This window comes from Staurois parvus, unplaced genomic scaffold, assembly GCF_062004578.1.
Source record: "Staurois parvus isolate SC_StPar_1 unplaced genomic scaffold, SC_StPar_1.0 ptg000224l, whole genome shotgun sequence".
NCBI classification, from domain to species: Eukaryota; Metazoa; Chordata; class Amphibia; order Anura; family Ranidae; genus Staurois; species Staurois parvus.
The window spans coordinates 25,760-86,707 of record NW_028318020.1 but is presented as its reverse complement, the minus strand read 5'-3'; the positions used below and the strand labels follow the sequence as shown (position 1 = coordinate 86,707).

Genomic DNA, 60,948 nt, shown 5'->3' with positions numbered 1-60,948 from the left:
AGAGGAGGTGGGAGACCCAAAGATGACAGGTGTTTTATATGTGGACAGGAAGGTCATTGGAAGAAGGATTGCCCACAACTTAGAGGGAACAAATCCATACCACAGGAGACAAAGTGCAGAAATCCATTTGTCAAGTACCCGATCAGTTGGCAGAACCAAGGTCCACAATAGATCTGTCCCAAAGGTAATAGCTCCCTTTCATGTCCAGTTGTCTCACATACTCCTGAACAGGAACCTTTAATGGTTCTAAGAGTAGCAGGAAAAATATTAGCGTTTGTAGTTGACACGGGTTCAACTCGTTCAGTTATAAAGGAAGAAAATTATGTGGGAATTAGTGGAGCAGTTCTCCCAACTTTTAAGACTCCCCTTTGCTTGTGCAAGGGGACCCTGACAAAAGAGGGAGGAACAGATTATTTGGCATGAATTTACTGTAATCCCTGATTGCCCAGATAGTCTGTTAGGAAGAGATTTACTTAGTAAAATGAATGTTATCATGGCAGTCAATGAAGAAGGTATATTTATGATTATACCTTTTTTGGCATTCCCCCAACTGACTGCTAGCCATGATCAGTGACCCAAATTACACTAATGGTCGATGGCACAAAAATGGATTTCTTAATTGACACGGGAGCTAGCAGGTCCAGTTTAAGGGAGGATCATTATGAGGGAACAAGAGTAGAATGTGAACCTTCAATTGGTATCACTGGGACATGTGCCAAAACCTGGGACACCCCCTTTGTGTGTTTCTGATTCTCACGGGAAAAGTTCCATAGTGAAACATTCTTTCAAGATCATATCAAGATGCCCTGTGAATTTGCTAGGCAGAGATCTGTTGGGAAAATTCAAGGCCACAATCAGGATAAGTGAGAAGGGAGGGGTGCACATGGAGTCATCTCACTGTTTTGTGGGCATGGAAGATTTAGACAAAGTGAAGCCTGAAGTCTGAACCAACAGTAAGCTACATGTAGGGTATATTCCCTGTACAACTTACAAGGCCAGGCTTAAACCTGAAGTTGGTCCAGTGTACCAAAAGCAGTATCCTTTGTCACAAGGAGATTGATGGTATCACGCCAATAGTAGAGAAGCTCCTCAAGAAAAGTGTTTTGAAACCTGTGGTTTCCCCATACAACACCCCGGTAAATCCAGTGAAGAGAGCTGATGGTACCGTTTAGTGTAAGATCTCAGAGCCATTACCAATCTCATTATTCCAATTGCACCCATTGTCCCAGATGTGCCCTCATTGATTACCTCCATTCCACATGATACGCAGTATTATACTGTGATCGATTTAAGCAATGCATTTTTTTCTGTCCCAATTGACGAAGAGACACAACTACTGTTAAGTTTTACTCTGGCCAACAAACAGTTAACCTGGGCCAGATTGCCCCAAGGCTATGTGGATTCTCAGGCTGTATATTCCATGGCCCTCCAAGAAACCTTAAAGGGTTGGGCACCCCGCCATGGTTCCACGTTACTCCAGTATGTGGATGACTTGTTACTTTGTTCACCCAACAGGGAGTCTTGTAGGCAGGACAGAATATCTGTTAAATTTTCTGGGTACAGAGGGACACAAGGTGGCAAGGCATAAGGTACAATATTGTCAAACTTCAGTGGATTACTTGGGATTCACTGTCACAAGGCACCAGAATGGTGAGCCAGTCCAGGATCCAAGCCATTACGAGTCTGCCCCGCCCAAAAACTAAAAAGTAACTGCTCTCTTTCCTTGGCATAGTCAACTATTGTCTCCAATGGATACCTGACTGCTCCCATTATGACAACATAGTCAGGCAGTACACTAAGGCTGAGGCTTCAGACCTTATTAAGTGGGACGAAGAATCCAACAATGCCTACCAAACCTTGAGGTCCTCATTAGTTTCCTCTTCTGCTCTGGGTTTAGCGAATTACAATATTGATTTTCATGTGTATGCTCATGACAATTGTAAAACCATGGTGGCTGTGGTCACTCAGGATCATAGAGGACACGAGGCCAGTAGCCTATTTTCAAAAGTAGTGCCAAGTCCGGTGCAACACATGCAGGCATGTCTGAGAGCCCTGGCTGTCTGTGCCATGGCAGTGGAAGACTCAATGAGTGTGACTCTGGGACATAAAACCATCCTTCACACCACACATCATGTACTACATGTCCTTAAGAACCTCACTACATAGCACATGACAGCACAAAGGGCAAGCGGATATCAAGTGATTTTGTCATCAACTGCAAATTTGGAAGTGAAATATGCAAGTTCTAATTCAGCTCCCTTAGCTATGTTAAATTATTTGCTAGGGATAAACGGTGAAACTGACAACCCACCCGAGGAACATGATTGTGTTCAGGTCATACATGAAGATACCTCTCCCAGAATAGACATACAACACCCATTCTGGAAGCTCTGGACATATTTGTAGATGGTTCTTGTTCCAGACCTTCTGATGATACCTTTATACCAGGGTATGCAGTGGTCCCGTTACCTGACATTGTTCAGGAGGCATTACCCCTCACTCACAAATCAGCCCAAGCTGACAACCCACCCGAGGAACATGATTGTGTTCAGGTCATACATGAAGATACCTCTCCCAGAATAGACATACAACACCCATTCCGGAAGCTCTGGACATATTTGTAGATGGTTCTTGTCCCAGACCTTCTGATGATACCTTTATACCAGGGTATGCAGTGGTCCAGTTACCTGACATTGTTCAGGAGGCATTACCCCTCACTCACAAATCAGCCCAAGCTGCAGAATTGATTGCACTAACAAGGACTTGTGAACTTTGTGAGAATCGAGATGTAAATGTTTACACAGATTCTACGTATGCTTTTGGAGTTGTCCATGATTTTGGTAAAATATGGCAGAGAAGGGGATTCTCCACTGCAGATGGAAAAGGAGTATCACATTGGGACCTAATAAACAATCTTTTGGAAGCCATTCATAAACCTAGGTCCATTGCAGGAATTAGATGTAAGGCACACACATCTTCCTCTGATTTTGTAGCCAAAGGCAAGGCATTTGCTGATTGCACTGCTAAAAATGCCACCCTACAGCAACACCTCTTGTAAACTCACAAATGTCTATTGGCCATTTTAGATCCACCTATGTTACCGGAACATTCTCTTCTCAAGGAGCTGCAATATACAGAAATGAAGAGGATGTAGCATACTGGCAGCAGAAAGGGTTGATATAGACGCAAATGGTCTAATATCAAAAGGAGGTATACCAGGACTCCCACGTCACAGCGCTCCTCTCATTATAGCGCAGTTCCATGGCATAGGACATCGGGGTTGGCAGGTAGTGAAAGATGAAATAAAGAAAAGATTGTGTGTTCCAAATCTTACTAAGCAGACACAAGAACAAATAGGGCGTGTGTTACATGCATCAGAAACAATGGTGGAAACCCCAATCAGGTTAGACATCATCAGCTATTGCCACCTAGTGGACCATTTGAGGAACTTCAAATTGATTTCACACACATGCCTAATAGTGGACGAGGCAAGTTTCTGCTGGTGATAGTGGATCGCTTTAGTCGCTGGCCCAAAGCATTTGTAACAAAGAGGATGCAAGGAGCGTTGCTAAAATCCTTTGCAAAGAAATCATCCCTCGATGGGGATGTCTGGTCAGTATAGAATCAGACAAAGGACCAGCATTTACATCAAAGGTTACACAACAGGTAGCCAAACTGATGAGCATTGACTGGAAGTTCCACATATTCTACCACACAGAGTTCCGGTCAGGTAGGACGGGCAAATAGGACCCTGAAGGAAAAACTAAGGAAGGCAACAGGGGGGGACATTGAAGGGATGGGAAGCGTACTTGCCAGCTGTTCTGGCTGAGATGAAGGATGACACCACATAAAGGCACCAAGCTTTCCCCCTTTGAAATTCTTATGGACAGGCCATTCCCCACCCCCTGGACAAGAGGTCCTTTGGTAGTTATGTCAGGTGATTTAGAATTAATCCCGGAAAGATATGTGCAGGAATTGATTAGGGTGCTGAATGGTGTACAGGTAAAACTTGAAAAATGAGAATATGGTGCAAAAGTTAATTTATTTCAGTGCAGCAACTTAAAAGGTGAAACTAATATGAGACTCATTCCATGCAAAGCAAGATAGTTCAAGCCGTGATTTGTCATCATTGTGATGATTATGACTTACAGCTCATGAAAACCCCAAATCCACAATCTCAGAAAATGAGAATATTCCATGCAATCAATAAAACACGGATTGTACATAGAACAATATCGCACCTCTGAAAAGTAGAAGCTGCATATGTACTCAGGACTTGGTTTGGGCCCCTTTTGCAGCAATTACTGCCTCAATGTGGCGTGGTATGGAAGCTATCAGCCTGTGGCACTGCTGAGGTGTTATGGAAGACCAGGATGCTTCAATAGCGGCCTTCAGCTCTTCTGCATTGTTCGGTCTCATGTCTCTCATCTTTCTCTTGGCAACACCAGCACCAGCAGATGACATGGCTCCCCAAATCAACACAGACTGTGGAAACTTCACACTGGACTTCAAGCATCTTGCAGTGTGTGCCTCTCCATTCTTCCTCCATACTCGGGGTCCTTGGGCCTCTCCATTCTTCCTCCATACTCGGGGTCCTTGGGCCTCTCCATTCTTCCTCCATACTCTGGGTCCTTGGGCCTCTCCATTCTTCCTCCATACTCTGGGTCCTTGGGCCTCTCCATTCTTCCTCCATACTCGGGGTCCTTGGTATCCAAATGAGATGTAAAAGTTGTTCTCATCAGAAAAGAGGACTTTGGACCACTGAGCAACAGACAAGGCCTGTTTTTCTTTAGCCCAGGTAAGACGCTTCTGACATTGTTTGTTGTTCAGGAGCGGCTTGACAAGAGGAATACGACATTTGAAGCCCATGTCCAGGATCCGTCTGTGTGTGGTGGCTCTTGATGCACTGACTCCAGCTTCAGTCCACTCCTTGTGAAAGTCCCCAACCCTTTTGAATATCCTTTTCCTGACAATCCTCTCCAGGCTGCGGTCATCCCTGCTGCTTGTGCACCTTTTTCTTCAACACTTTTCCCTTCCACTTAACTTTCTATTAATGTGCTTTGATACAGCACTTTGGGAACATCCAACTTCTTTTGGAATTACCTTTTGAGGCTTTCCCTCCTTATGGAGGGTGTCAGTGATGGTGTCAGGTCAGCAGTCTTTCCCATGATTGGGATTCCTACTGAACCAGACTGAGAGACCATTTAAAGGATCAGGAACCCTTTGCAGGTGTTATGGCTGAATGATCTGATTAGAGTGGGACACTTTGAGCCGAGATTATTCCACCTTTTCACAATATTCTAATTTTCTGAGATTGTGGATTTGGGGTTTTCATGAGCTGTAAGCCATAATCATCACAATGATGACAAATCACGGCTTGAACTATCTTGCTTTGCATGTAATGAGTCTCATATATTAGTTTCACCTTTTAAGTTGCTGCACTGAAATAAATGAACTTTTGCACGATATTCTAATTTTTAGAGTTTCAAATGTATATGGTGATGTCTCTCTCTCGTTCCCTCTTCCCACAGATGATCCAACCCACCCGTACAAGCCAGGAGATGGGTATTGGTTAAGGATCTTCACAAACACAAGACCACAGATCCGCCATACGAAGAAACTACCATACCATGTGATGAGAACCGCAGTTCTGACTGCTGATTCCAACGTCTGGATACATGCTTCTAGAGTAAAGAGGATCCCGGAACCTCCAAGGAACCTCCAAGGAACCAGGAGCAACAGATGGAACAGGTAAAGGAGACAGACCTACCAGTGTTCTTCAATCTCCAGAATGCTGCTTCATCCAGAGACAGCCTGGAAGAACTATCTTTTGGTTGTCTCTCAGTGATAAGTGTTTCAGTGGCTTACTGGGCTAGTCACTGTTATTATCATCCAGAAGAATGGCCACCAATCTGTGGCCACAACATGAAGACTGTAAATGACAGCGGACTAATAAAAAAGCAGCAGAAAAGATCATTGACTGAGAATATGTCACTATTGAAATGTAAGTATAGGTATGCCAAGCTCTCGGGATTCAAGAGTTGTTGGGTTTGCAGTATACTCCACCCCGAAACTATGAACATTCCTTTGTATGCGGCACCAAAAAATGTGACGTCAATGTTTATTGGTAATCTGAGTATTATCCTCACAAATGTTACTACAAGGCTGAAATCTGAAGTGTTGGGAGTTATGATGGAACCTGAATGGTGTTTTCATTGAGGCAGCAAATCAAATGAAGAAGAATGTTGTAGTCAGTCTAAACTTAATGTCACTGGGAAGCACCTGAGGACGGTGACTTTGTACAAGTAAACACTACTAAGAATGGATGGAAAATACATAGAAAACATTCCTAACAATGCATCCCACAGGAAATACTATGGAGTAGGGCGAGTTTTCATTAACCAGCTTTAGTTGGTTACCCTAACCCAAATGTAAGTCAAGTATGGAAAGATCAATCAGTAGATTTTACTGAAGGAGTCCAGGTATGTTGTGGGAAAACTTGTTATCCATGGACCCCCCAAGGACAGGAAGGATGGTGTTACTTAGCCACCTTGGTACCAGTAATGGATGTCATGGGGGGACACACAGTGATGCTTTACTGGCTAGTAGTCATCCCTGATATCCTATGAAATGTAGGCATGAGAGGGACTTGTATAAAACAGAAGACCAAGCCTGGCCATGGTTCCTGCATGGACTGGGTGGGGATAGAATTGGGGAGAAGGTTAAATAATTATTCACTTATTATGGATCAGATTATAAATGAAACACAACTAGAAGTAAGTCTTGTGAATGTTGAACTACGGGCATGAAGAAAACAGGTACTCATGAATGAAATGGGAATAGAACAACTGGAAGCAGCATTGACCGGGCTGTGTGAGTCTACTACTGACTATGAGTGTTGTACATGGATACATAATACGTCTGCTGGGATCCCAGACTACTATGAAGTCATTGAGAGTCATAGAGACCAGGTAAATGCTTTACAAGCTCCAGCTCCATCCATAGCTGAAGATGACCGGGCTGTGTGAGTCTACTACTGACTATGAGTGTTGTACATGGATACATAACACGTCTGCTGGGATCCCAGACTACTATGAAGTCATTGAGAATCACAGAGACCAGGTAAATGCTTTACAAGCCCCAGCTCCATCCATAGCTGAAGATGACCGGGCTGTGTGAGTCTACTACTGACTATGAGTGTTGTACATGGATACATAATACGTCTGCTGGGATCCCAGACTACTATGAAGTCATTGAGAGTCATAGAGACCAGGTAAATGCTTTACAAGCTCCAGCTCCATCCATAGCTGAAGATGGCCGGGCTGTGTGAGTCTACTACTGACTATGAGTGTTGTACATGGATACATAACACGTCTGCTGGGATCCCAGACTACTATGAAGTCATTGAGAATCATAGAGACCAGGTAAATGCTTTACAAGCCCCAGCTCCATCCATAGCTGAAGATGGCTGGAACCCTTTTAAAGGGTTGGGAAGTTTTGGAGATTTTTTTGGATGGTTTAAGAAAGTACACATGCTGATTTCATTATGTTTTTTTCTAATAGTTATGTTTTATGTTGCTGCTAAATTTTGCATGTGCATTTTTAACAAGTTCTTTTGTGAATCAGGATGCATATTAGAAACAATAACTGTGAAATTTGATGTGTTGTTACTACGTGACAAAAGGAGGAACTGTAAGGAAAAATGTCTTATTAATTGACATCCATTGTGTTTAATGCCTCCATTGTAGATGTGTGAGCAAGTTAGTTTTGTGTTTATATGTCACTTGTAACAACTCTTTGTTTCATGAATTCAGTTATTATTCTGTAGAAACAGAACTGCCTTATATGGAGGTCTTCAGTCATTTGTGGTTGTTATCTCTCTTGATAAGAGTGCAATATATCATTGGTCATTACAATATATCATTCGTAATTCTGAATTTGTAAAACCTGATAGCATGCATTAAACTTTCAGAGATTTAGTTTGCACACTTCGGTGTCCGGAGCTTTATTTCTCCTGAGCTCAGAGGGCAGAAATTACCGAAGACATTTAAGGGCTACAGACATAGGTTGAATCCTAGCAATGACTAGGCTGAAAATCCACATTTTGCTGCCAGCTGAGCCCCAGAATCTCCATAAATCCAGTCTAGATACATAAATTGTGTCTGCAGCACAGAGAAGGAAGATTATCCGAGAGAAATCCAGGAATACAGGACGGGGAACACAGCTCAGGAAAGTGACCAGGGGATTACAGGCTGATATCACCCAGTCCCCGCCCTACTCTGGACCAATCAGTGAGCAGTATGGGTGGAGGAATGGATTTAGTGTTCATGACCCACCTGTGCTGATCTCTGTAGGAGTGTCCTCCTCTATAAATGTCCCCGTTATTCCATCCTCCTCCATAGACTGCTGATCATCCCTCACATACGCCTCTTCTTCTTCTGCTTTCACCTCAACTTTTATATCTATCAGATCTTCACCCTAAACCAGGAGAAAGATAGAAGAGGTCACCTGTAAAATATGAGTTTCATTATTGTGACATCACATACAAAATCCACACATTGTCTCTACAAGTCCATGTTCTAGATGCTCCATCCCCCCAACCTTGTAATAGTGAGGGATGGTGTGATCTTCCTGTGTGGAATCCCGGGAATACAGAGGACGGGGACATCTCTCTGGTGGGTTCCTGGTATTAGGTGGCTCCATCATATCCTTGTGTCCTTCTGAAAACTCCTCCATCACTCCATACTCCTCATCCTCCTCTTTATACTCTTCTTTAACAACAATAATATAATCATCGAGGTTTCCACTCTGAAAGATATAATAAAACATTCATTGTAACAAACATGCTGTGTATAAATCACAACTACCAATAATTGTCATCATCTACCTGATGATGGTGAGGGATGGTGTGACCTTCCTGTGTGGAATCCCGGGAATACAGAGGACGGGGACATGTCTCTGGTGGGTTCCCATGACTGGATCCATCTGTAGGAAACACACACACTGACTGAATCCATTGTTTGTGTTTATCAGATGATGGGGGATCTAGGTGGATCCTCCGTACTGCTCTCTCCTTTACAATAAAGTCTCCTCTTACCCGGTGATGTGAGGGGCGGCTGATTGTCCATCATGACGTCCTTGTAGAGGTCCTTGTGTCCTTCTAAATACTCCCACTCCTCCATGGAGAAATAGACAGTGACACCCTGACACCTTATAGGAACCTGACACACACAATGATACAGTCACCATCCAGACACATCCCTTGTCTGTTACTGGAGAATGTCCCAGAATTCCCGGCACCGCTCACCTCTCCTGTCAGCAGCTCAGTGATCTCTCTGGTGACTTCTAGAATCTTCTTCTTCTTTCTCTCTTCTATCAGGGAGGGAGGTGGAGGCAATGTGATGTCATATGATCTCCAGACTTCACAGGAGGAAAACTCTACATCTGAACACAAATAGTCACATCAAATGATATTCCCAGAATCCTCCTCACCTCTCCATTCAGGTCTCCATTTTATTAAAGCCCCACTTCAGGCTGAGGTATAATTTCCCCCCACAGGACCCCCACACTACGCAGGGTATAGGCTTGTTGCAGCATTCTGATGTCATTACATACAACGCAGGACCAACATGTGTGTCCTACCTCTCCTAAACTGAAGAGTGACCTTTGACCTTTACCATCCAGAAATCTGTCCGGAATCTGTGGAAGTAAGCTGTCATGTGATCAGGTGACGTGCGGAGGAACGGAGTGTAAATAGCAGACAATTGTCTCCAGAGCCCCTAATGGTGGGGATGGATTTGGCGGCGTGCTGGTGCCAAGTTTCCTCCCCCCAGGGTCACTGCAGGTGTGGAGAAAAGCTGTGTAAGAGGATATGGAGGAGAGATGAGGAGGAGATCCAGGAATCAGGAGAAAGGTCAGGGCAAGCAACAGACGAGCGCATCCAAGAGACCAAGCCGGGGTCACTACACAGAAAATCAATCCAAGGAAACAACAGGCAGGACGAGGAATAGCAAGAAGGAGCTGAGAGACAAATGAGAATATTGCTCAGCCAATGGGAGATGATCTCAGCATGACTTCCATCATGAAGGAGATGAGGGGGAGGGGAGGAAGTCACTGAAGGTGACCATAGATCCATGGAAATTCAGCTGGTTCAGCAGGGATCGCTCACATTTCCATCCATGCGTGGCCACTGCCGGATAAAAGCCACTCCCCCAGCGGCTGCAGCCAATAGCTTCAGTGCTGATCTGTGTATTCTGAGAGCGGAGGAGTCCCTCCATTGTCAAAATACAAGAGTGCAGCGGGGAGGATTCCCCCCTCCACCTCCAATGTGTGGATGGGGGAATCACTTCAGTTTTTATGGTCATCCCGCTGGCTGAACGATAAAACTGAACCATGTAGGCCAGCTTTGGGAGCAAATATATTATCATCAACTCCTCCCCCTGAAGGGGTTCATCTACGTATTACCTCCTCTGCTGCCAGATCCAGGAATGTCACCTCTCTACTTCTTCCTGATTCACCTCTCCCCTGGAACGTCCTGTCTGTACCTGAAATCACTTCCTGTCTGTACCTGACATCACTTCCTGTCTGTACCTGACATCACTTCCTGTCTGTACCTGACATCACTTCCTGTGTGTCTTCCATATAGACTTCCTGTCTGGGTAGAAGTGAGATCCCCACCTTGTGGAGCTCAGAGGAACTGCAGCCCCGAGAAGCGTCTGGTAGTGTGACCCCGGCCTTGTGCTGGGTGTGTATGGACTGTAGATCCTTATAGAGGGGTCACCTCCACTCCCACCAAGGGGAACAGAAATATATGACTGCTCGGGGGAGGGGTTTTGGCCCCTTTGATTTTGCAGTAACATTGATTGCAGATTTAGTCCTGTAGAACATCTGGTATATGGATACAAAGCCCCCCAGCTGGGAGTAAAGGGTGGAAATGGCTGGTGACCCCCAGATTTGGGCAATGATGTCATCACTATAAATGGATAAAACCCACGCTATGTGTAACAACTCCAAACCTACAAAAACCTTCTAGCGGACTGCTGCTGTAACAAAGGGAAGGATTCCCTGTCATCTAGAAGAGCATTATGTGTCACAGCGCTGTCCTATTGTGTGTGCACAGAAATCATCACAAATACACTACAAATATGTGGAGACATTCAGAGATAAAGAGCTCGGGGCTCCAAATCCTATTCTCTGCACATCCACTGCTTCCACTTTACACCCACTTCATTGGTCTTATGGGGTTTATCAATAAATGAAGGAAACTGAACCGTGTGCAAATCCATCCACAACATAAAGTGCTTTGTGCTCAAGATGCTGCTCCCTGCAGATCCACTGCTTCCACTTTACACCCACTTCATTCATCTCATCAGATTTGCTGCTATAGGAAATCATGTAAAATGATGTCCCATCTCGCTGTTTGTAAAAACAATTCTGCAGCTAATTGGCCACTAGGATTACTTTTACATGAAAGCCGCCCACCAGCTAATAAACCAGCACTAGAATGATGCCTGTAGCTGCAAGCATCCTCCCGGTATAACCACTCCAAGTCCAGCGACGTTCCAGTACATTGCTGGTCCATGTTGGACATATATGTACCAGCAGAGAACACGGACATACGATGAATCGGGTCTGCGGACCAATATGACTGCAATTCATTCTTTTCTGTAATGTCCATGTTGGGGGTTCGGCCCAAAAATGTTTTAATTTCATAAACGGTGATAGAGTTCCATGTGAATTGTGTGACAAGAGCTGAATTTGGGTGGCGGCCATGTATTGTGGTGTATAAATTGCCTTGGCCCACAATTGGTACAAATCTTCTGTGAAGAACAGTGGAGGGGCTGAACACTAGTGCTGGCAGTGACCGGGCCGATCCGGCTAACACTGAGTATTGGGGACACTATACAAAGCCGGCACTAGTATAGTTCTGTTCATGATCAATATATTGATCCATACAAACACTATACTAGTAATGGCGGTGATCAGCGACCTATAGCGTGAGTGCCACAGTGTGCGGCCAATCTAACGCCAGCTGACCCTGGCTGGGAGGGGCTTACTGACCCTGACACTATGTGATGTCACTAGTGGCAGGAATACAGAGATCAGTGATACATTCTATATACTGACACTGTACTAATGGCACTGGCTGGGTGACGGGGCCATCAAAGGGTTAAATGTGCTAATCTAACGTGTGTGTACAATGTAGTGGTGCTTTTACTCGGTGCCGTGTTCTCTCTTCTCTCCCTGGACTGACCGGGGGGGCAGTGGGGGGCGCAGGTGCATTGACACCCCAAAACAGGAAGTGATGCAGATTACGCCACTTTGCCAAGAGCTGCTGCTCGCCCACAAAATTCGGGTAAGTGGTTGGCAAGCAGTTAAAAAAAAAATCCTTAACAAATTTTTAAAACAAAATTCTCAATATGGTATTTAACTTTTTTTTTTTAAATACTTTTATCAGAATAGTAGGATGTTACCATAGTAACCATTGTACTACTGTGGGGGGGAGGGGTGATAAGGGATTTTTTTCCACACTTTTCTTTGCAGGAGAAATAATGATCATTTCTCCTGCAATGCAAAGCTTGCTGTCAGAATTGAACTCATTCATCAACTGTCATCAGTGAGTTAGCTTTTTGACAGCTCAAGATAATGATCTGTGATTGGTTGGAGCTGGTCACATGGTATAGGATGCTGTGATTGGCCCCATGTATCATGTGACAGCTGTGGGCCAATCACAGCTCACTAGGAGGAGAAGCAGAGCTGTTATGAATGAGATTGATTCATAACAGCTGCTTACATTGGATCACCTAGAGATCACATGATCACCGGGTCACAATCACTGGGATCTTCATTCCGCTGTATCCACCAGACACAGCAGTCGGGGGAGGGGAGTGCTGTGTGCCGGCTCGGGTGTGCAGTGTTCCTCCTGTGTTAGTACAGCCAGAGTGACGTACAAGTACATTGCTTTGCCTGTAGCTGCCGCCTGGCCACAGTACATTGCGGGTGGGAAGCGGGTAATCTAGGACTAAGGATTCCAAGCTCACTCCTTGGGCCATGATATCATCCAGGCAAGAAATGTAAGTTCTGTGTTCCAATTATGAGGTGACAACAGCATAGAGTGCTTTCAGGATAATGGACAAAGGTAGACAAGCATTCCATGCTGTTGTTGTGTGAAGCAAGTCTGTCTCCTTTTTTATTACAGATAATACATTTTGTTTGGCTTTTTCTACATTGTTCCCCGATCCTGACATTCGTGGCCTCCTGGGCTGGATGTGCCGCTGGATCCAGGTCCTGGAGCAAGCCCTGGAGGTGGAACCAGACGAGGACCAGCCCAGCCTTGGAGCCTATTTCAGGCAGCAATTTTAGTTTAGTTACAATTTTTTATGATGTTTTATAGTTTTCTATTGATTGTTGGTAATAAATGTTCTATTTCTCTTGGACAGAGCCCTGTGTTGTGCCTTCTTCAGCCTTTGCAGGTCGGCAATCTTCTTCATTGCAGTTGGAGCTGATCTGCATGTCCCTAAAGCATTGCAGGACTCTGCTAGCTCCAGCTGCACTGGACAATCTTGCTTACCTGGAATTTCTGGTAATGTCCAAACGAAGTGTTTTCTGGCAAGTCCAGCTTTAGGACTGTAGCAGATAGGATTGCATGTTTCCGAGAGGTAAACCAGCTCCTTCAATCCTAAGCTGGGATACATAAAGATTGAAGTTGTCTGCTTGCTGTCTGCAGCTACTCCCAATCTTGGTTTGCTTCCTCTTGTGAAATGCTGCAACACTTTACACAGAACACTCCATTCACGTTACATTGTTCACGTTTGGAGTAGCTCTTCATTCCATCCAGGGACTTCTACATAGCTTGGTGGAGTGGAGTTGTGCAGACTGCCAAAAGGGGGGTGCAGCCAAGTAGACCATGTGGGGGGGATCCTGTGGTCCAGCTCTGTCAAGATGTCTCCCATCACCTCATCTCTAGTTGGGATTGGCATTACACAGAAGTCACATGACTTGAAAGCTGCTCTTGGATGGACTATCAGTTATGGATGAGACCAGTTACATGCAATGTCCCCCAGAAAAGAAGGGGCCCTAATGGGCAAATTGTCTATCTGCTCCACACATACCACTTGGATCCAACTTGTTCCTCATTCACATGTCAGTGTTTTGGCAACAAGAGGTGGGGAATGAAGTGAGGAACAAGTGTCCACTGGGCACATAAATTCCATAGGCACACACATCTAGAATCAGGCAGCTACAGATCCTATGCTCCCCAACCAATCTCAGGGCAGGATGTTACACGGGGTGATCAAGGGGCAAAATCCTAACACTGATATACAAAGCTGTCCACCATACTGCCCCGAACTACATCACCGACCTAATATCCAAGTACCCCCCAGCACGCACACTCCGCTCCTCACAAGACCTCCTTCTCTCTAGTTCCCTGGTCTCCTCCTCCCATGCCCGCCTCCAGGACTTCTCCAAGGTGGCACCCATCCTCTGGAACTCCCTGCCCCAACCCGTCAGACTGTCACCTACTCTCCTCTCCTTTAGGCACGTCCTGAAGACCCACCTCTTCAGGGAAGCCTACCCCACCCCCTGAAAACTTGCCGATCTCCTCCACTCTTCCTACCACTTCATCCTCCACAGCTATCTCCTCCTGTGCCACCATCCCCTCCCTTCTAGATTGTAAGCTGGAAAGAGCAGGGCCCTCGAACCCCTCGTGTATCACATTGTATTGGTATTGTTCTGTCCCATGTTCTCTCTCCCTTTGTAATATACAGCGCTGAACGAACTGTTGGAGCTTTATAAATACTGTATAATAATAATAATAATAATAATAAAAAGCAAACTTAGTCTGGGTCCAGTTAGTCCAGCATAATGATAGTCCAAACAACAGAAGGCCTTCTTCTTATTCTCCCAACTTTTCTGTGTCTCTAGCATTCCTTGGCAGGCTTACTGTGTGTAAGTTGTGTCCTGGTGTCACGCCTGGTGTCCTGGATATTACACACTTCTTGTATAGTGTGTGTCAATGAAGTAGCACAGGGAACATATTTGGACAGCAGTGTCAGTCTCTGGGGAGGTGAGTGTTCCATGCAGGAGTCTTGGCCAAAATCAGCACCCCAAAAAGACAAAAGCTAGCCGGCACTTAGAAAACAAGCTGCAATATTGTGTGTTCCCATATTGGGGAACGTTAGCCTTGCCCACAGAGTCCACTGAGAATTCTAAGCTCCCTTGGGGCAGCCAAATGGTTAGCAGATAATGGCCAACCGCTACATGTGCCAGAGAACTTGTGTGATGGGGAACAGCTAAAACTATTTGCAGGACAGACCACCAGGAGAAAACAGCAGAAAGGCCAAAGAGTCTCACCACCAATGCCTCTGGAAGGGTCACCTTTTAGTTTTCTTTCTGAAGTGCTGCTTTTTTAGTGTTCGCTATTTGGAATTATTGGTAGCCATACTCAGAAAAGCACCTGTGTTGGATTCCCTACATGACCAACCCACCATTATTACCCCAAATGCATTTCTGACAATTTGAAAGACACGTTCTGCTACTTTCCAAATAATGTTTATTACAAAAAACATACACAATTAATGGGGAGGAGGAGGCGGCTGCTGCAGAGGGGGTGGGTGTGACGGTTGGGGGGGTACAGTGTGTGGGGGGGGCTGGGAAAGAGTGGTGGGGAGGGAGTGCTGGGGGAGAGGTTGAATGGGGGGAATGGAAGACAGGGAGAATGTGGGGAGGGGCATTTGAGGGCTGAGGAGAGTGGGAAGGATGTGGAAGATGAGGGTGGAAATGGGATTGAGAGGAGGGGCATGTAGAAACAAGGGGAGGGGGTGTGAAAGTGGGGGTGTGGTCAAGGGGAGTGTGAGGAAAGTGCAGAAGAGGGATCCATGGGGAAGGAGGCATACTGGTCTTCGGGTGGGATTTCTTGAGGGGGCTGCTCCAGAGTGGGTAGTTCCAGAATCGGCACCTCCAAGGCTTGTTCCCCTGCTGCTTCCCCGGCACTTTCAGCAGGGAAACTCTGTGGCAACCTTGGCATTGGCCCCAAACAACTACTGCACATGGGTTGGGAGCCTCTGGCCGAAGGTGCATTTTGTTCAGCCCCTGCTTGACATAAGGCCCGGATATCATGACTAAGGTCCTGCAATGTTGTAGTCTGATCCCTGACCGCTGTGACAAGTCCAAGCAGGGTTTCATGCTGGAGCACCAGTAACCTTTCTATATTATTGGATGCATTAGAAAGCCTCCTTTGCTCCCATAATCTCTCCATGTTGAACACCAGCCTTTCCCCAAGCTTGAGAAGGGGGCTGGGTCCAGGTGGACGGGGTGCCGATCCAGCTGCCTCCAATGTTGGCTGCAAGGAGAAACAAACAAAAATGAAAGAGTGTTTAACACACAGCACAAGTGTACAGTAGGACAGGGGGCTCGTCTGACACCAAACACTAGATCATGTTCTTGTCCCACCCCTAGGACCAGGTATTGGTGAATGCCTTTCCCTGACACATTACACTGGATCAGCATTTGACTGAAATGAATGGTTTGGCATCTTTACCCAGACTGATACCTTCCTGCTGATTTGTCACATGCACATCACTCCCTCCAGCTCCTGACTAAGCAAGGATCCAAAAAAAGTAAGTTACACATCACGTTGCCAAGTCCTGCCCAGCCAGGAACGGAGTTATACTCTAAATGGGTGACTCATTAGGGAGAACATCTTTAGCATCTCTTACCGGAGGTTCAGGCAACTCAGGTGGAGGTGACGGCATTTCACACAAGTTTGGAGTGCCTGAACTTCCCTGCACTACAAAACAAAAAAAATACATGCCATTTCCCAAATACACATGCAACATGCATTTGTACCTCCCCCACCCCATTACAGCAGTTCCCGTACCCCAACATCAGATGCAGATTCCTCTCCCACTCCAACAGCTGGGGCCTCCAGGGGCAAAAGATGATCTGCAAATAGAGTTCAAGATGATGATTAGTAACAGATACTAGTTAGGCTGTATGTATGATGTGACATTTGTGACCAGGGTTTGAGGGATTGCTCATTGGTATGTTCTTCACCCAAGTTTATCCAGACAAATAGGACACTGGCAGCCACAGTCCAGGAGACTGGTAGGGAGTAGAGAGAGGCATGGTAAGGCTCAGGAGCAGGGGCCACAAGAATGAGGGGCCACCTTTCCTGCCAAACAAGGAGGCAGATGTTAGGATGGCTCCATTATGCCCATAAGCTACTGCAGCCATTTTGACCATGGGCTTCAAACATCACAACAAAATATATAACATTTGTCATTAAGGCAACATTCCAAAAAGGATTCAATAGGTTATAGAAGGGTCACCCAGGGAAAAAAAGGGGTCAGATCAAATCTAAATGTTCCCCAAAATCAAATGCATGTAAATGCACCCAAAAGAATTGTTGATATAACTGTTGATCTGAAGAGACAAAGAGCAATGCATCCAAAACTCCTTTAATCACTTTTAAACCGCAGGTCTCCTGCAAACTCAATGTGAAAAAGAAAATAATGAACTCATGTGGCAGTCTCAGAGTTACTTGATCTGAAAACATTAAACAGCCTTTCCAGATGATTGGAAGCTGAGCTACAAAGGGCGGGACTACTCAATATTGAACCCTACGGACTAAGACTGGGATGTCATTGAAGTTCATGTGTGCGGAAAGGAAGTCATCCCAGCAGTGTTGGCAATATAGTGTATTTGTCAATGAACTATAGATTAGTCTTTATGATGCCTTTTGGGCTTTCCTCCGAGATTCTCGGTGGATAAGTCTGGCAAAGGAATAGATCTTCCTGCTAGTCATGTGATGTGCCAAAACAAAGCAGTCTAATTATTGGCCCCAAGTTTACATAAGAGGCCCAAAGCATTAGTTAGGTTCTATTTTTTTGGGGGGGGGAGGAGCACTTTAAAATGATTTGCCCCTGGGGATTCCTTTTTCAAGAATTAGAAAAATGAAAATTTTGTGTAATTTTATTTGGATCTGGTTGGGTTTTTGGACTCCGGGAAAATGGCCCCAAGAATACTCAGTCTTGGTATGTATTTGATTTGGCCTCTACATTTGGAGCAATGGGAAAATGGTCGCCGTCACTTGGAACTTGACGACTGGGTGAGCAGCTACATTTCTTGATGTTGACCAAGTTTTCCTATGCTGAAGTCCCAGATCACATGATGAAACAAGTCAGGAGAGGGGCCCACTAGACATCACTGCCAGCAGTGTCAGCACGGCTTTTTTAACCACTTGCCTACCGGGCACTTAGACCCCCTTCCTGCCCCGGACAATTTTCACCTTTCAGCGCTGTCACACTTTGAATGACAATTGTGGTCATGCAACACTGTACCAATATGACATTTTTATCCTTTTTTTCACACAAATAGTGGTTGCTTCTGGTGGTATTTAATCTCTGATGGGTGTTTTGTTTTTTGTGCTATAAACAAAAAAAAGAGCTAAAAATTTTAAATCAAAAAATTTTTGTCCTTGTTTCTCTTTTTCAAACAGGTAATTTTTCTCCTTCACTGATGTGTGTTGATGAGGCTGCACTGATAGACAGCACTGATGGGCACTGATGGGGTGGCACAGATAGGCAGCACTGATGGGCACTGATGAGGTGGCACTGATAGGCAGCACTGACTGGCAGCACTGCTGGGCTCTGATCATCAGGTCAATGATCATCAGTGAGCTGGTGATCGGTGCCGATCCACCCTCTGCCAATTGTCGGTTATCTGCAGTACTTTCCTCACACTGTGACAGCATGAGGAAAGTGCAGCCGATAACCGGCAACTGCATTTACTGGTGATCTGCCGTGATCACGTGGTAAAAGGCCGCTGTGATTGGCCTTTTACCACATCACGTGATCAGCTGTGTCCATAGAACACAGCGACCCCTGAGATGGCTGGGTGTGCACCCCCAGGGGCATGTGGGAGGGCGTGTTCTGGCAGGATGTCATAGGATGCCCTCCCTGGACTGTAGCCAAATGACAGCTACAGTGCGGGTGACAAGTGGTTAAACACTTCTCTGGAAATCAGCATCCTTAAGGGGCCAATAAACTCATTGAATGGAAATGTAAACAATCATGAGCTCTTCTGGGCTTTAATTTTAACAAGGATTTGGCTGGAGACCTGCGGCCTTAAAATGAGACTTACTGATTCCAAGTGAAGTGGAGGAATGTTGCCAGTTCTGCCACCCATAGTGGTGACCAAAGTGTGTTTGACCTTCCCTTTGTGTGGCTCAAACCTGAAGGTGAGCGGCACGATTGGGAGGTGATGGGTCCCTGTAGTGGATCATTTCCTGTATATTGAGCAGGCATGATATATGATGTCACTAAACACCAAACACATTGGATATTCTGGGACTGTCAGAGTTGAGCATGTTGACGTTGGTCAGATTACATGTATGTGTTTACATGTGTGGAATGTTTTTGTGTCTGGGAGAAGTTGTGAAGTTACGAGGACGAGTCTAATTTGGAACGCTCGGGAGATGCCAGCTAGTTAGTGATGTTTGGAACTTTATTGCTCTCATCAGTTAGTTCCCCCATTTGGTTTGGTGGGGTTACCTGCTTTTCTTGGTCCGGGGAAACTGGTCCCAGGACATGTGGCAGGGATTAGACACATTTCTGTGTGGTAACAGTTTTTCACATTGATTTCTATCGGGGTTTGAGTGCAATACAGTGAAGAACCCCAAAGAAATCCAGCGTGTTGTGGAGATATATTTGTGTTCACACAGAGTTTAACATTGGTTTGTTCTGCATTCCTAAGAGGATGCTCATTGGCTCATCCTGAGTGATTATGATTGTTGTAGACAAGCACATTAATACATACCCAGATCTTCCTCCTGGCCTGGCTGCAGTGGGGGGAGCCGCTCCTCCTCCTCCTGCTGATGTTGTGCTGTGAATAGGACATTGACATGTGAGATGATGTTTGATGTTCTAGCAGCCTGTTCAACATTACGGGGTGCATTCCCAATGAGTGCTTACCAGGAGGGAACATCTCTTCATCAGCGTATGTGTGATCTGGCTTGTCCTCTGATGGGCTGGCTGGGGCTGCCCCTGCCTCGGGACTGGCTACAACACAAGACAAAATGAACAAATGTTAAATGTTAAAAAGATAACACAACTTTGAAGACACAATATGGACGTGTAGTGTACTTACCACTGTGGCAATCATCAGTATCTCCATGAGCCTTCACCCCAAAAATCGTGTTGAGGCTGATGATCGGCAGAAGTGCCCGTTCTGTCTGAGACAGTTCCTGCAGATGGTCAGGGTCCACCCCATGCCTTGTAACATGTCCCTGCTGAGCCCACAGAGTCAGCTTCTCCTTTAATCTCCGCCTCAGATCACGCAAACGCTTCTTCACGTTGTTGAGGTTCCGGCGTAACATCCTGCCCACTGCATTTACGGCCACCGTTATTTCCTTCCACAGACGGTCCTTTGCAGCCTGACCACTGCGGGAGGGCCTGTGCCCCGAGATGCATTCAGCCCGTTCTACATAAGCAACCACCAGGGCCCAGGTCTCATCGCTGGAGAAGGGTGGAAACTTGGGCTTGGACCGGGACCTTCTGCCTGCCCTTGATGTCCCTTCTCCTGGGCTCAAAGGGGAGGCATCAGACCCAGGTGAGGTGCTCAGCTCAGCTTCCGCCTCTTCTCTGAAGGAAGCCTGGCCCCTTCTGCCACCAGCTTGTGACCTTCTCATATCACAGCCAGACCTCCGGCCCTCCATGCCCCCCCTGGCCCTAGTGGACCCCTGGGCCCTAGTAGCCCCCCTGGCATCACGGCCAGTAGGGGGCCTAGTATCCCCCCTGGCACCATGACCCCCCCTGGAACCCTGGACTCTTTGCCTCCTTGGGGGTGCCATGGGAGGACAAGTGGGCAGTGAGTCTGACTAGGTGCTGTTTGCAGCAGAAGCAGCAGGTCCTAAGTGGTGGGATGTCCGTGTGTTAGTGTGAAAATCTGCAACAGAAAAAGGGACATAAGGGCAAGGGTCAGTTGTCTGGGCTCCAAAGACAGCACATGCCCTGGAGGAAGGGCCACACTTACCAAAAGAAACAACTGGCCCTCTTGGCCCAAGGGGGGGCAGATACGTCAAAATCCTGCAATGAGAAAAAAGACAAAAGGGCAATAGGTGTCTGGCTCCAACTACAGCACATGCCCTGGCGGGGGCCACACTTACCAAGACAACTAAATGGCTCTCTTGGCCTGGGATGGAGGGGGGGCAAAGTATTCCAAAATCTGCAATGGGGAAAAGGACATAAGACCAAAGGTCAGGTCTATGGCCTCCAGAGAAAGCCCAGGGCCTGCTTGAGGGGGACCCCAAAGCCAAGTAAAAAATGCCAACACAACCAACGTGGGAGGTGATACATTAACAGGTCTAGAGGAAGAAATACTAGGTTTGGCCAGACAAACACCACATTAAGATAATTAGAATATGGACAGAGCCACAAAAAAAATCAACCAACCAATCAATGTGGAAATTAATATGCAAATGTGAAAAGCAGCTCACCTAACCCTTAACCAGGTGTGCATATAAATAAAAAAAAGCAGCGCTCCTTCTTACTAGATGACCACAGTGTTTAACCAATCATATGTTAAAATCAATAAGAATAAAATAAATAATCAAAAAATATTCAAAAAATAAATTATCCCCAACAAAAAGTGTCCTTATATGACTTTTTTAATAAACTCAGAGTTGTGAAAAAATTTTTTTTATAAAATGTCGGCCAGTGGCGTACCTTTCCAAACTGGACACTAGCTCAAGGTTGGCCACCTTGGCTGTGGGCTATCTCAGCAACAGCCCTCTTGGTGGCCGAAGCTGACAAGTTGTCACTGGGTCAAGAGATCTATGTCAGGAGTTCCACACCACATTCAGGCATTGATGGATTATAAGGGAAATCACTGGTTTACTAACAGCCGGATGGTCAAATACCAGGCCATGCTGTGTGAAAATCCTCAAATCCATTTAGAGACTAACACTCTGAACCCCGCCACCCTGCTCCCCACCTCAAAAGAACCCCTAATACATGACTGCCTCCAGGTAATGGATGAAGTCTATGCTAGACTTGAGAGACAGACCCTTGGGAAAGCCAGATGTTGAATATTACATTGATAGCAGCAGTTTCGTAAAGGATGGACTCCGCTATGTCGGTTATTCAGTGGTCACACAGGAAACGGTGATTGAGGCAACAGCCCTACCACAGGGGACCTCTGCACAAAAAGTGGAATTAATTGCCCTGACCTGAGTGTTACAACTAGCTGCAGGCCTAAGACTGAATGATTATGTGGGCTCTAAGTATGTCTTCCTGACTCTTCATGCTCATGGAGCCCTGTACAAGGAAAGAGGACTCATCACATCCAGGGAAAAGAGCATCAAGTATGGGACAGAAATACTAGAACCTTTGGAAGCAGTATGGGCCCCCTCGGAAGTTGCAGTAATACACTGTAGGGGTCATCAAAAGGGAGACTCCCAGGTGGCCAAAGGCAACAGAAAAGCAGATCAAGCAGCCAAAGAGGCAGCACTTCAGTGGTCCCCACAACAGATTATGGCCCCTCTGTTCTCAGTACCACTCTCTGAATGGGACCCAATCTATACAAAGGCAGAACAAGAATGGATAGAGACTGAACCTGGAAAGTACAGGAAGACTGGTGGTATCAACTGCAGGATGGAAGAATTGTCATTCCAGCTACTGTAGCAACTGAATTAGTGACAGAATTCTACAAGGGAACTCACACAGGCAAAACAGCCATTGAAAAGGCCCTAGAGAGATATTTTTACATTCCCTGTCTATCCACGCAAGCACAAGCAGCAGCCAGTAGATGTGTGGAATGTGCCAGAAACAATCCAAGACAAGGGCCTGTACCAACTCCCAGAGTACAAGCAGTAGGGCCTCACCAATGGAAGAATTAATGGTCAACTTCACTGTTATGCCCCCTTCAGGAGGATATAAATATCTGCTGGTGGCCGTCTGCACCTATTCAGGTTGGGTGGAAGCCTGGCCTATACGAACTGAAACTACCAGAGAAGTGGTCAAATGCCTAATACAGGAAATTATCCCTAGATATGAAGATCCCTCTTCCATAGGCTCAGACAATGGTTCTGTCTTTGTTCACAAGTGCCTTCAGATATTTGCAGCCATACTCAAGACCACTTGGAGACTACACACTGTATACAGGCCTCAAAGATCTGGAAAAGTGGAAAGAATGAACCGCACCCTAAAGTTACAACTGGCAAAACTCTGTCAGGAAACCCAAATGAAGTGGACCTTGATGCTGCCCATTGCCTTGTTGAGAATCTGGAGTACTACAACAAAGAGGACAAATTTGTCCCGTTTTGAAGTACTATATGGTAGGCCCCCACCCATCATTGGAGGTATCAAGGGAGACTTACACCAGATAGGAAGGGTGGTGAACCATGAACTGTTACAGAAATTGGGGGAGAACATGCAGGATATAGGGAAGTGGGTTCAAGAGAAACTCCCCATATGCCTGTCCAACCCCATCCATCCCTTTGCACCAGGAGATGCAGTGTGGGTAAAGGAGTGGAGCGTAATCCCTTTAGGGCACAGATGGTGGTCTTTACACTGTTCTTCTATCCACTCCCACAGCCATCAAGGTGGCCAAGGTGACCCCCTGGATACATCAATCCAGAGCAAAGCGAGCTGCTCAGCCAGGAATCTGTGGTATCACCACAAAGTAAAGCAGACCCTCAAGACCCCTTAAAGCTGAAGCTGACCAAAGAGATCAGAAGGAAAGACTCCAGCCCTGCTCTCAGCACATACCTGGAAGCTGTTGAGTCTACACATGGTGGAAGAAAAGGTTACATCTGACCAGAAGGAAGGACTCCAGCCCTGCTCTCAGCACATACCTGGAAGCTGTTGAGTCTACACATGGTGGAAGAAAAGGTTACATCTGACCAGAAGGAAGAATTCCAGCTCTGCTCCAGTCACACCTGGAAGCTGTTGAGTCTACGCATGGTGGAAGAAAAGGTTACATCTGACCAGAAGGAAGAATTCCAGCTCTGCTCCAGTCACACCTGGAAGCTGACTGGCCAATGCACAGCACAAGATGGGAATATACACGGATAGGATACCTGATAAAAATGTTTTAATAAAATGCTGGTAGCTATAGTAATAACCCTGACTAGAACGAGAGGGGGGAGGGCAGATCATGTGACCCATGTATGGAGACTACAAGAGTAGGATCTGTAACCACTAGAATGTTACTATGGCATTCTCATTATCAAGGTGAGGGAACAATGACTGACACTTGTGTACATAATGAAACAACGTATTCAATGTGCACGGTAGGGAACCAGGTAACCTGTTATGACCCCACCTATGGACCCACTAAAACCTGGGTGACCATATGGAGCTACAGCTCCACAGGCAAGCTGATAAACCGTACCCTGATAACCAATCCCAATGCTGCAGCGAGCCGGATCTTTGATGTATGCTCTGCTATTAACCTAAACTATTCCCCCAGGAAAGGTTGCGGGGGGGGGGTTAGAATGGGAAAGGGAGTACCTGGCAAATGATAAGTATATTTGCTTAGGGAAGCGAGGAAATGGCTGCAATAATGAATTCTGAAATGACTGTCCTCAGTGGAGTTGTGTAGCATGGGGAACATGGGGAGAGGAAAGTCATGACGCTAGCCTTTAGTCCTTGCCGAGCTTATCCAGCTGTCCAATAGTAAGACTGCAATCCATGTAATGGCCATGTGGTAATATCAACCCCTAGATGTCCAAGATCAGTAAGTCTGCCCTTAGACCCTTATGATTTGCGTAGTTAGTGGTTAATTGGTGATACTTTATCTCATTCAAACGTTCGCTACGATAGCATCAAAGGGGGGAATGTGGTAGCACCCAGATATGGCAGAGTTCCCCTTTAAACCGTAACATTTCTAACAGGATCTGCTTGCAAGTCAGAAGTGGTGTCGCGCTCCACTACCAATTGCAAAAATGTGAATAAATAAATATTAAATAAATAACAGTCCAGCTTCGAAAGTGTGAATAATATACACTCTATTGAAGCTGGACAATTATTTATTTATTTACATTTTTGCAATTGGTAGTGGAGCGCGACACCACTTCTGAATTTATTTTCTACGACACAATGGTATGAGGATGTGTATAGTGTAAGCGAACCACTCATTTTCTCATATTTCTTTACACAATTTTTCTGATAATCTCATTATTGTATCGATTTTACCACACAGTATTGGTAATATTGAAATATTTTAGCATACACCATAGTAGCTCACAAGACCCCACACTTCAGTATCTGTTTGCAAGGTTTTTGGCTCATAGTCCCTCCTCACTTATTTCCTGTGAATACTGTGTACCGGCTCGTAGCTGGTATTCTTATCTACAGCTGCTGTCCAAGGTTATTCTGCAGAGTTTAGGAACCCTCTTGAAAATATAGGAAGTGAAAGAGGAATGTATGTATTGTGACGTAATCGTTGGTATATACGCTTGTAAGAAGTTTTCTATAACTCACTCAGCTTTGCAGGCTTGTGCCCGGCTGGGTCAAAACAGTGCTGTTTTTAATAAATCATTTGTATTCCTCAAGTCCATGTTCGGAGTTTTCTGGTTTGCCATAATTGCTACTACAATGCTTTGTCCATTAGTTCCAAAACACAAGAGTCGTGATATAAGTTTTTATCTAGGTGGTACAGGACACCTTCTCGGCTAGCTAAGATTTTCCCTGGGTCTGATAATAGATGATAGCAGGGGTGTCCTCAGGAAGGCACCTTTTTACATCTTTGGTGGCATTGCCCCAAGATTCAAAAGTTTTTGAGGGATATTTCCCCCTGGATCCAGAAAACGACCTTTCAACCTATTGATTTCACCCCTCTACACTATCTGTTTCATGGCACCCCTTCCTCAATCAAAACGTATAAACAGAGTGTTACTCTGCATCTTTTGAATGCTGCTAAGTGCCTAGTACCATGCCTATGGAAGCAGAGTAGATGCCCTACAGTAGCAGAGTGGAAGCAAGAGGTTGAAAGGGTCTATCAGGCCGAACGCTGGAACCATACTGTCAAAAACAACCTTGAGAAATTTCATGGCATTTGGGAAGGGTGGTTGTACTACTCTATGGAATTAGAGGACCCAGTTGACTCTCCTCCAGATACGGGCTCTCTACAATTCTCAATCCTTTCCTTGGGTCCCCCATCTGGGCTTCCAGACCCCCCCTCCCCCAGCTGGTGTCCCTCTGCATGCCTAGACCCAGAAACTCTATGGCCAGCTTGCCATGTGGTGGGTCTCTCCAAGGTTCTGCTCCCTGAATTGTCCCCCTCCTGTTTTAGCATGAGCATCGTGCCCTCAATCCTGTGTTACTATTCCTATTCTACTGGCCCTATACGGCCTCTAGTACTCTCTTTTGTTCCCCTCTTTTATTTTTCTTTTCTCTGGATTATTTTTATATGCTTTGCCTTCTCACATGAGTGCTGAGTTTCTGCAAATGCCCTTTGTGCTATATAATGGTATTTTACTGTCTAAGTTTGAAGCTTGAAGTATACGGGGGCATGTCTGATCCTTCACCCTGAGATTGGCTGGCCTCGAGCAGAGACGTAGCTCCTGCGTGGCGGTCAGATCTATGGGTGATACGTTTTGTGCAGCTTCTCGCTGCCATGACAGCGGGTGGGGGGTATGTGGCATGTCATCTGTACTGTACCATGTGCTGGACCTATACTTGTATTACATCATTGTACGCTGGGTCTGCTATTGGAACCTTTTCTAATATTGATATCTGCCCTATATGTTTCTGTGTGTCTTTATCCTTACTGTTTCGTTACCTTCTATTTTTAAAATCTTTAATAAAAACAGATTATACAAAAAAAAGAAAAGAAAAACATAATAGTGGATGACCAGCAAGGCATGCGTATCATAGGTAAATATTCAAATCAATCAGGGCAGAGTTTCAACATCATAGATATTGGACCATTTTGTGTGAGGACAAATATCTATCACAGATCCTATCTACAGACCCCAAGATAACCTACAGACGGGGGAGGAATTTGAGAGGCATGTTAGTACATAGTCATCTAGAAAAAACCTCTAAATCATCAATGAAACACACTTGGCTGCCTGAGAAACCAAAAGGTAGTTTCAGGTGTGGTCACTGTAAGGCACGGACTTTCTTCAGCAATACCAAGGAGTTTGTTACTCCTAAAATTGGGGAGATTATTAAAATAAGAGATTGCTATAATTGCAGCGCAGAGGGGGTGATTTATGCTTTAAAATGCCCATGCCCCCTAATATATGTAGGAAAAGCAATTTGCCCCTTTAGGAGAAGAGTTCTTGAACATGTGAATGATATTGCTCCAAACAAGGGTAGACCAGTAGCAAGACATATGATACAACAACATGATGGTAAGCCTGATCTCTTAGACTTTTGGATTATTGACAAATATAATCTAGGTCCTAGAAAAGGGGGCCGAGATAAATGTCTTTTGCAGAATGGATCTTCCGTTTAGGATCAAGGGCACCTCATGGTGTAAATGAAGGATTTACCTTCCTTCCTTTTGTGTGTGATGGGGGGGCATTTTGATGATCATCTCTATATATAGAGGTGAAACAAATGATAGGTGCCATTGTGCCACCGTGTGCAGCTGAGCACAACTTCCACCCACTATGTGACCTATTTTGGTTCTTTGTATCCCTGACAAAGCTGTTTTCTGGAGTGAAACATGTAGAGATTCTTTTTTCTTTGGGAACACTTTTTCAATGCACATGGTATTCACTCCGCTCCATTTTTTTGGAGAGGTTTGCATTTTACAAAGCATCATTTGCATTCCTCAAGACAGTGAGGTATTTTGTCTGGATATGGTGATGTATGGGGCTTATCCACGAGAGGATGACATTCAGGCCTGTGGATGAGTGTACCCATATTACATATATGTAACAAGATAGATTATACAATCCAATTAGTTTTGTCCAGGGGGGGGGGACTCCATTTCCTCAACAGAGATTATAGAGTCAAGCTGATAGGCTTCTGATCAAACTACAGGACCTCCTTGTATGCCGTCACTTCATCTAAAATGGGATTATATAAAGCCATCAATTACAGCTGAGCATACGTTGTTTATATGTTTGAGTAAAGGTAATATATTTTAGATTCATCAATTGGTCAGATGGTGCGAAGGGAAACATACCTTCGTCCAGTATAGATTATTTAAACTCTAGATCTGAACACAAATAGTAAAATCAAATAATATTCCCATAATCCTCCTCACCTTACCATTCAAGTCCCCATTTTATTAAAGCCCCACTTCAGTCTGAGGTATAATTTCCCCCCACAGGACCCCCACATTCCATAGGTTAAAAATGTGTCAATTATGGCGTCATTACATACAACACATGACAAGTAGTTCAACTTTGCTACTGAGGATGCCAGGATGCCTCCTAAGAGCTATGAGGTCAGTGTGATGTCATTGGATTCTCTGACTCTGGATGGAGGGACTATAGGAGGAGGAGCAGTAAGGTCAGTGTGATGTCAAAGGATTCTCTGACTCTGGATGGAGGGACTTTGGGAGGAGGAGCAGTAAGGTCAGTGTGATGTCATAGGATTCTCTGACTCTGGGTGGAGGGACATTGGGAGGAGGAACTGTGAGGTCAGTGTGATGTCAAAGGACATATAGACTCTGGATGAAGGGACATTGGGAGGAGGAGCTGTGAGGTCAGTGTGATATCATAGGATTCTCTGACTCTGGATGGAGGGACATTGGGAGGAGGAGCTGTGAGGTCAGTGTGATGTCATAGGATTCTCTGACTCTGGATGGAGGGAGATTGGGAGGAGGAGCTGTGAGGTCAGTGTGATATTATAGGATTCTCTGACTCTGGATGGAGGGACATTTGGGGGAGGGGCGGTGAGGTCAGTGTGATGTCATAGAACATATAGATTCTGGATGGAGGGACATTTGGATGGGGGGATTTGAGGGGTCCTCTATATGAGGCTCCCATGCAAACCAAATCATTCTTCTTGGGTGCGTCCTACCTCTCCTAAACTGAAGAGTGAACTTTGACCTTTACCATCCAGAAATCTGTCCGGAATCTGTGGAAGTAAGCTGTCATGTGATCAGGTGACGTGCGGAGGAACGGAGTGTAAATAGCAGACAATTGTCTCCAGAGCCCCTAATGGTGGGGATGGATTTGGCGGCGTGCTGGTGCCAAGTTTCCTCCCCCCAGGGTCACTGCAGGTGTGGAGAAAAGCTGTGTAAGAGGATATGGAGGAGAGATGAGGAGGAGATCCAGGAATCAGGAGAAAGGTCAGGGCAAGCAACAGACGAGCGCATCCAAGAGACCAAGCCGGGGTCACTACACAGAAAATCAATCCAAGGAAACAACAGGCAGGACGAGGAATAGCAAGAAGGAGCTGAGAGACAAATGAGAATATTGCTCAGCCAATGGGAGATGATCTCAGCATGACTTCCATCGTGAAGGAGATGAGGGGGAGGGGAGGAAGTCACTGAAGGTGACCATAGATCCATGGAAATTCAGCTGGTTCAGCAGGGATCGCTCACATTTCCATCCATGTGTGGCCACTGCCAGATAAAAGCCACTATGGAGGAAGAGGGCGGACGTGACTATGGAGGAAGAGGAAGGACGTGACTATGGAGGAAGAGGACGGATGTGACTATGGAGGAAGAGGACGGACGTGTCTATGGAGGAAGAGGATGGACATGACTATGGAGGAAGAGCACGGACGTGACTATGGAGGAAGAGGACGGACGTAACTATGGAGGAAGAGGACGGACGTGACTATGGAGGAAGAGGACGGACGTGACTATGGAGGAAGAGCACGGATGTGACTATGGAGGAAGAGGACGGACGTGACTATGGAGGAAGAGGACGGACGTGACTATGGAGGAAGAGGACGGACATGACTATAGAGAAAGAGGACAGACAGGATTATGGATAAAGAGGATTGACATGACTATGGATGAAGAGGACAGACATGCTGGGGGGTTACTGGGTGTATAGAGAACATAACATCTTATTACCTCCTCTGCTGCCACTTCCACCAACGTCTCCTCTCTACTTCCTGACTGTATCTGACATCACTTCCTGTCTACCATAGAGACTTCCTGTCAGTACCTAACATCACGTCCTGTCTGTGCCTGACATCACTTCCTGTCTGTCTTCCATAGAGACTTCCTGTGTGGGTAGAAGTGAGATTATTATTATTATTATTATACAGTATTTATAAAGCGCCAATAGTTCACTCAGCGCTGTACATTACAAAGGGGACAGAACATGTGACAGAACAATACCAATACAATGCAAAACATGAGGGGATCGAGGGCCCTGCTCTTTCAAGCTTACAATCTAGGAGGGAGGGGATGGTGGCACAGGAGTAGATAGCTGTGGGGGATGGAGTGGTAGGAAGAGTGGAGGAGGTCGGCAAGTTAGCAGGGGGCGGGGTAGGCTTCCCTGAAGAGATGGGTTTTCAGGGTGCGCCTAAAGGAGAGGAGAGTAGGTGATAATCTGATGGGTTGGGGCAGGGAGTTCCAGAGGATGGGTGACACCCTGGAGAAGTCCTGGAGGCGGGCATGGGAGGAGGAGACCAGGGAACTAGAGAGAAGGAGGTCTTGTGAGGAGCGGAGTGTGCGTGCTGGGCGGTACTTGGATATTAGGTCAGTGATGTAGTTCGGGGCAGTATGGTGGACAGCTTTGTATGTCAGCGTTAGGATTTTGAATTTGATCCGTTGCGCAATCGGAAGCCAGTGGAGGGATTGGCAGAGGGGGGTGGCGGAAACGGAGCGGTTGGAAAGGTGAATGAGTCTGGCAGCCGTATTCAGGATGGACTGAAGCGGGGATAGCCAGCGGCGAGGCAGGCCAGTGAGGAGGGAGTTGCAGTAGTCGAGTCGCGATATGATGAGGGAGTGGATGAGCTGTTTAGTGGTTTCTGGAGTTAGGAACGTGCGGATTTTGGCGATGTTGCGGAGGTGGAGTCTGCATGTTGCGGAGGTGGAGTCTGCACGAGTTTGTTAAAGAGTGGACTTGGGGCTGGAAGGATAGGTTGGAGTCCAAAATAACACCAAGTACTCTGGCCTGCGGGGCGGGTTTGATGGTGGCGTTGTTGGACATGATGGAGAAGTCAATGGGGGGTGGTGTCCGGGCTGGAGGGAAGACAAGAAACTCGGTTTTGGAGAGGTTCAGTTTAAGGAAGTGGAGCGACATCCAGTCTGATATGTCGCTCAACAGGTGTGTGATTCGGGCAGAGACCGAGGGGGTGAGGTGGGGGGTTGAGAGATAGATTTGTGTGTCGTCGGCATAGAGGTGGTAGTTGAAGCCGTGAGAGTGTATGAGTCGGCCAAGGGAGGAGGTGTAGATGGAGAAGAGAAGGGGCCCGAGGACAGAGCCTTGAGGGACCCCAACAGAGAGGGGGAGTGAGAGGGAGGTGGTGGCATTATAGGTAACGCTGAAAGAGCGTTGTGACAGGTAGGATGAGAGCCAGGAGAGAGCAGAATCTCTGAGGCCGAGGGAGTGTAGTTTTTTGAGGAGGAGGGGGTGGTCGACTGTGTCAAAGGCCGCAGAGAGGTCAAGGAGTAGGAGCACTGAATAGTGGCCATTAGCTTTGGCGGTTAGCAGGTCGTTGGAGAGTTTGAGTAAGGCAGTTTCGGTGGAGTGTAGGGGACGGAAGCCGGACTGTAGGGGATCGAGGAGGTTGTTGTCGTTGAGGTGAGAGCATAGGCGGGCGTAGACTAGGCGCTCAAGGAGTTTAGATGTAAATGGGAGCAGGGAGATGGGTCTGAGGTTGTTCGGGTCATTGGGGTCCAGGGAGGGCTTTTTAAGTATGGGGGTGATGTGTGCATGTTTCAGAGGGGAAGGGAAAGTGCCGGAGGAGAGGGAGAGATTGAAGATGTGGGTGAGGGAGCGTAGGATGGAGGGGGAGGGAGGTCGTAGGAGTTGTGTGGGGATAGGGTCAAGGGGGCAGGTGGTGAGGTGGGCATCAGAGAGGATCCTGGAGACTTCTTCGATGGTAGTAAGGTCAAAGGTGCGGAGTGTTGGGGGAGCTTCAGTATGAGGAATGTAGGGTGGGGTGGGAGAGGAGGTTAGAGCAGTGGTGGGGCCGTGGGAGAGGGGTGTAGAGGGGGTAGCTGAGTGAGGGGGAAGGGGGTTGGAGGGAGTTTGAGCAGCGACAAAGTCCCTGTGGGTTATGTCGAGGGGGAGGGGGGATGAGGGGGTAGCTGTGTGAGAGGGGACGAGTTGAGACGGCGTGTGAGTTGCGGCAATGTCCTTGCGAATTTTGTCAATCTTGTTTTTGAAGTGATTGGCAATCTCAAGGGCAGTGAGTGAGGTGCTGGGTGGAGGTGGGGGTGGCGAGAGTAGAGAGTTGAAGGCGGAGAAGAGTCGGCGAGGATTGGAGGAGAGGGCCTTGATGAGGGTCAGGAAGTAGGCTTGTTTGGCAGTATGGAGGGAGGAGGTGTAGGTGTGGAAGGCAGATTTGTATCGGGTGAAGGCTTGTTGGGATTTGGTTTTGCGCCATAGTCGCTCCAGGGCACGACTGTGTTGTTTGAGGGTTTTGGTGTGATCAGTCTGCCAGGGCTGGAGCGGTCGGGGTCTGATGTTGCGTGTGGTTAAAGGCGCTAGTGAGTCAAGGGCTGTTGACAGCGCATTGTTGTAGGCGGTCATAGCCAAGTCGGGGCAGGACAGGGGGAGGATGCGGTCATGGAGTTGATCAACTGCGGATTGGAGGGAGGCAGGGTTAAGGTTGCGGAGGTTACGGCTGGTAGTAGTGTGACATTTGGAAGGGTAGGCATTGGAGGATGAGGAGATAGAGAAAGTAATCAGGTTGTGGTCAGAGAGAGGGAAGGGGGTGTTAGTGAGGTTGTGGGGAGCGCAGCGGTTGGAGAAGACAAGATCAAGGATATTACCGTCGGAGTGGGTGGTGGATTGTATGCACTGTGCAAGTGCAAAGGAGGAGGTTAAGTGGAGGAGACGGGCTGTGTCCGGGTTGTCGAGGTTGACAGGGATGTTGAAATCCCCAAGGATGATAGTGGGTAGCTCAGAGGAGAGGAAGAAGGGTAGCCAGGAGGAGAAGTCTTCCAGGAAGCGGGGTATGGATCCAGGAGGCCGGTATATCACAGCAATCTTCAGGGGGGTTGGGGAGAATAGTCGGACACAGTGGGCCTCGAAGGAGGAGAAGGATAGGGAGGGGGGGTTTGGGAGGACTCGGAAGGTGCTCAGCGGTGACAGGAGCAGGCCAACCCCACCACCTTTACGACCGTTGGGCCTGGGTGAGTGGGTCCAGGTGAGACCGCCGTAGGAGAGTGCAGCAGGGGAGGTAGAGTCAGTGGGCTGGATCCAGGTTTCCGTAATCGCCAGAAGATCGAGGGAGCGGGAAACAAAGAGGTCGTGGATGGCGGTAAGCTTGTTGCACACCGATCGGGTGTTCAGGAGTGCACATGAAAACGGGGGGGAGATTTTAGGGAGCAGGGGGACAGATACTAAGTTGCGGGGGTTGCGGCAGGACGTGGAGGCGGGAGGGTTTTGTGCGGGAGGTGGTGGAGGGCCAGGATTCGGGGAGATGTCCCCCGCGGTTATGAGGAGGAGAAGGGTGAGAAAGGTGGCATGGGAGTGGGATGTGCAGGAGCGTGAGAAACTACTAGTGGAGGTGTTGGGGTCAGTGGGAGAGCGGAGTAATAGGAGGAGGTGGTGGGTGCCATAGAGGGGTGAGGGAAGCAGTGAGGGCACAATATACAAATGTTTGGGAGGAGCAGAGGGATATAGTGAATGGATTTTGGGAACAGAGGAGAGGAAAATGAGAAGGAGTGGAAGAGGCATTTTGGGGAGGTGATGAAAGCAATAGTAGGGAGATGATAGCAATGAGGGGGAGATGTACAAGTTTTGGGGTGGAGCAGAGGGGTAAAGAAATGAGATTTGTGAACAGAGGATAGTAAAATGAAGAGCAGAAGAGGGGTGTATTATATAAAAAGGTACACGGAGTGGGACTCAGGTATGCAAGAGATGTTTCCCAGGGTGTTTCCTTGCAGTCTGTCCAGCATGCAGTAGAGTTTCTTGCTGTTGATGTGTCTTCCTGCTGCTTAAGTTCTCCTGCTTTAGTTCAACTGCTGTGTTTAACTGCTCTGCACTCATTCAAAGCCGCACTCCATCATAAGCAGCACCCCCATCAGAGACTGTGCCCCCCATCAGAGATCTCCCCCATGAGCTGAACTAAATTTATAGGGAGATGCTCAAATGAGCATTCAACTCCGCCCCAATTAGAAGCTGATAAGGCTCACATGAATAGGGGGGGATGATTCTTAGGAACCAGGCCACAGTCATAAACCTGAGTGCACCTAGAGGTGACGACAAGTCAACAGATACACAGATATAATTACAACATTTGGTGAGAATTTAACAGGAGTCAATGCGTTTGTCTGGTTAAGAGTGGAGGTAGCAGATAAATGCAGTTACCTGTGGAAGTAGAGAAGGCATAATTAAAGTGCTGTGTTTAACTGCTCTGCACTCATTCAAAGCCGCACTCCATCATAAGCAGCACCCCCATCAGAGACTGTGCCCCCCATCAGAGATCTCCCCCATGAGCTGAACTAAATTTATAGGGAGATGCTCAAATGAGCATTCAACTCCGCCCCAATTAGAAGCTGATAAGGCTCACATGAATAGGGGGGGATGATTCTTAGGAACCAGGCCACAGTCATAAACCTGAGTGCACCTAGAGGTGACGACAAGTCAACAGATACACAGATATAATTACAACATTTGGTGAGAATTTAACAGGAGTCAATGCGTTTGTCTGGTTAAGAGTGGAGGTAGCAGATAAATGCAGTTACCTGTGGAAGTAGAGAAGGCATAATTAAAGTGCTGTGTTTAACTGCTCTGCACTCATTCAAAGCCGCACTCCATCATAAGCAGCACCCCCATCAGAGACTGTGCCCCCCATCAGAGACTGTGTCCACCTTGTGGAGCTCATAGGAACTGCAGCCCTGAGAAGCGTCTGGTAGTGTGACCCCGGCCTTGTGCTGGGTGTGTATGGACTGTAGATCCCTATAGAGGGGTCACCTCCACTCCCACCAAGGGGGACAGAAATATATGACTGCCTAGTCCAGCCTTTCTCAGCCAGGGGTCCTCCAAAGGTTTCTAGGGGCTCCTTCAGCAATGAACAATTCCTGTCTCTTAGTAACAAATGGCATCAATGATCTGTAAAATCCATTTCTTGGAATACATCACAGGACACGAAGCATCTTTATAAATCCTTCCTAACACTGTTATGCCCACCTACAGGTGATGGGACATTGGCCAACAATAGACAGGACGTCCCCTTGTAGAGCAGATCTCCGACATAGGGAAGGTTTGTAGCAAGCCATAGCCCATAACAGGAGGGGACGGATCTCTGGGATTCCTGAGGGACTCCAAGAAATGGATTTTACAGGTAAACCACAAAATGTCATTTTCTTTGTCGCACATCACAGGACACAGAACATCTTTTACATTCCTTACTAACAGGGATGTCCCACCTAGAACATGAGGGGAGGACAACAAGCCAACAGGTCCCAAAAACAACCAGAAATAGGAAAGAACCTCATACAGCAGCCTGCAAAAACCAATTTGTCCAAAGGGAAGAGTCCTTAGTGACTCTAACATCCACCTGGTAACATCATAAAGAGTGCACCGAAGACCAGGTAGAGGCTTCACCAACATGATACACTGAAGGTAGGTAGTGTCATCCCTTATAAAGGGGGAACCTGTCCTTTCATACTGGAAACTGGAGCAACAAGCCGACAAATTCAGGGAATAAACATAGACATGGAAGCTGCGGGATCCTTCTATTCGGTCCTCAGGAGCCACAAAGAGAAATCCTGTTGCCAAATTGCGGCTGTCAACTACAGGTAACCTGATAGACAAACAAATACCCATCATGATAAAAACCTATTCCCCCAGTTACTGAGCCTGAGGGCAAAGGGAGGTAAAACACTGTCCCAGCTGAGATGAGGGTAAAGGAAGGTAATACGCTGTCCCGGCTGAGATGAGGGTAAAGGGAGGTAATACGCTGTCCCGGCTGAGATGAGGGTAAAGGAAGGTAATACGCTGTCCCGGCTGAGATGAGGGTAAAGGAAAGTAATACGCTGTCCCGGCTGAGATGAGGGTAAAGGAAGGTAATACGCTGTCCCGCCTGAGATGAGGGTAAAGGAAGGTAATACGATGTTCCGGCTGAGATGAGGGTAAAAGGAGGTAATACGCTGTCCCGGCTGAGATGAGGGTAAAGGGAGGTAATACGCTGTCCCGGCTGAGATGAGGGTAAAGGGAGGTAATACGCTGTCCCGGCTGAGATGAGGGTAAAGGGAGGTAATACGCTGTCCCGGCTGAGATGAGGGTAAAGGGAGGTAATACGCTGTCCCGGCTGAGATGAGGGTAAAGGGAGGTAATACGCTGTCCCGGCTGAGATGAGGACATAGGAAGGTAATACGCTGTCCCGGCTGAGATGAGGGTAAAGGAAGGTAATACGCTGTCCCGGCTGAGATGAGGGTAAAGGAAGGTAATACGCTGTCCCGGCTGAGATGAGGGTAAAGGAAGCTGAAAGATGAGACTGCCAAGGCTGAAATCTGACTCTTGGTTATACACAAGGCCAGGCACACATTCACTCCCCACCCCAAGAAGGAAACCAAGACATGGACCAAAACAAGGAGGAAACCTCTTAGGTCAACAAAACACAAAATATGATTGTAAAGTCCTGCGGGAAGTTTCCCTAATTTAGAATTCCTAGCCTTCAAAAGAGCAGAAACAACAAAAGGCCTCGATACTTCTGTCTCTCAAAACCTTTTTGGCTGCAATAGTCAATCCAGTATGCCCACTGACACCATAAGGCTGGAAAAATCAGTTTTTGTAACAGCAGGGCTTGACTATCTGGAGATCCAAGGACTTGGGCAGAATCAAAGAAAAAAAAATGAAGAATGAAGTATGGAGGGGAACAGTTCCAAAATTCTATGGCCTGGTTCACACTGCAACAAACAGCTGCCAGAGGTCTTTACTGCTCAGCCTTTGGGCTGGGTACGTTCCCTTGCCGTACCATCTGGTAGTCTTGTGTAGCGCTTCTTCAATTTGCTGGACCATCTGTGTGGTATTACATTACTACCTGGTAGACTATTTTGTTGTGCTTTGTCTTGTTATCCCTACTCTGCCTTCATGTTCCCCAATAAACACCCACATGTTGGGTTTTCTGTGATATACCTCCATTTACTCTCTCTTTCTCTCTGCACTCCTAGTTCATCACAAACTGGTTGGCAGCAGCAGGACAAGAGCAATGGAGATGGATGACAGGAATCTGCACATCATGGATAGATTTCCAGCCTACAAGAAAAGGCTGGAGAGTTGGGTCTCAGCTACAGGGGACTTACTAAGAACAGCTGGTCCGGATACTGGAGGAAGCTGGTCAACAGGGGTTGAGCATGAACATGGGTCAGGCACCATCCTTGGAGGATGTACCAGAGCTACCCAGGAAAGCCAGTAAGAGCCCATGGGTTATCTGGTACTAGAGATGGCCATTCTGAGGGAGGGTGCCATGACAGAAAGGAAACTTGCAGTCACTGAAAATACACAAAAGAGACAGAGTGGGAGGCTGCAAAGAACAGAAAAGCCACCTCTGTCCCTGTCCCTGTGGTAAGGGAAAACCTCCAGCAAGGACTTTAAGCCCTACCAAGAACATACTAGAGATGAGGAAGGGTTCGTTCAGGACTTTGAACACCAATGCAAGCTGCTGGAAGTACCTCCCATGGACTGGACCTGCCATGTGGTAGGGATGCTAGATGAAGGGGCTGCTGAGGCCTATCACATGATGGATCCCCTAAAGAAATGCAGCTATGAGTACATAAAAAGGGCAGGGATGGCAGCAGTATCACATATTCTTATTGGGACCAGTTTCAGACTACCCCTCACCTCCCAGAGACCTCTTTCAAAATGTGCATAAGCTGTCTTTAGCCTGTTGCCGATTGCTGGCAGGGGAGAAATGGACCTCCCCTGAGGAAATTATTCACATGATCCTGAAGGAGCAGTTGTTGTCCAAGTGCCTCCCTGAGCTCCGACAGTGGGTTTGTGAAAGGAAACCCATCACTCTAGAGGAAGCAGCAACCTCCCCACTGCTGGATGAGTCCCCAGATAGTGCATCTGCCTCAACCAAATCTCTCATATAATCCAGTTCCCCCACAGGAGGCCCTCCAGCCTACTATAGAGAGTGTCAGGGCTCCGGGTAGGACCAGAGGTGTGTGGACTGACACAGGGAAACACAGGCTTCAGATATAGTATAAACAATATAATTTATTTAAGACTAAACAATACATAAATGCAGTGCAAGTCTAAACATAAACACAGTGCAAACAAACCAAACCAAAACCCCCAACAGATAACAAAAGGACAATACTAAGTGTAGTCAGACGGGCCGGGTAGGTAGCAAACGGGCAGGCAAGGTACCAAAGGAGCAGACTGGAGAGTGGTTAGGAATAGCAGAGGTCAGGACAGGCGGAGTTCAATCAGAGTCAGGGATCAAGCAGGATCAGACAGGAAGCCGACAGGATGCAGGTAGAGGGGCTCTTGGGAAAACATACACCAAGGCCCTGATTGTAAGTCTGGCCATTCCTTATATGCAACTCCTGTAATCAGCCTCAGGTGTTTTGGCTGACTGCAGGAGTGAGCCTCTGGTTGCTGAGAGCACCCGCTGGCCAGTCCTGGTACTGCAACCCACAAGGCAGGTGAGTCCCACCACTATTGGCGAGTCCATTCCTGACAGTACCCCCCCTCAAGGAGCGGCCTCAGGACGCTCCAAACTGTCCTAAATGGGCAAAATGTTCCACCGCCCGGATCCGGTAATTGGCGGGATATCAAGGACAGGTACATCAGGCTGGGCACCGGGCGGAGGCACATCAGGCTGGGCACCGGGCGGAGGCACATCAGGCTGGGCACCGGAAGGAGGCACATCAGGCTGGGCACCGGAAGGAGGCATATCAGGCTGGGCACCGGGCCACCAGGTGGAGCAGCGGGCACCGGGCCACCAGGCAGAGCAGCAGGCACCAAGTCATCTGGCAAGACAGCGGGCTCCGAGTCATCTGGCAAGACTGCGGGCTCCGAGTCATCTGGCAAGACTGTGGGCGCCGAGTCATCTGGAAAAACAGCGGACGCCGGGTCATCTGGAAAAACAGCGGACGCCGGGTCATCTGGCAAGACTGCGGGCTCCGAGTCATCTGGCAAGACTGTGGGCGCCGAGTCATCTGGCAAGACTGTGGGCACCGAGTCATCTGGAAAGACTGCGGGCACCGAGTCATCTGGAAAGACTGCGGGCGCCGAGTCATCTGGCAAGACTGTGGGCACCGAGTCATCTGGCGAGACTGCGGGCGCCGAGTCATCTGGCAAGACTGTGGGCGCCGAGTCATTTGGCAAGACTGCGGGCGCCGAGTCATCTGGCAAGACTGCGGGCGCCGGGTCATCTGGAAAAACAGCGGACGCCGGGTCATCTGGCAAGACTGCGGGCACCGGGTCATCTGGCAAGACTGCGGGCACCGAGTCATCTGGCAAGACTGCGGGCACGAGTCATCTGGCAAGACAGCGGGCGCCGAGTCATCTGGCAAGACAGCGGGCGCCGAGTCATCTGGCAAGACAGCGGGCACCGAGTCATCTGGCAAAACAGCGGGCACCGAGTCATCTGGCGTCAGGGTATCAGGCTGAATTGCGGGTGCCGGGGCACCAGGCTGAACCACGGAAGGCGGGTTCTCAGATGGCAGGCTGACCGGTTTGGATACTGGCAGGATGGTACTGGTTGGAAAGAATTTTCGCTTTTTCCTGGTTTTAGTTACTGGAGCACAGGAAGTAAGCACAGGTTTGTAAGTGGATAGAGCAGCTGTAGGCAGAGAAGAGCTGGGGGATGGAACAGAGGAGGGAGCAGTTGCTACAGAGGACTTCTTTACAGGGTTAAAGAAAGGATAGGTGCAGCGAGTGGGAGCAGAGGACTGATATGTGGTAGTTAGCAGAGTATACTGGGCATTCACTGGGGGTGCTGTCGGGGATGCAGGAAGAGTGCCTTGAGCAGAGGAATGATGTTGTAAGCTGACTGAGGCTGGGTGCAACAAGTCTGACCATGTCTGCAGTATGGGTTGAACAAAGCTCAGCTTACACAAAGCCTGTCTGGTCAAAGACTGCACTGCGTTTATACAATCCCTTAGTACCTGTTGTGAACATGCAGAATAACGCTCCAGAAAGTAATCCACATCATCCTCTAATAACCACACCAGGGACTCTACCTGGTCTGCACTAAATGGCGGCAAAAATTCATCCCTGCTTTCAGGGGTACCAGATGAAACCAACTCTGCACAAACCTGAATCAATGGCTGCACCTCAGAGAACTCTGTGCCTTGATCTACTAGAACATGAGCGATCTGTATACATTCTAGCAGTTCATCCCGGGTATACTCCTTCAGGGTCTGATAAGCATACTCTCTGTCATCAAACACTAGCAGAGACAAATACACAACCTCATCCAGATCCATCCTTCCCAGCAACAATAAGCCAAGATGGCTTCCCTGTGCAGCCACTTCTGGTCAGGATTGGCCTTGGTGTAATGTCAGGGCTCCGGGTATGACCAGAGGTGTGTGGACTGACACAGGGAAACGCAGGCTTCAGATATGGTATAAACAATATAATTTATTTAAGACTAAACAATACATAAATGCAGTGAAAGACTAAACATAAACACAGTGCAAACAAACCAAACCAAAACCCCCAACAGATAACAAAAGAACAATACTAAGCGTAGTCGGGCAGGCCGGGTAGGTAGCAAATGGGCAGGCAAGGTACAAAGGAGTAGGCAGAGTGTAGTCAGACGGGCCGGGTCAGGAACAATCAGGCAGACAAGGTACCAAAGGAGCAGACTGGAGAGTGGTCAGGAATAGCAGAGGTCAGGACAGGCGGAGTTCAATCAGACTCAGGGATCAAGCAGGATCAGACAGGAAGCCGACAGGATGCAGGTACAGGGGCTCTTGGGAAAACATACACCAAGGCCCTGATTGCAAGTCTGGCCATTCCTTATATGCACCTCCTGTAATCAGCATCAGGTGTTTTGGCTGACTGCAGGAGTGAGCCTCTGGTTGCTGAGAGAACCCGCTGGCCAGTCCTGGTAATGCAACCCACAAGGCAGGTGAGTCCCACCACTATTGGCGAGTCCATTCCTGACAGAGAGACTCTGCTTTGGCTGTGCAAAAACCAGTCACTACCAGGCCAACTGCCCTGCTAAGAAAAATACTCTTGGGCCCATCTCTCTCAAGCTGGTGCACTATGTGGATATGTACCAAGCTTCTGAGGAAATGCCACTCCAACCCTAGCCCTCTGGTCACCCTTGGACAGTCCACACTATGGATGTGGACAACCCAGGCAACTCCAGGCTAGATGCCCAAGGAGATTCCACCCTCCCCAGACTCAAAACACTATCACTGATCCCAGTGTAGCACTGGTGCCAGAAGAAAAGTGTCTTTCATCAAAGTGAATGGATGCTTCCAATAACAACTGGTGCCCTTCTAGGAGTCTGTGGAGTCCAGCCCCAAGCTACGGCAGCAGCAGTTACAGGAGCTCTGCGTAGATGTACAAAAAGTCATTGGTTTCTATGATACAGGCACTTTCTTGACCATCATTGATCCGTGTGGTGAATTTCTTCTGTTGGGGTAATGGAAGGACTTTCTGTTGACATTCTCCAAGGGAATGACCTGGAAGAACTTAATTGTCAGTTTCTAGGGAGTGTGACCCAGAGCTCTAGGAGTAGAGCACAAATCTGGGGCAGGCTTGATGCAAGATGCAAATTCATCAAGGATCTACCCAGTTAACTATGTAAAGGCTCAGGTCAATCCCACCAACACCCCAAGGTTTAGGGGAGGATCTCTTGGTTTGGAAAACAGGTGGAGACATAAAGGAAGAGCACCCCAGACTTGATGCTGTAGATGGAGACAGCGGGGTCACATGCAGGCTAATTGTCCCAAGAGTTGTAGGGAGATGTCCAACTTTACAGCTGCAGTTTGGTGTAGAGATAATGTTAGTGGATCAAATTATCCTCCCAGCACTTCAAGTGTGTCCATCAGCCAACCACTTCCATACCCCAAAGTGATGTCCTGCTGGAAAGAGCTTTAATAACCATGTGGCCCTCAGATGAAAAGCCATCCCATGGATACTTTTGTAGTTTTGCTGCTGAACTGGGACATGTACCTTGCAGAGGCATGTTGAGGTCTCTTGCTGGTACATGTTTGGAAGGGGCAGGGGTTGTAACAAAGGGCAGAAGTATTTTTTTGTGTGTTGTTTGTTGAAGCACAGACAGCATTGTGTCCTGTAGCTGGATAAAGCCAGATGGGCCAGCAGCAGGTTTGGATGCTTAAGGCTTGGCTGAATTCAAAGGACAATATAATAACCCTATGCTGGCAGAAAGGGTCAGACGTTTCTGAGATTACTTCTGTGATGGACACACCGGACTGAGGGCTGCATGTCTTCCTAGAAAGAGGTTACCTGGTGCACAGAGTTGCTGAGACAGATAGCTACCTGGACACTGGGACTCTGCTCTACTCTCTGATCTTCTGGAAACTTCTGTCTCTGTGGTCCAGATGCTGGGGCAGGACACACAGCCTTCTGAGGACCTGTGATGTGCATATGAAGAACCTCTGCCCACCAGACCTCCTGTTCCCTGCCATGCTGCCTGGACTTCCTAAGTTGGAGCCACTGTTGACTGATGAGTCCCTGAACCCATGCTGTGTCTATTGCTGCTCATCCCTCATTGTGCCTTGATTGTGGTCCTGGACTCTGGACTAAGTACCTGCTGGATCCAATTGCTGCACAGTGTGCCAGCCTGTACCCTTGATGTGCCATACCATGCTGCCCTGGTCTCTGCCCTGTGCTTGAATCACCCCACTTGTCTGCCCAGTTCCCTGTCCTGTGCTGACTTAGCCCCTTGTCTGCCCGGATCCCTGTCCTGTCTGCTGGATTTGACCCTTGCTACATCCTACCCTGGTCCACCTGGATCCCTGCCTAGTGTGCTGGACTTACCCACTGCTATGCTGTACTCTGGTCTATCCGGATCCCTGCCCTGTGGGCTGGGTACATTCCCCTTGGGGTGGTGGCCTGGAGTACTGGTTCTCCTTTCTGCTTGGCCATCCTACATGGACTATCTATGTGGTATTACATTGCTACCTGGTGGACTACTTTGTTGTGCTGTGTCTTGTTATCTGTACTGTGCCCTCACATTCCCCAATACACCCCCGTATGTCGGGTTTTGTGTGATCTGCTCTGTGTGCTCTCTCTCTGCACTTCTAGTTGATCACTAGCGATGGGCGGAACACCCTCCGGTTCAGTTCATGGTAGAACATTCGAACAGACCAAACATTTGCCGTGAACATCGAACCTAATGCAAGTCTATGGAACTTGAACTTGCAAATTCAAAAGTGCCGATTTTGAAGGCTTATATGCTAGGTATTGCCCATAAAAGTGGTATGGGGACTCGGGTGCTGCCCTGAGGGAGATGAATCAGTGGAAACATTTTTTCTAATAGTACCATTTATAAAGGGGCAGTCATCTTTCAATGCTTAAAGTAAAAAAAAAAATTTCCTTTAAATATCATGCCTTGGGGGTCCCCTTAAACTACCTGCAAAGTTGCACATCTGTACAATGTATAGAACCTGCTGCATCAGGACTCACACCCAGGGGCGGACTGAAAACTCATGGGCCCCCCGGGCAAGAGGGGATCATGGGGCCCCTGTGTCCTTGCCCAAACTAAAAAAAGCCTATGAAAAAGGTACCAGGGGCATCTCATGGGGCCCCCTACTGACCCCGGGCCCTCGGGCAGTGCCCAAATTTCCAAATGGTCAGTCCACCCCTGCTCACACCGTAACCCTTCAGAGTTATTCTTGACGAGTGCAGGATTGGACCCGGCTCTATAAATTCTAATTATATGTACCTGTCATACAGATGTAGAAACAATGGGCCTTGGGTGTTGGTGGTACCTGAACACTGTATCCCCTCACAGTTACTATTGCTGGGTGCAGGAATGGGCCCTGCAGTTAAAAACTGTTAACAATTATAGATACATGGTAAAAAAAATGAAATGACTTGCATGTGTAAAACAGGTGCCAAAAAATGGGGCCTTGGGTGTTGGTGGGGCCCAATAGTTGGAAGCTAGCAAAATCAGGATTGAGGAATAGGATAGGCAACATAGGCAGTCTTCAAGGGATCCCAGATCCCTAACAAATGTAATCAGTTACATCAGCATCAGGGACAAGATAGTTGCTGTTGATCCAGGACTGATTCATGTTGATAAATGGGACGGCACAGTGGCTTAGTGCTTAGCACATCTGCCTTGCAGTAAATGGGTCATGGGTTTGATTCCCAACCATGGTGCCTCCTGCATGGAGTTTGCATGTTCTCCCTATGCTTGTGAGGGCTTCCTCTGGGTACTCCGGTTTCCTCCCACACTCCAAAGACATGCTATTAGGTTAATTGGATCCTGTCTAAATTGGCCCTAGTATATGTATGAATGTGAGTTAGGGGCCTTAGATTGTACGCTCCTTGAGGGTTAGGGACTGATGTGAATGTACAATATATATGGAAAGCGCTGCGTAAATAGACGGCGCTGTATAAGTACCTGGAATAAATGTCAGCTGGTCAGCGGAGTCTGTGGACAGACGCACTCTTTTATCTGTCACAAAACCTCCATCAGCACTGAATATCTGTTCAGAAAGCACGCTGGGTGCAGGACAGGCCAGTACCTTGATGGCATATTGAACAAGTTCTGGCCAGTGATCCATCCTCAAGACCCAGTAACCCAGTGGATGCTCAGTTGGAAAGGTCTCCAAGTCTGCACTTGCCCCTAGATAATCCTGCACCATATGATGCAGACCCTGCCGATGGGTGCTTAAACCTAACAGCCCTGGGCGCTGAGGACTAAAGAACTGTTTAATCGGTCAGCTGGCCGACTTCCCACCGCTCTTCCTTTGACAGAATGAAGCCTCAGAAACACGTTGTCCAGGAAATTGTAACCTCCCAGTGTCTGGAAAGGTGTTACACAATTTTTTTTTCAAGGAGTCCTCAAGATGTTTCATCCTCTGCTCCCTCTGGGAAGACTGGATGAGCTCTGCACCTTTACCCTTGTAGCGTGGATCAAGAAGGGTTGCCAACCAGTATTGATCCCTCTTCTTGATAACACAAATCCTCAGGTCCTTACACAGACTTTGCAGAATCAGGGAGCCCATGCAGCGTAAGTTTGAGGAGGCAGGAGATTCTGAGTCCTCTGGGTCACTGACGATGATATTTCCAGGAACTACCTCCTCCCACCCATGTACTACTCCTGGCTGGGTTCTGGGGGACTGAAACGCATCCCTTGAAGACTGCTCTATGTGATCCTCTTCTTCCATGCTGCTGCAATCCTCCTCCTCCTCCACTTCCTCCTCCTGTGCGTTCTGCGGCCCCACAGGAATGGTTTCTGCATAAAGGGGGCCTTGAGAGGACAGGAAATCCTCCTCTTCCTCCCGATGTTCTGCCTCCACTGCCCTGTCCATGATTCCATGCAGCGTGTGCTCCAGCAGGATGACTACAGGGATAGTGTCACTGATGCATGCAGTGTCACAGCTCACCATCCTTGTGACCTCCTCAAATGGGGACAGGACAGTGCATGCATCCATTATCAGCAGCCACTGGCGTAGCAAAAAAAAGCCAAGTTCCCCTGAGCCTGCCCTTGTGCCATTTTCACACAGGTACTCATTGATGGTCCTCTGCTACATGTGCAGCCACTACAGCATTGCCAAAGTGGAGTTCCACCAAGTGGGCATGTCACAAATGAGTTGGTTGGTAGGCAGGTTCAATTCCCGTTGAATTTCAGCCAGCCGAACACTTGCCGTGTATGACCGCTGGAAATGGCAAGACTTTTCTGGCCTGCCTCAGAAGATCTTGAAAGCCTGGGTACCTGTTCAAGAAACACTGCACCACCAAATTCAAGATGTATGCCAAGCTTGGAACATGTGCCAAGTGTCCCTGTCGAAGGGCGGAGAGAAGGTTGGTGCCATTGTCACATAAAACCATTCCTGGCTCAAGCTGCCATGGCATCAACCACCTCTGAGCATGCTCCTGCAGAGCGGACAGAATCTCTGGCCCGGTGTGGCTCCTGTCCCTTAGACAGACCAGCTGAAGCACCACATGGCATCTTTTATCCTGACTGATCACATAGCCCCATGAACGCTTATGGAGCACTGCTGGTTCAGATGACAATTCAGCAGAAGAGGCCATAGAGGAAGAGGAAGGGGAGGGGGTGGAGCAGACAGATGTGGCAGAATCACCACCAGGTTTTTGGAGGCATGGTGGTGGAACAAGCTCCAGAACTGAACCCTGTCCTGCATCCTTCCCAGCTGCTAGCAGAGTCACCCAGTGTGCCGTGACGGATATGTAACATCCCTGACTGTGCCTGCTGGACCACGTGTCAGTAATGTGGACCTTGCTGCTGACCGCCTTGTCCAACAAGGCCAAAACATGACCTTCCACATGATGGTACAGAGCTGGAATGGCCTTGCATGAAACAAATTGTCTTTTCAGAACCTGTCACTGTGATACAGCACATTCTGCAAATTCCTGGAAGGGGGAAGAGTCCACCAGATGGAAAGGCAGCAGTTGTAAGGCAGCAATTTGGCCAGGATAGAATGTGGATGGCTGGGACAGTCTTTTTTTTCATAGTTCAGCAAATGGGGTAGTGAAATGTTCCTGCTGAAATGAACAGGCGGTGTCCTGCTGTCAGATGGGCCACCCACTGCTGTACCATCACTCCTCTCAGTGGAGGCTGTTGAGAAGACCTGACATTTTACAGTAGAGATCCCAGATGAGGAGCAAGGAGAAGTCTGCACTTTTTCTGGGTCTTTCAGGTGCTGTTACCAGCGGGCTGCATGGCAGCTCATCATACGTCTTGTCAAGCATGTGGTGCCCAAGTGGCTGGTGTTTTGGCCACGCTTGGTCTGCTTCAGTCAAAGACTGCAAACAGCAATGCTGCACATGTGTTGAAGAAAGCCCACACCAGAGAACTTGTGGAAGTCTGCCTGGAGTCAGCAGCGCCCCCCACCTGTGGAGCTCTGTCGTGTGATGCCATTGGTTGGCTGCCCTTATGCCTGTCCCTGGAGGACATCCTGCCTTGTTGGAGTTCTGCCTCCTCCTCACTTTCCTCCTCTGTTCTCTCAGGCACCCAAGTATGGTCAGTGACCTCATCATCCCCTTCCTCCTCATCAATGGAGCCAACTTGGCAGTGTGCTGCGGCTGGGGGAACAGGACTGATGATTTCTTTTCCCTCACTGGCGCCCCCTCTCTCTAGGCTCACGTCACTCCTTTCCTCATCCTGGGAACCAACATCACAGCATTCAGATTGCTGCACATCCTCCAGCAGCATGGGACTGACACTATGATCCAATCATTCTGGTGACTCCTCCATGCATGATGGTGGGGCTACAGAAGGAGCAGCTGTGGTGGACAAGGAGCCAGAGGAACAGGACACTTTGGCAGCTGTGGTGGAAGGCAAAATAGTATGAGCCTGGGTGACAGAGGATGAGGATGACTGACTTATCCACTCCACCACCTCTTCTGCATGTTGTGGTTCAATAATACGGCCAGCACTTTGGCCAATCATGGCTCTTCCTGAGAACTCAGCTGTTATTGGCCAAAGCATTGCATGTGACCTGTGGTCAGGCGCAATGCTTTGGCCAATCACAAAACATGTTTTACATTGTTTGGGCACACGGGCAAACTTCCTGCATAATGGTGAACACTCAAATGGCTAATGTTCAATTCAAACTTATGTTTGACTCAAACCATCATCCCATCCCTACTCAAAATATTATTCTCTGTGGATCTACTGCTTCCACTTTACACCTACTTCATTGATCTTGAGGTGTTTGACAGTAAATTAAGAATACTGAACCATGTGCAAATCCATATACAACAAAGTGCTTTGTGCTCAAGATTCAGTTCCCTGCAGATCTACTGCTTCCACTTTACACCGCCTTCATGTAGCACTACCTCAGAAGGAGCCGAATGTTGCCCCTGGTTCCCCTTTGCTTTGCCCCACAGCAAGGCAAACACACACACCTCTGCTCGTTGTCTCCAATGACCAGTCTAGGGGATGTTTTGTGTTTGGAGTTTATTGCAGAACTGGGGATAGGGATGGGGAATGTAGTCGGATCCTCCAGAATCAGAACTCTTCACACTGAGGACATCTAGCTGATCTCTTAGTAGAACACTTGTGAAGTCTCGGCTGACAGGAGATAGCAGACTTCTCAGTAACAAATAGCAGCAAGTAGTTGTAGGAGAGCCAAGTCCCATTAGCAGTAGCAATACTTGGACAAGCTCTGCAGAACACTAGGCAGGGCTCCCTTTCTCAGACCCAGGCTGACTATCAAGCACCAGAGGGGTAACAAGCACACAGAGCCCCCCAGATCTCTCAGAGTTTGCACTCACAGGTCCAAGGACAGAATGGTTGCCTCCTTCCAATCTTCCAAGCCACTCTCTCCAGTGATACCAGACAGAGCTTTGGCAGACAGCTCCCCTCAGTCAGCTTACTGTAGAATCAGGGTCACTCTCTCTAACTTCAGGCCCTCAGGTCACCCACCCGAGGCCACATAACAGCAAGTGCCAGGCGAGGCAGCCTGCCTCCAGCCTGGCTGGTGCAATCCTCTCCGAGGAAAGACACTGAACCCATGTGATCTCAGAGTATAAATACCACTCCCAGCATGCAATGGGGCCACCCTCCCCTGCCATTGGTCAGGACTGTATCCATATTCATGCTGGTCATTTGTCTAGCCAGTTCCCATGTTCTGGAAGACTCTCATAGCTTCCTGAAGGCGGGCAGAACTCAGACAAACTCCAACAGAACCAGAGCAGCATGAGCAGACCTGACTAATCAATCCCAGCTCTCTGTAAATCAGAATACCGACTGAATTTACCTGACAGCCTCTCTGGTGAGCAGAGAAACACAGCTATGCTTTACCTGACTCTACACATCCTAGACCTGACCAGGAGGGGGCGCTACATTCATGAAGTGGTGTAAAGTGGAAGCAGTGGATGTGCAGAGAATAGGATTTGGGGCCCCGAGCTCTTTATCTCTGAATGTCTCCACATATTTGTAGTGTATTTGTGATGATTTCTGTGCACACACAATAGGACAGCGCTGTGACACATAATGCTCTTCTAGATGACAGGGAATCCTTCCCTTTGTTACAGCAGCAGTCCGCTAGAAGGTTTTTGTAGGTTTGGAGTTGTTACACATAGCGCGGGTTTTATCCATTTATAGTGATGACATCAATGCCCAAATCTGGGGTCACCAGCCATTTCCACCCTTTACTCCCAGCTGGGGGGCTTTGGATCCATATACCAGATGTTCTACAGGACTAAATCTGCAATCAATGTTACTGCAAAATCAAAGGGGCCAAAACCCCTCCCCCGAGCAGTCATATATTTCTGTCCCCCTTGGTGGGAGTGGAGGTGACCCCTCTATAAGGATCTACAGTCCATACACACCCAGCACAAGGCCGGGGTCACACTACCAGACGCTTCTCGGGGCTGCAGTTCCTCTGAGCTCCACAAGGTGGGGATCTCACTTCTACCCAGACAGGAAGTCTCTATGGAAGACTGGAAGTGATGTCAGGTACAGACAGGAAGTGATGTCAGGTGCAGACAGGAAGTTATGTCAGGTACAGACAGGAAGTGTCTATGGAAGACAGACAGAAGTGATGTCAGACAGGAAGTGATGTCAGGCACAGACAGGAAGTGATGTCAGGTACAGACAGGAAGTGATGTCAAGTACAGACAGGAAGTTCCATGAATGAGGAAGTAGAGGAGACATTCCTGGATCTGGCAGCAGAGGAGGTAATATGTAGATGAACCCCTTCAGGGGGAGGAGTTGATGATAATATATTTGCTCCCAAAGCTGGCCTACATGGTTCAGTTTTATCGTTCAGCCAGCGGGATGACCATAAAAACTGAAGTGATTCCCCCATCCACACATTGGAGGTGAATGGGGGAATCCTCCTCGCTGCACTCTTGTATTCTGACAATGGGGGGACTCCTCCGCTCTCAGAATACACAGATCAGCACTGAAGCTATTGGCTGCAGCCGCTGGGGGAGTGGCTTTTATCCGGCAGTGACCACACATGGATGGAAATGTGAGCGATCCCTGCTGAACCAGCTTAATTTTCATGGATCTATGGTCACCTTCAGTGACTTCCTCCCCTCCCCCTCATCTCCTTCATGATGGAAGTCATGCTGAGATCATCTCCCATTGGCTGAGCAATATTCTCATTTGTCTCTCAGCTCCTTCTTGCTATTCCTCGTCCTGCCTGTTGTTTCCTTGGATTGATTTTCTGTGTAGTGACCCCGGCTTGGTCTCTTGGATGCGCTCGTCTGTTGCTTGCCCTTACCTTTCTCCTGATTCCTGGATCTCCTCCTCATATCCTCTTACACAGCTTTTCTCCACACCTGCAGTGACCCTGGGGGGTGGAAACATCACACTGACCTCACAGCTCCTCCCCCCAATGTCCCTCCATCCAGAGTCAGAATCCTATGACATCACACTGACCTCACAGCTCCTCCTCCCAATGTTCCTCCATCCGGAATCAGAGAATCCAATGACATCACACTGACCTCACAGCTCCTCCTCCCAATGTCCCTCCATCCAGAGTCAGAGAATCCTATGACATCACACTGACCTCACAGCTCCTCCCCCCAATGTCCCTCCATCCAGAGTCTATATGTCCTATGACATCACACTGACCTCACAGCTCCTCTCCCAATGTCCCTCCATCCAGAGTCAGAGAATCCTATGACATCACACTGACCTCACAGCTCCTCCTCCCAATGTCCCCCCATGCAGAGTCAGAGAATCCTATGACATCACACTGACCTCACAGCTCCTCCTCCCAATGTCCCTCCATCTGACTTTTTTCTGATGCTCTTAGGATGTGGGGCCCTTGGTATCCTCACATGTAAAGTGGGACTGTTGGTCCTGCGTTGTATGTAATGACATCAGAATGCTGCAACAAGCCTATACCCTGCGTAGTGAGGGGGTCCTGTGGGGGGAATTATACCTCAGCCTGAAGTGGGGCTTTAATAAAATGGAGACCTGAATGGAGAGGTGAGGAGGATTCTGGGAATATCATTGATGTGACTATTTGTGTTCAGATGTAGAGTTTTCCTCCTGTGAAGTCTGGAGATCATATGACATCACATTGCCTCCACCTCCCTCCCTGATAGAAGAGAGAAAGAAGAAGAAGATTCTAGAAGTCACCAGAGAGATCACTGAGCTGCTGACAGGAGAGGTGAGCGGTGCCGGGAATTCTGGGACATTCTCCAGTAACAGACAAGGGATGTGTCTGGATGGTGACTGTATCATTGTGTGTGTCAGGTTCCTATAAGGTGTCAGGGTGTCACTGTCTATTTCTCCATGGAGGAGTGGGAGTATTTAGAAGGACACAAGGATCTCTACAAGGACGTCATGATGGACAATCAGCCGCCCCTCACATCACCGGGTAAGAGGAGACTTTATTGTAAAGGAGAGAGCAGTACGGAGGATCCACCTAGATCCCCCATCATCTGATAAACACATAGAAACAATGGATTCAGTCAGTGTGTGTGTTTCCTACAGATGGATCCAGTCATGGGAACCCCCCAGAGAGATGTCCCCGTCCTCTGTATTCCCGGGATTCCACACAGGAAGGTCACACCATCCCTCACCATCATCAGGTAGATGATTGACAATTATTGCTAGTTGTTATTTATACTGTGAAGTGAATACAAAGAGCGCACCAACCTTGCGCATTACCTCAGTAAGCCAAAATGTATTAATTACAGAATAATACTCACAAACACAGAAGTATATCATATATGTACAGTGGGGCAAAAAAGTATTTAGTCCCCACCAATTGTGCAAGTTCTCCCACTTACAAAGATGAGAGAGGCCTGTAATTGGCATCATAGGTAGACCTCAACTATGAGAGACAAAATGAGAAAACAAATCCAGACAATCACATTGGCTGATCTGGAAAGAATTTATTTGCAAATTATGGTGGAAAATAAGTATTTGGTGAATATGAAAAGTTCATGTCAATACTTTGTTATATATCCTTTGTTGGCAATGACAGAGGTCAGACGTTTCCTGGAAGTCTTCACAAGGTTGGCACACACTGTTGCTGGTATGTTGGCCCATCCTCCATGCAGATCTCCTCTAGAGCAGTGATGTTTTGGGGCTGTCGCTGGGCAACACTGACTTTCAACTCCCTCCAAAGGTTTTCTATGGGGTTGAGATCTGGAGACTGGCTAGGCCACTCCAGGACCTTGAAATGCTTCTTACGAAGCCACTCCTTCGTTGCCCGGGCGGTATGTTTGGGATCATTGTCATGTTGGAAGACCCAGCCACGTTTCATCTTCAATGCCCTTGCTGATGGAAGGAGGTTTGCACTCAAAATCTCACGACACATGGCCCCATTCATTCTGTCCTGTACATGGATCAGTCATCCTGGTCCCTTTGCGGAGAAACAGCCCCAAAGCATGATGTTGCCACCCCCATGCTTCACAGTAGGTATGGTGTTCTTTGGCTGCAACTCAGCATTCTCTCTCCTCCAAACAAGACGAGTTGTGTTTCTACCAAGCAGTTCTATTTTGGTTTCATCTGACCATATGACATTCTCCCAATCCTCTTCTGGATTATCCAAATGCTCTCTAGCAAACTTCAGAGGGGCCCGGACATGTACTGGCTTAAGCAGGGGGACACGTCTGGCACTGCAGGATCTGAGTCCCTGGCGGCGTGGTGTGTTACTGATGGTAGCCTTTGTTACGTTGGTCCCAGCTCTCTGCAGGTCATTCACTAGGTCCCCCCGTGTGGTCCTGGGATTTTTGCTCACCATTCTTGTGATCATTTTGACCCCACGGGGTGAGATCTCGCGTGGAGCCCCAGATGGAGGGAGATTATCAGTGGTCTTGTATGTCTTCCATTTTCTAATTATTGCTCCCACAGTTGATTTCTTCACACCAAGCTGCTTGCCTATTGCAGATTCAGTCTTCCCAGCCTGGTGCAGGTCTACAATTTTGTTTCTGGTGTCCTTCGGCGGCTCTTTGGTCTTCACCATAGTGGAGTTTGGAGTGTGACTGTTTGAGGTTGTGGACAGGTGTCTTTTATCCTGATAACAAGTTCAAACAGGTGCCATTGATACAGGTAATGAGTGCAGGACAGAGGAGCCTCTTAAAGAAGAAGGTCCAGGTCTGTGAGAGCCAGAAATCTTGCTTGTTTGTAGGTGACCAAATACTTATTTTCCACCATAATTTGCAAATAAATTCTTTCCAAATCAGCCAATGAGATTGTCTGGATTTGTTTTCTCATTTTGTCTCTCATAGTTGAGGTCTACCTTTGATGCCAATTACAGGCCTCTCTCATCTTTGTAAGTGGGAGAACTTGCACAATTGGTGGCTGACTAAATACTTTTTTGCCCCACTGTAAGTCCTCAATGGGACTAAGGATAAAAGCAGCCTGCAGGAGTCCTATCAGAGGAGTGGACACTCAGGGAACAGAAGCTCTGATGATGAAGGTTTGCCCTTCGAAACGCATCAGCTGTTCCTGAGTGTCCACTCCTCTGATGGGACTCGCGCAGGCTGCTTTTATCCTTAGTCCCTTTGAGGACTTACAGTGGGGCAAAAAAGTATTTGATATACTTCCGTGTTTGTGAGTATTATTCTGTAAGTAATACATTTTGTCTTACTGAGGTAATGCGGGAGGTTGGTGCGCTCTTTGTTTGTTTCTCACTTCCCAGTTTTGGTCGGCTTCCCCAGCCTTGTTTGGAGCTGCACAGCCCTGTATGCACTGCTGGTAAAAACTTCCAAGTCCTGACTCCATCTACCTACTCCGGGTTGGGTGATAGAGCCCAAGAGAGTTCATTTTATTTCAGTTGTGATTTATACACAGCATGTTTGTTACAATGAATGTTTTATTATATCTTTCAGAGTGGAATCCTCGGGGATGATAATATTGATGGTAAAGAAGAGTATAAAGAGGAGGATGAGGAGTATGGAGTGATGGAGGAGTTTTCAGAAGGACACAAGGATATGATGGAGCCACCTAATACCAGGAACCCACCAGAGAGATGTCCCCGTCCTCTGTATTCCCGGGATTCCACACAAGAAGGTCACACCATCCCTCACCATCACCAGGTAGATGATGACAATTATTGGTAGTTGTGATTTATACACAGCATGTTTGTTACAATGAATGTTTTATTATATCTTTCAGAGTGGAATCCTCTGGGATGATAATATTGATGTTAAAGAAGAGTATAAAGAGGAGGATGAGGAGTATGGAGTGATGGAGGAGTTTTCAGAAGGACACAAGGATATGATGGAGCCACCTAATACCAGGAACCCACCAGAGAGATGTCCCCGTCCTCTGTATTCCCGGGATTCCACACAGGAAGGTCACACTATCCCTCACCATCATCAGGTAGATGATTGATAATTATTGGTAGTTGTGATTTATACACAATAATAATAACAATGTAAAAGTGAGTGCTATGCAGGCAGCAGCTGAACACTGAAGGTAACCAATACAATCCTTACCACAGAATAAGTAAAATAGTGCAGCGCTAAGATTATGTTTCAAATGAAAAGGAGTTATTAGACAACAAACTGATAATAAAAGTTCAATATAAATGACAATCTATGTGACTATAAGGTGCCAGGTGACTGGATATAATCCGGCAGAATTACTGACTGGGAAGAGGACATGATAGACGCCAGGGAATGGCCGGAATTGTCCTTCTACAAAAGATACATTGATGATGTTCTTCTACAACAGATATATTGATGATGTCCTTCTACAACAGATATATTGATGATGTCCTTCTACAACAGATATATTGATGATGTGCTTCTACAAAAGATACATTGATGATGTCCTTCTACAAAAGATACATTGATGATGTTCTTCTACAAAAGATATATTGATGATGTTCTTCTACAAAAGATACATTGATGATGTCCTTCTACAAAAGATACATTGATGATGTTCTTCTACAAAAGATACATTGATGATGTCCTTCTACAAAAGATACATTGATGATGTTCTTCTACAAAAGATATATTGATGATGTTCTTCTGCTTTGGGAGGGGAGTGAACAATCACTTATCAATTATTTTGGTACTTTATAACAATAGTAATATCAAATTCACTTCCAACTATAGCGCTGTGGAGATGGATTTCCTGGATCTGATACTAATGAATACTAATGGTAGGGTCACTACTAAATCCTACTTCAAATCCTCAGATGGAAATAGTTCCATACCTCTGGACAGCTGCACCACCCTAACTGGTTTCCATCCCCAAGGGGCGATTTCTGAGACGCAGAAGACGCACTGACTCGGATAATTACTACTCACAAGCCGCCATCTTAAAGGACAGATTCTTGGAGAAAGGCTCTAACAATAACACTCTACAGAATACATTAATGTCTGAACCGAGAAGAACTCCTTCGTACTAATCAGAAACTATCGAAAAATATTATCTGCCCATTTATTACCACATTCTCCGAGCAGCATAGATCTCTACGGCACATAATTCACAAAACTGGGGTATCTTAACCCCTTCCATACCGGGCAATTTTACACCTTCCTGCCCAGGCCAGTTTTCAGGTCTCAGCGCTCTCAAACTTTGAATGACAATTGCGCGGTCATACAACATTGTACCCAAACTAACATTTTATCATTTTCTTCACACAACTAGAGCTTTCTTTTGGTTGTATTTAATCACTGCTGGGGTTATTTTTTGCTAAATTAACAAAAAAATACCAAACATTTTGAAAAAAACACGTTTTTCTTTGTTTCTGTTTGCAAATAAATAATTGTTCTTCATAAATTTAGGCCGAGATGTATTCTGCTACATGTCTTTGGTGAAAATAACCCAAATTAGGATGTATTATTTAGTTTGTAGGAAAGTTATAGAGTTCACAAACTATGGTATAGATCTGAATATTGATCAATCCTGAAGTACTGACAGCCAATCTAATTTCTTGAGGCCCAAGAATGTCAGAACAGTACAGATATCCCCCAAATGTCAGGACGGTACAGATATCCCCCAAATGTCAGGACGGTACAGATATCTCCCAAATGTCAGGATGGTACAGATATCCCCCAAATGTCAGGACGGTACAGATATCCCCCAAATGTCAGGACGGTACAGATATCCCCCAAATGTCAGGACGGTACAGATATCCCCCAAATATCAGGACGGTACAGATATCCCCCAAATGTCAGGACAGTACAGATATCCCCCAAACGTCAGGACAGTACAGATATCCCCCCAAATGTCAGAACAGTACAGATATCCCCCAAATGTCAGGAAGGTACAGATATCCCCCAAATGTCAGGACAGTACAGATATCCCCCCAAATGTCAGGACAGTACAGATATCCCCCAAATGTCAGGACAGTACAGATATTCCCCCAAATGTCAGAACGGTACAGATATCCCCCAAATGTCAGGACGGTACAGATATCCCCCAAATGTCAGGACAGTACAGATATCCCCCAAATGTCTGGACGGTACAGATATTCCCCCAAATGTCAGGACAGTACAGATACCCCCAAATGTCAGGACGGTACAGATATCCCCCAAATGTCAGGACAGTACAGATATTCCCCCAAATGTCAGGACAGTACAGATATCCCCCAAATGTCAGAACGGTACATGTATCCCCCAAATGTCAGGACAGTACAGATATCCCCCAAATGTCAGAACGGTACAGATATCCCCCAAATGTCAGAACGGTACAGATATCCCCCAAATGTCAGGACGGTACAGATATCCCCCAAATGTCAGGACGGGACAGATATCCCCCAAATGTCAGAACAGTACAGATATCCCCCAAATGTCAGGACGGTACAGATATCCCCCAAATGTCAGGACGGTACAGATATCCCCCAAATGTCAGGACGGTACAGATATCCCCCAAATGTCAGGACGGTACAGATATCCCCCAAATGTCAGAACGGTACAGATATCCCCCAAATGTCAGAACGGTACAGATATCCCCCAAATGTCAGAACGGTACAGATATCCCCCAAATGTCAGAACGGTACAGATATCCCCCAAATGTCAGAACGGTACAGATATCCCCCAAATGTCAGAACGGTACAGATATCCCCCAAATGTCAGAACAGGACAGCTATCCCCCAAATGTCAGGACGGTACAGATATCCCCCAAATGTCAGAACAGGACAGCTATCCCCCAAATGTCAGAACAGGACAGATATCCCCCCAAATGTCAGAACAGTACAGATATCCCCCAAATGTCAGAACAGTACAGATATCCCCCAAATTTCAGAACAGGACAGATATCCCCCAAATGTGAGGACGGTACAGATATCCCCCAAATGTCAGAACGGTACAGATATCCCCCAAATGTCAGAACGGTACAGATATCCCCCAAATGTCAGGACGTTACAGATATCCCCCAAATGTCAGAACAGGACAGATATCCCCCCAAATGTCAGGACAGTACAGATATCCCCCAAATGTCAGGACAGTACAGATGTGCCTGTAGACCTAATGATACCAGAAAGAAAATAATAACCACATATCTCTAACCAAACTAATAAGACATATAATTTAGACAAATTCATGGGCTGTAATAGGAAATATGTAGTCTATTAGAATGCTCCAAACAGTATGTGGGTCGTACCACGAGAAGGTTAAGGGACCGTCTCCAGGAGCATATGTATAATATCAAAAAAGGATATAAGGAGCATTCCCTCTCCTCACATTATAGGAGATATCCTCAGAGAGACCCCTCCTCACTTATGTTTATAGGGATAGATACTATCATCCCGCACTGGAGAGGGACATATAAGACTCGGGCAGTATACCAACTGGAGACCAAACATATTTACGAGTTAGGTACCCTACACCCGGAAGGACTCATTATTGAGATAGACGTGAATTGTTTTATCGATAATAGTTCATTTTATCTTGATTTTTTAATGTGTGTTTAACTGTCCTTCAGCATAAGATAATTTCCATTCTTCTGTTTATAATTTTTATTTTAAAATATCTTTATATTTGTATTATAAGGGATTTCAGTTTTAGTACATTCCTTAATGTTCGTCCTATAGTGATTTTTTGCCAAATCTTTTCGATGTCCTTCTTTTTTTATATAATTTTTCATATAATATTATAATATTTTATTAGCATTCTATTTTTTTTATTATAATGGACATTAGTAAATATTTTTTTGATTTTTTTATTATTTGACTGCTACAGGTGTTTTTATGTCATCCTAATCTTGCTTGATTTTCGTATTCTGATTTTATTGATATAACCTCTAATTCTTATACAACTTTATCCTTTATATATCATTAACTATTAGTAATTTTTATTGATATTAATATTTAATAGTTTAATGTCATTTCTATTTTTATGATAATTCTTTGTGCAGAGCGATCGCCCTCGGCACTTATCCTGGTTCAACATCTGTGATACCTCAATTGGTTTATTGAATCATATAAAACATTAACACACCTGTAAAACCGATACATTTACATATGTTATGTATTAGATATTGTTGGCATCCAATATCTGGGGTAACATATCGCGTAGGCGCAGGAATATACATATACTGGAAGAAACCTCCAGTAAAATGGCGCATTAGTGCACAAAAATATTCAATCTTAGGCCTCAGCAAAATGGCTGATAGACAGCACTGATAGGTGGCACTGACTGGCATCACTGCTGGGCACTGACTGGCATCACTGCTGGGCTGCACTGGTGGGTGGCACTGGTGGGCACAGGTAGGTGGCACTTCTGGGCACAGGTGTGTGACACTGCTGGGTGGCACAGGTGGGTGCACTGCTGGACACAGGTGGGCGGAGCTAGTGGGCGCACTGCTAGGCACAAATGGGTGGAGCTACTGGGCGCACTGCTAGGCACAGATGGGTGCAGCTAGTGGGCGCACTGCTAGGCACAGATGGGTGGAACTTGTGGGTGGCACTGCTGGGCACAGGTGGGCGGAGCTAGTGGGTGCACTGCTGGGCACAGATGGGCGGAATGTGTGGGTGGCACTGCTGGGCACCAATCATCAGGGCACTGATCATCAGTGCCCTGATGATCGGTGCCGATCCCCGCTCTAACAACCGCCGGTTCTCCGCAGTACTTTCTTCACGATCTGACAGCGTGAGAAAAGTGCAGCCGAGAACCGGCAATTGCATTTCCCTGTGATCAGCGTGTCATTGGACACGGCTGATCACGTGGTAAAAGGCCGCTGTGATTGGCCTTTTACCACATCACGTGATCAGCTGTGTCCGTAGGACACAGCAATCACGGAGGTTGCCGGGGGCACGCAGGAGAGCGCGATCAGGGAGGACGTCATATGATGCCCACCCAGAACTGTCCAGCCGTAGTGTACCCGTCATTCAGCTATCTGCGGTCGGCAAGTCGTTAATACGCATGCAGCATTTTGCCTATATAAAGCCCTATGTCACGTCATGGCGTCAATGGTATCTTCCTCTGATGAAGTGCGTGCACATGTAACTCGTAAGGAGGAGCCAGGACGTCATGACGCTACGCCGCCGGAGCCACGTGGAGGCCCGGCGGCCATCTGTGACTCTGGAGGGTTAGTTCATCTCTGCAATAAATATTATATTTGAATTACTACACTATGGGCACCCTTCCCTGACTCCTTTTGAGGAGTATTTATTTGCAGAGCCCACTTGTGTGATCCAGTTGCCTACCCATCATTCTTATCCAGAGAAGGAAGTTATCCTGTAAGTAGGCAGCCTCTCCTCCTATCCCTTAAAGGGACCTATGGTTACCTGGATCCATGTAATCTGTTACTGGGCATTGCTGACCACAACCCTGAGGGAGGACCATCTAAGCCCTGACCACACCTTTATCTGATGAGGACACCCTGAATATGATACTTACTGCGTATAACTATTACGCATCTGGTGAGTGCGTAATGCTGCCATATTTCTCAGAGCACCACCACAAATTATAACCAGTCACCTGGCACCTTATAGTCACATAGACTGTCATTTATATTGAACTTTTATTATCAGTTTGTTGTCTAATAACTCCTTTTCATGTGATTTATACACAGCATGTTTGTTACAATGAATGTTTTATTATATCTTTCAGAGTGGAATCCTCGGGGATGATAATATTGATGTTAAAGAAGAGTATAAAGAGGAGGATGAGGAGTATGGAGTGATGGAGGAGTTTTCAGAAGGACACAAGGATATGATGGAGCCACCTAATACCAGGAACCCACCAGAGAGATGTTCCCGTCCTCTGTATTCCCGGGATTCCACACAGGAAGGTCACACCATCCCTCACTATTACAAGGTTGGTGGGATGGAGCATCTAGAACATGGACTCATGAAGACAATGTGTGGATGTTTATGTGACCTTACATTTTACAGATGATATTCTCTCTCATTTTCTTGATTTAGAGTGGAGATCCAATCGATATAGAATTTGAGGTGAAAGCAGAAGAAGAAGAGGCGTATGTGAGGGATGATCAGCAGTCTATGGAGGAGGATGGAATAACGGGGACATTTATAGAGGAGGACACTCCTACAGAGATCAGCACAGGTGGGTCATGAACACTAAATCCATTCCTCCACCCATACTGCTCACTGATTGGTCCAGAGTAGGGCGGGGACTGGGTGATATCAGCCTGTAATCCCCTGGTCACTTTCCTGAGCTGTGTTCCCCGTCCTGTATTCCTGGATTTCTCTCGGATAATCTTCCTTCTCTGTGCTGCAGACACAATTTATGTATCTAGACTGGATTTATGGAGGTTCTGGGGTTCAGCTGGCAGCAAAATGATGATTTTTACCATAGACGTTACTAGACCTAGGCACCTGGGACATGTGATTTGGGTCTTCTGCCCCATTTCCGGGTCTAGTAAGATCTCTGACCACACAATT

General features: G+C 47.1%; 2 protein-coding genes across 5 annotated transcripts; both read right to left on the bottom strand.

The window, feature by feature from the left end:
• Nucleotides 1–7,975: 7,975 nt before the first annotated feature.
• On the bottom strand, nucleotides 7,976–9,182 carry LOC149460588 (uncharacterized). Its single transcript, XM_089679459.1, has 3 exons — nucleotides 9,098–9,182; nucleotides 8,888–8,985; nucleotides 7,976–8,808 (listed from the first exon to the last, which is right to left on the bottom strand). Exons 1-3 carry the CDS (start codon nucleotides 9,180–9,182, stop codon nucleotides 8,539–8,541), a joined length of 453 nt encoding a protein of 150 aa, XP_089535585.1. The 3' UTR covers nucleotides 7,976–8,538.
• A 6,354-nt stretch (nucleotides 9,183–15,536) lies between these two features.
• LOC149460587 (uncharacterized) lies at nucleotides 15,537–30,039 on the bottom strand. 4 transcript variants are annotated; one of them, XM_089679414.1, is made up of 8 exons: nucleotides 29,992–30,039; nucleotides 21,034–21,086; nucleotides 20,149–20,946; nucleotides 19,974–20,060; nucleotides 19,819–19,884; nucleotides 16,880–16,944; nucleotides 16,719–16,784; nucleotides 15,537–16,342 (listed from the first exon to the last, which is right to left on the bottom strand). In XM_089679414.1, the coding sequence occupies exons 3-8, from the start codon at nucleotides 20,849–20,851 to the stop codon at nucleotides 15,842–15,844; spliced, it is 1,488 nt and encodes a 495-aa protein (XP_089535540.1). In that variant the 5' UTR covers nucleotides 20,852–20,946; nucleotides 21,034–21,086; nucleotides 29,992–30,039; the 3' UTR covers nucleotides 15,537–15,841. The 4 variants fall into 4 exon arrangements, with proteins under 4 accessions (XP_089535540.1, XP_089535541.1, XP_089535543.1 ...); XM_089679415.1 differs by lacking the exon at nucleotides 29,992–30,039 and adding an exon at nucleotides 23,939–24,460; XM_089679418.1 differs by lacking the exon at nucleotides 29,992–30,039 and having other exon boundaries at nucleotides 16,056–16,342; nucleotides 16,719–16,789; nucleotides 21,034–22,717.
• Nucleotides 30,040–60,948: the final 30,909 nt, after the last annotated feature.

Excerpts from the sequence above, each read along its gene's own strand:
- LOC149460588 (XM_089679459.1), bottom strand. The coding sequence starts at position 9,182 with ATGGAGGAGTGGGAGTATTTAGAAGGACACAAGGACCTCTACAAGGAC. Across the intron at positions 8,986-9,097 it reads GCCGCCCCTCACATCACCGG|ATGGATCCAGTCATGGGAAC; the intron begins GTAAGAGGAGAC and ends TGTTTCCTACAG. Across the intron at positions 8,809-8,887 it reads CCATCCCTCACCATCATCAG|AGTGGAAACCTCGATGATTA; the intron begins GTAGATGATGAC and ends TATATCTTTCAG.
- LOC149460587 (XM_089679414.1), bottom strand. The coding sequence starts at position 20,851 with ATGGCACCCCCAAGGAGGCAAAGAGTCCAGGGTTCCAGGGGGGGTCAT. Across the intron at positions 20,061-20,148 it reads TACTGATGATTGCCACAGTG|CCAGTCCCGAGGCAGGGGCA; the intron begins GTAAGTACACTA and ends CTTGTGTTGTAG. Across the intron at positions 16,945-19,818 it reads AGGCCAGGAGGAAGATCTGG|ATCATCTTTTGCCCCTGGAG; the intron begins GTATGTATTAAT and ends CTCTATTTGCAG.